General features: G+C 30.3%; 2 protein-coding genes and 1 pseudogene across 2 annotated transcripts; 2 read left to right on the forward strand and 1 right to left on the reverse strand.

Moving 5' to 3' along the window:
* The first annotated feature begins 19,781 nt into the window (after window positions 1–19,781).
* LOC111310419 (calcium-dependent protein kinase 1-like) lies at window positions 19,782–28,000 on the forward strand. The gene is made up of 7 exons (XM_022909859.2): window positions 19,782–21,198; window positions 22,126–22,269; window positions 22,432–22,584; window positions 23,945–24,060; window positions 24,280–24,447; window positions 25,402–25,626; window positions 27,636–28,000. Exons 1-7 carry the CDS (start codon window positions 20,382–20,384, stop codon window positions 27,756–27,758), a joined length of 1,746 nt encoding a protein of 581 aa, XP_022765594.1. The 5' UTR covers window positions 19,782–20,381; the 3' UTR covers window positions 27,759–28,000.
* An 11,406-nt stretch (window positions 28,001–39,406) lies between these two features.
* Window positions 39,407–45,822, reverse strand: LOC111309911 (5'-nucleotidase / magnesium ion binding protein). The gene is made up of 10 exons (XM_089748580.1): window positions 45,690–45,822; window positions 45,450–45,591; window positions 45,270–45,330; window positions 45,062–45,194; window positions 44,749–44,872; window positions 43,347–43,403; window positions 43,143–43,239; window positions 42,426–42,633; window positions 40,131–40,191; window positions 39,407–39,697 (listed from the first exon to the last, which is right to left on the reverse strand). Exons 1-10 carry the CDS (start codon window positions 45,770–45,772, stop codon window positions 39,632–39,634), a joined length of 1,032 nt encoding a protein of 343 aa, XP_089604706.1. The 5' UTR covers window positions 45,773–45,822; the 3' UTR covers window positions 39,407–39,631.
* A 24,984-nt stretch (window positions 45,823–70,806) lies between these two features.
* On the forward strand, window positions 70,807–71,777 carry LOC111309588 (pentatricopeptide repeat-containing protein At3g04130, mitochondrial pseudogene; annotated as a pseudogene).
* Window positions 71,778–72,089: the final 312 nt, after the last annotated feature.

Genomic DNA, 72,089 nt, shown 5'->3' on the forward strand with positions numbered 1-72,089 from the left:
GTATTTAATGAAGAAACAAGTGGATGTCATATTTGAAAAAATAACCATTATGTCCGAGGATGAGTGAATCATAAAGTGCTTCAACAAATGTAATGAGTTTGGTAAATTAGTCATGAAAAGAAAGCTAAGAGAACTAGGTGATCTATCAACAACTACCTTGATTTCACGACTAAAGATTGCTAAGACAAAAGATCACAGAGCAATTAAAGCAAATAAATCTATGTGTCGTGACCTATCATTGTGGAAGCTTGTGTTATCTGTACAAGACAGCACATCACCACCAACCATTACGAAATCAATGAAAGCAGTGCCATAGATCGATAAACTTCCTATTTAGCATTTGCATGGTAAAAAAATGCAATATTTGTCTAGCTTTCTAGTGGAGTTACATTTGTATATACAAACCATCATTGATGTTAAGGCATATGGATATTATGATTTTCATTCTATTACGAGATTACCTAGATTGGGAATAAATGGTTAGGTATGAGTGCAACAAGATTTAATTGATGAGCTAATTCAATATCAAGGTGAGTATGTCATATTGTATGAATCCATTAAGTGTGTTAACAAATTGGTAGAAACCTTATCATGTTTTGACACGTGTGCCTCATACGATAAGTGGATGACCTTACCTGATATAGGTCATTTGATTGCCTTACAATATAATGTCATGCTAGTCCACATCAGTTTGAACTCTTTTTTTTTTTTTTGAAAATATTCTTTAAAAATTATTTTATGTCCTTTATTGACTTTGGGATGTCAGATTATATAAGAACACTTGAGACGAATCTTAATATTTTTTTTACTTCTGGTGACTCATTAATTCATGATTTTTTCTCATATTTTGTTATAGAGAATCATGACTATTTTCATGAGGACTCCCATTGTTATAATGACACAGGAGCAATTTCTAAGAGTCATAAAACTGATGATGGAATTAACACAACACTGAATGGATTCAAATGATGATATTGAAAGGTATATCATTAAGGTCAATAGCATAATCCAAGAATTGATCTGGTGTGGTTGCACGCATATTAGGAATGATTACATGAAATATGAATTGCTGATGGATACAGTTTTGACTCCTAAACAAAATAAACTTCTTTAAGATATTTGGATGTCTTTGGAAAGTGATCCTAAGTGTGAAACATTAATTAAGGATTTTAAGAAGGAATACGTGAGAATAGAAGCAAAAAGGAGTGTGATCCTCTCAGTCTACCCAAGTCTCCATAATGGGAAACATAAAATTCTTGGACCTTTATGGATGGGCAATGTGAATGCAAAACTATTAAAGGAATTTTTTAAATCTATCCCTATTTTTAGATAAGTCATTCGAAATGATTAGGAACATGTTTAATTAACATTTAGTATGTATATTTTTTTTATTATGAACATGTTTTTTTATTCAAACTATGTTTTGTAAGACTTGTTTATGTGAAATCAATATATATGTGATTGATTATATGTTAGTAACCTTATGGTTAGTAGGACTTCTAAGATAATTGATTTATTCTATCTTAGAATGATTGATTTTACACAATGAAATAAATTAGTGATAATTAAACACATTAAAAATGGAATTTGATTGCGAACATATTGACCTTTTGGTTTTGTTTCTATTTGAATGGTTGTCACTATTTTATTTGTGATATTATAACAAAATGATAAATGTAATGCCAAGCTTTAATTAGTGCATATATCTCTCAATTGTAAAATTATACTTTGAAATAGCTTTTGCTTTTAAGAATATTGCTACTGAGTAAAACAAGAGTGAAAAGATGAATAAGGACAATTATGAAATCTAGAGTATGAAAATCAAATATATACTTGAAAAATAAGACATTCTTGATATTCTAAACAATATCTTTGATGAGCTCGACGAAGGGAACATGTCATAGCATAAGAGGGGTCGAGAGGCTTATAAGGCTTAAAACAAGAAAAACTCCATTACACACATTACATTGCTTAGCAGTATCGAGAATGATATTATGCATAAGTTCCAATCTCATGGAATAGCCAAAGAGATCTGGAGTGTCCTGAAAGCAAAATTTGATGCAACTTCACTTACGAAACTGAGATTGCTCATTATCAAGTTTGACATATACAAAAAGCCACATAATCATAATTTGAGGCAATATGTGAGATAGATGTCAAATATGATAAGTGACCTAAAAGGAGTCTGACCACACTTTGATAGATGAACAACAAGTTCAAGCTATTTTCCATTTTTTACCACATAATAGGGAGCACATAAAGGTGCACTTTATCCACAATGAAAGTATAAGAATTCTTGATGATGTTTCCAGTCATCTTCAACTAGAAGAAGATTGTACAAAAGCTTCTAAACCTAGTACTGATGCTTATATGGCATCATCTAGTTCAAAAGATGCTCCAAGCTTTAAGCGTAGGCAATATGGTAAAAATGAGGAGAAAACACTTAAAAGGCCAAAAAATGATCGAATCGGCAAAGGACAAGGTCCCAAGGCTCATCCTACAAAGAACAAACTATAAGTCAAATGGTTTAACTATGGCAAAATCTATCACTTTGCTTGTGAATGTAACAAGCCAAAGAAGGTACAAACCCTTAATGCAATTTTACATAATGCTAAAAGTAATGTATTTATTTCTAGTACTGTTATGATAACTGAATACATCCTTTATGGACCGTAGACTCGAGGGCCACTAACTATGTAACATAAGACATGAATGTGTTCATGGATTTTTGTCAAATTTCATGAGGAACAAAATGGATCTATGTAGAAAATAATTCATGAATTGAAATAAAGGGAATTGGCACCTGCAAGCTATGCATTGATGGTAGAAAAACCCTTATCCTACATGATGTATTTTTTGCTTTTGATATTCGACAAAATTTGGTTTTTTATCATTATTCTCCTTAGTTTAGGATTTATTTTGAATTTCAACAATGCTTGTTTGAGTTTGTATTTGGATACAACTTATTATGAATCTGGGTATTTGTTAGATAGTTTTATTATGTTAGATATTATTCTACACAATAACCTAAGCTTTTTCTTTATGATTGATTTTGATGCAAATATTAATGTGAATATTTAGCATGCTAGACTTGGCCATATAGGTCAACAAAAATGGATAGATTAGCAAAAAAAAGATTATAAGGCCCTATTCAAAAGTTAATTTACCATTATGTGAAAGTTGTCTAGCAGAAAAAAATGATAAGAAAACCATTTAATAAGGGAACTAAAGTTGAAGTTCCATTGCAGTTGATACATTCTAACATTTGTGGCTTGATGAATGTTAGGTCATGGAAAAGAGGTCATTATTTCATCATATTACTCAATGATTTTACATATTTTGAGTTCGTCTACTTGATTTCTCACAAGTCCGAAGCATTCGAGTGCTTTAAAAGTATGTGACATTGGTAGAGAATCAATTAAACAGAAATGTTCAATCGTTAGTATTTGTCCAATCAAAATGGTGTTATGGAAAGAATGAATAAAATTCCTATAGAAATGATGAGGTCAATGATGGCCCAAGCAAATTTACCAATCACCTTTTAAGGTGATGCATTGTTAACTATTGCTTATATACTCAATAAAGTACCTTCCAAGTCAGTTATGTCCATCCCTTATGAATTATGGACTGAAAGACAATATGATCTTAGTAATTTGAAACCTTAGAGTTGTGCCACCTATTTATATGAGACCACTAATTCAAATGGCAAGCCAAGTCTTCAAGGCAAAAATAGTATATTTATAAAATACTCTGACCATTCATAAAGATACGTATTTATAAGTGAATGGTTAAGTGGGAGTGTACTTGAATTTGAATATCGGGATGTCACTTTTTTTGGAAACTGAATTTTCAAAAAGAGGTGAGATAGATCGGGAAACATCTATTTACAAGATTGAGAAAGCAAATGATTTGTTTGTTCTAAATCAATTAATGCATGTTTTTTATAAAGAACCAACAATATCTCATCTAAGTGACAGCATGACTAAAGTTAATGAATTTGGTGAATTAATTTCCAAAAATCACAAGTTAAGTGAAATGATTATGAAAATATTCCCTAATGTCATTTTGACATAAAAGGGGAAGTGTTTTTTATTACCCTACAAGATGAAGAAGAGCTAAGAAATGTTAAAAAAGCTTTCTTAACTTCTGCAAAAGAAAAGTGGATGAAAGCAATGGAAGGAGAGATAGAGTTTATAAGATCAACCATGTTTGAGAATTGGTTGATCTTCCTAAATGATGTAAAATGATTGGGAACAAATGGGTTCTTAAGATTAAATGTAAGTAAGATGGGACAATTAAAAGATATAAAGCCCATTTAGTAGTGAAGGGATATACTCTACAAGAGGGAATTGATTATAAAAAAGACTTTCTCTCTTGTTGTGAGATTTAACTCAATATGTTTAATTCTTACTATTATAGCCAGTTTAGATTTGGAGTTACATCAAATGGATGTGAAAACTACCTTTCTAAATGAATGACTAGAAAAGAAAATCTATATGGAATAACTTACAAGTTTTATTAACAAAGTTCAAGAGCACAAGGTGTGTAAATTGTTAAAATCAATTTATGTTCATAAATAATCTTCTAGGCATGGTATATTAGATTTCATCAAGCAATAATTTCATATAATTTTATCATGATTGATGAGGTCCACTATGTGTATGTCAAAAAAGATAAAGATAAATTTGTGATCTTGTCACTTTATGTGGATGACATACCATTAGTTGCCAATGACAAAGAGTATATCACTGAGGTGAAAATCTGGTTGTCCATAAATTTTGAAATGAAAGACATAGGCAAAGTAGCTTGCATACTTGATGTATAAATGATGAGAGATCATTCTAAAAAGTTGTTAACTCTTTCATAAGAGCAATACATTAAAAAAGTTCTAGAATGATTCAATATGCAAGACTATAAATCGATAAATACTCCTATGGCAAAAGATGAAGGTCTTACCTAGAGAATGTGTTCTAAGACTCCACAAGAAAAGGAATAAATGGCAAGAGCTCTTTATTCCAGTGATGTTGGAAGCCTATGTATGCTATGATATACACAAGGTCGGACATCTATTATGCCATGGGCATGGTAAATAGATATTAAGACAATCCAAGTCAACCCTATTGGAAAGCTATTAAAAGCATATTGAGATATCTAAAAGGCATTGTAGATTATTCATTGTGCTATCAAGGAAGTGATCTATATTTGGTTGGTTATATGGACGTTGATTGGGAATGAGATTTAGATGAAAGAAAATCTATCTCTCGCTATATTTTCTTACTAAATAGTGGGGCTATTCGTGGATTAGTAAAAAATAGTCTTGTATAGCACTGTCCACAATGGAAGCTGAATTTGTAGCATTTTTAGTGTTAATGCAATAGACTGTTTGGCTTAAGAGATTCTTGAATCATTTGGGATTTGAGAAGGATGAGTCCAACTCAATGGTGCTGAATTATGATAGTTAAACTACAATCGCACTCTTGCATTCACAAATGACCCCAAGTATCATTCTAAGACCAAACATATAGATATCAAGTATAACTATGCATAAGATGATTATAGATCCATTTACTAGGCTCATACCTAGATATGTGTTTGATAGCCACATGAGATCTCTAGAATTGCATAGATGTTGATGTACATGTACTGATTCAACAATTTTATATGAACAATGTATGATATTTTCCCATTTGAGTTTACTTATATTGAATACAATTAATGCCATTAAAGTTTAATACTTTGTTTTAATATACATGCACACATGTATATATATACAAATGTGTATGTATGTGTATGATATGATTTGAAAAGTTAAGTCGAATAGATGATTGACTTTTTCACATGGGCAATTGCCTTAATGGTATAGCACCATGGATATGAGATTATTTTTAAGCTTTGGATTGAAAGCCTAAGCTTAAAATGGAATCACTTTGATAAGGGATCAATATTAGGTCACTTGATATTTAGATTTGTAATCAAAAGTGAATAAACCCATAATTCACTTTGTTTGCCTTAATATGCCATGTGGAAGTCTTTTTGATTATATGAAATCAAGTAGAGTTGTGGACTCAAGTTAGATATTAGGAGTAGCTAAACTATCACCTGTACAATATTGATATATAAATGATGAAAGACATATGCTTTCCAGGAAAAAGAAAGTAATACCGTAACATGTATTTCATACCACATGTGCATTGTTCGACCAACAAAGGTAACAAAAGAATATATCTTTACTTCTTGTTATGTGAGAGCTTTGAGATCAGAGGATCTCATATTTGGTACTCTCAATTGTTTCTTAAAGTTTCAGTTTAATGATAGCTATCTTAGACTATTGCTAATGGTTATAGATGATTCAATCTAATGGGACATATCTAGATTATAGTTGAATTGAAATAGAGAGATTTTAGAAGAAAAGAAAATCATTCTGGTGTCACATTTAGTTATATTCATAGGTTGGCCAATTATATTTGAAACATTAACATAATTGTGAATACATAAGTATATTATGTAATATGATAAAAGAGAGATCGAGAGAAACTTCAAATGTGATTGAATGGGTCTAAGGTACTACAAACTTAATCTACTTGTACTTGATAGTTAGTATACATATCTAACAATTATATAAATGATTAGATGTGATTATGAGCTTTTATATGCACCTAACAGTCATATAGCAACTATGCTCTCAAACTATGTTGGTCGCATGACTTATTTCTTTGTATAAACTTGATGCAAAGAATAGAAAAAATGTTTGTGAAACCATGAAACTTTGGCACCCATTCTGTGCAACCGAAAGATGAAGGAAACTGGAGATACGCCCATAATAGGTAATTGCCATTAGGTAGTTTATTTCTTTGAATGAAAAACTACCTTAAGCAATTTACAAAAGCTTAACTATTAAAAAGTTTACAAAAGTTGAAATATTAAAGAAACTACCACCCCTGATCTCCCAATATAATGGCATTTGGCCATTAAGAAAATTTATGAGAAAGTTTGTTTTTTTACAACAACAAAACAAAAAGGAAATTAAGAAAAGAAGATAGAGCAATCAAGTAGGTATTATGCAACTTTCAAGAGGAATTCTTGTTTCAATGTGTTAAAGGACTTACACTGTGGAAACAAACAATTTTCATATTGTGATCTTATTCAATGACCAATAATTCAAACCAAGTCTTCGTTTTTACTTTCATTAAATAAGTAAGTATATATGATTATATTTGTATATATATCATATATGTAGTTTATCTTTCATGAACATTTCTAACATTATATGGCATTGTGTTACCATGGGGATGACAAACATTTATGTTTTGACCAAGCCTTATCTCCAAAAGTTGAAAATCGTTGCCCTTGATTAATAACAAATTAATAGGCAATGTCCTAAATGGAAATTAAAATCCTAGTTGTTAAAATTTGAATTTGTAATGAGAGTTCATATTTATGGGATATCATAAGATTATTTCTCATTATTTAATTATTAATTTAAATATTATGGTTTTATATAAATGTAAAAAAAAATTGATAAAAGAATAATATCATTGTACAACTCTAAATATTTTCCAACAAATGTTTCTTTAAGGTATTCCAAAAATTATTTTAATGCTAAAAAGGAACAAAAAAATTTTAGTTCTAATCATTATTCATTATTTATCTCATTTTTTTCTTTAAGTAAAAAAAAGGTTTTAATTTTTTAATGATGGCATATTTCACAAACTACTAAGTAAATACTTTTCAAAGACATATGACAAAAAAAGAAAATAATAAAATAATAGAAAAAATTCTATACTTTACAACTATAGATATATTAAAATGTAGTTTTCTTTCCTTTTTGAAATTTCAAATATTACAAATTTTTCGTTCTCTTTTTGTTTTAACATTAATAGCACTCTATATTCATGTGTTCCTTTTTATGTCTTATGCTCTTTTTTTATTTTGATTATTCTTTCCTTGTTTTAATGAATCATGTATAGTCTAATATTTTGTATCTTTATTTAATTTTTTAATACATATAAAGGTCCATTAAGTTTTATACTATAGTATTTTGAATATATTATGTATTTAAATGGAAGGAAGTACGGAAGCATGGAATGTAGTTAAATTTGAATAATTTATCACACCTAAACTTGTTAGGGGATCAAGTTATTCCCTGAGGTCTAAAGTTCTTTTCAAAATTTGAAATGATTTGGATAAAAAATTAAAATCTATTAAATGAATTTAGGTATAATTTTTAGGTCTATTTAAATTTTAGGTCGAGTCTTATACCAAAGAATTAAAGCCTAGATTTAGCCTCAATTAGCCCAATTAAAATATATAATTAAAATATTATAATTATATAATTATATATGTGATTTTTTATTTTAATAATTTATTTAAAAAAGATTTTTAGATTTTTTGTTTATAAATTAGCCTTAATAGGTGGATTTTGGATTTATTCTTTAATTTGGATCAAACTTGGAAAAAATTTAAGATCCAAAATACCAGATTGGACCAGATCTGAACAATCATATAAGTTATTAATATTAAGTATGAGGTCAATTTGAACCTAATTAAATTTGATCCATGAACACCTCTAATCCATCCTCATAACCATTTTTTAATAAGGGCAATAAAAGCGATTTTTTTTTTACTTAAAATTATCATGAATTGAATTTCTAAAAAATTTAATTTATTTGTTGCTTTTATTATTTTTATGATGTTATATATTTTTAAAAAAATACAATTGCAATTAAATAATTTTTAATATATTTTATATAATAAAAGTAATCGACAAACAAATAAAAATCAAACATAAGGTTGGATTAAATATACATAAGATATGATAATTTTTTTTAAGGAAATTCCATTGCTCATTATCATAAACTATCTTCTACAACAATTACATTGATAAAAGTTGGACATTCATCAACCCAGTATACTATCTCATTATTCTTAAGGCCATTTTACCAAGCATATGTGCTACTTTGTTTGCTTTCCTTTTGGTGTGCAAGATTTCCCATGACAGAAAAGTTGCAAGCCTGTGTTTTACATCATTAAAAAGAATCCCATTAAAAGACATATCTACACCCTTCTAACATATTTGTTTGATCACCCCTCCAATTCAATTTTCTAAAACCCTATTTCATCTGCAAATGTCACTGCTTCAGTCACTACCCAAGCCTTTATGGTAATAGGGTTCTTGCAATATCATACTTGCTTGTGCATGCTCATAAAACTTGCCCATAGTGGTCTTTGGTTACAATGCCTATGCCTGTAGTGCCCTCCCTTACATTAAATGCTCCATCAAATTTTATTTTAATAGTATTTTCAAATGGTTTTTTCCATTTTACGACCTCCAAATTAGTATACAATTCCTGTTTATCTTACATTTCTTAATACGACTCAAGGTACTTCTATGCAAATATGGCTGTGTCTTTTGATAACACCAAAATATATAAAGATTTTACATATCAAAATGGTGCTAAAATTTAAATTTTTGGATGATTTTTGGTGTTTTTCATGCTATTTTTATGACTTTAGGATTTTCAAGCTCAATACTAATTTTCATGCAAGGCATGTATGTAATCATGCAAACCTCACATTTGGCCCACTTAATCATGCACAATGCCACCCACCATTGATCCAAATTCAAGCATACACAAATCCAATTGAATCCTAATCCATTCAGCCAAAGTGAATTTGCAAGATAAACATGTTTCTTTGATAAGACATAAAGAGAATGATTTGCTCAAAGACACTATCACATTCGACTATGCAATGGGAAAGAAAAATTTGCAAGCATTTGGACTCTCTAAGCTCAATCTATTCAGCCAAGATGAATTTGAAGCCAATCATGAGTCTTTTGCTTTGCTTGAAAAGTTTTGATAAGATAAGGACTTTATCACTTTGAAGATAAAGAGTTTTAATAAAACACAACCATCTCCTCTTGAAATCTCATCCTAACTAAACCTAGGGGGAAGATTGATCAAGATTTGATCACATAAAGATCAAGAGCCAAGATCATCCCATTTGGCCAAAGCATTTTAAGAATGAAGAATTTGATTTTTGTATACAACCTTAAGGATTAAGATAGAGCTTTATCTCATTGTTTTTGAATAAACACAATCATTTGTAAAGCCCACCCCTTTGGTTAAACCTATACCTATAAATAGGTAAGGCCAATCATTTGTTTCATCATCCCTCTCCTCACTTCTTTTTTTTCTTTTAGTTCTTAAGTTTCTTTAGTTCTTTATTTCTTTTAGTTAAGGTATTGGCTTAGGTGATAGATTTGCCAATTACCAAGTTTTTATTTTCTAAATCTTTTTCAATCAAAAAGTATTTTCATTCAAATATCTTTTTTCTTGGTTTTTTTTTTTTTTTACAAAATCTTGTTTCTTGTTTTCTTTAATTTCGGCACAACATTCTTTTTCTAAGATTGATCAAAGTTCTTTTATTTTCTTTACAAGATTTAGCTACATTCAAGTTTCTTGTTCTTTACTTTCTTTCATGCAATCTTCATTTACTTCAAATCAATTTGTCATTCTTAAGGATTTTTTATTTACAATCTTTTAATTCTTTACCTTACAATTTTTTAATTCTTGGATTTATGAGTAGTTATTGGCGTTAATATTTTACTTCCCAAGTGATAGTTGGTGAAGTTTTGAACCTTGCCATGCATCACCTTTAATCTTTACTAAATCCATGTCTATTTAAACCCTACAACCTTAAAACCCTACAAATTCATTTGTTTAGATATAGGATCTCAACCCTTCACCTTTGGTACTTGTGAACTATCCAACATTACATTCTATAATTCTTGAAAAAATGATACTTGGAATACTCCACTTTATTACTTAATCTGTGCACTTATAGACTCTATACAAAAAGTAGCAATCATCTTTGCATGTCCTATGCACATCATTTTTTATCTCCTCATTCTTATTATTCCATATTGCCCATGCTAGGGTTAGGATTCTCTCCCATCTTGCTTTGTTTGCTCTTCATACCATATAGGACATCCACTCCTTCGCATTATGCCAATGTTGTTCTTTAGTGTCTATTATGAGTTTTGACTCTCTCCATGCTTTAATTATAGCCCCACACATTACGATTGCATACAGCACTGATTAATCAACCTACTTACATCTTGGATAGATAGCTTAGTCAAGTAGCCTCTTTCCCTTGAGATTAGTAATAACTCATGGCTTAGTTACCATATAAAGGTTTTAATTTTACTTGAAATGTTAGTCCTTTATATTTTATCCCATAACTCTGGTTCATTATCTCTATTCACTTTTTAATCTTCTACCATTTGTAGTCAGTATCCACTCTTAACAATAAATTTGCCATCTTTGCTATAGTGCCAAGTTCGTATATCAATTGTACTACTTGTGAACATGGAGTTTAGTTTATAAATGACCTAATCGTTATGCCAATAACAATTAGATCACTTACCCTTATCTCCCTTAAGAATTCAGCTTCCTTTGGTTGAGGAATGAAATGGCCATTTTTATGTATCCAAAGATTATTATATAACTTAATGTTGGTTCCATCTCCCACTCTTCACCTTAATCCTTACCTCAACAAGTCTTTACCTCTACATATGTTACACTAAATATAGGATGATGAGTGCCCTATGGTAACTTTGAAAAAAAATAGTGTTAGGAAAATACTTGTCCTTAATCACATTATAGACTAGGGTTGTATTATTATGTAAAAGGGGCCATCCCTATTTAGCTAACAGCAGTATATTAAAGGCTTTCATATCTCAAAACCCCAAGCCTTCTATTTTTTTTCCTTTAAAAATCTTTCCCCACACTATCTAATGAATGCCTTTCTTTTAAGTTTCCCCACTTCACCAGTAATTACTCATAATCATGTTTAGCTCATAGCATAGCCCTTTTGGAAACAAAAAACATGACATTGCATAAGATGACACCAATTGTAATATTGCCTTAATGAAAACTTTTTTGCCACCATAAAAAATCCACTTTTGTGTCCATCCATGAACCTTTTGTTGCGTTCTTTCACTATTCCCCTAAAGGTTTTTTTCTTTTCTCTCCTAATTATCACTAAAAGCCTTAGGTACTTTTCTATGTTGGTTGTGACTTGAATACCAAACATGTTCTTGACCATCTCATTCCTCTATATGCTAGTATTCCTATTGAAAAACAATCTTAATTTCTTATAATTGATTTTCTGCCCGGAACTTTCTTCATATAACTTTAGCAATTATTTCACCTTTTCACACTTTATCTAGTTTATTTTAATGAATGAAAAATTAGCATCTATGAAGAACAGGTGAGTGATTTTAGGCCCATTCCTACTAACTTAGACACCTTGCAGAAGACCTTCATTTTTGCATTCGGTTAACATGCTGAAATACCTTCAATACATATAGAGATAAACAATCCCCTTGATGGAATCCTTTTTGTTAATGAAAAGAGTCAGTGGTAGTACTATTGACAATCACATTATACCTTATAGTTTACACAATGCATAACAATCGATATCCAACTATCCCTAAAGCCTAGCTTATTTATGATAGCTTTAATAAAGTTCGACTCTATTCTATCATATGCCTTACTCATATCTAGTTTTAGTGCTCCCCAACCCTCTCTACCTTTTCTTTTTAATCTTAAAGCATGCAAGAGTTCATACTCCATAATGACATTATCAGACATTAACCTACCCCAAACAATAGCATTTTGGTTTTCATTGATATAGGATTGAAGGATATGTTTCAATCTATTAGCAATAACTTTGAAGATGATTTTATATACCATATTACAAAGACTAATGAGACAAAATTGAGGCTTTTTTTTTAGTTTGCTAGTCTTAGGAATGAGCACTATGTGAGTTTCATTTATTTCCTCTAACATTCTTTCCCCTCAAACACAGCAAGACAATAATCAATGACATTTGAACCTAGTATATGCCAATATTTATAAAAGAATAAAGCAGGCATACTGTCTGGTTTAGGTGCCTTTTTTGGATAAATCTATTTAATGGTGTCATGAATCTCTTTAGGTGTAAATTCAACCAATAAGAAACTACTCATCTCATCTGTAACACATGGCTTTATTGCCTCTATGATCATGTCCATATTGGGTGTCCCTTGAGTTTGGAACAATTCCTAAAAGTACTTTAATGCTTGTTCCACAACTACTTCCTCCCCTTTGTGCCAATTACCCAACTTATCCTTAAGACCTTCAATCCAATTATTTTTTTTTTATTTGAAGTGCTCATAAATGAAAATATCTTGTGTTCTTGTCCCCTTCCTTAACCAAGATATTCTAAATCATTGTTGTCAGTATACTTTTTCATTTTCCATCAGTTTTTTGATTGCTTTTAAATATCCATTTCTTTTATATTGTTAGCATATAATTGGATGTTTTTAAGAATACTAGTTAGCCTCTCGATTTTAGCACTTTGACTATGGAATTTCTCTTTGCCCCATTAGATTGTCCCCAGCATCTCCCTTAATTTTTTCCTAATTCTTATCTCACAATTTTTATTCTTACCTACTTTAACAAAGTGCTCACATACAGGCTTTTTTAGCCACATGGCCTGAAGAAACTTCTTTCATTTCACTCTCCCATTATTTCTTTACCTCTTATGTCCTAGAGTATTTACCATGATTGGGATGCGGTAAGATATGAGACTTGCCAAATGTTCGACTATATAGCTAGGAAACCTTTCCTATAATTTGTTGAAGCCACTACCCAATTGAGTTGTTCCCATATCCTAGATATGGGATTTAATCCTCTACTCCATATGAACTTAGGCCTTTTAAAACCCAAATCAAACAAACCTGTATTTTCAAGTGCGTTACGAAATTCAATCATTTGTCCTTTTGGTCTAACCCCTTACCATCTTTTTCTCTATCCCAAAGAATTTCTTTAAAATTTCCAAGACATAGCTAGGCCACATGATGATTAGTTGCCAATCGTTTTAGTAGATTCCATGTTGTCTTCCTTTCTCTAGCATCTGATTCTCTATAAAAACTGGTCATGCTTCATTCTTGGTTGTCCGTTTCTTTAATCATCACATTAATATGATAACGAGAATAATTTAATAACCTTAAATCAACTTCCTATTTCCATAGCATTAAAAGACTTGCATTTCTCCCAATAGCATCCACCCTAACCATTCATTTCATATCACATTTTCTTTAAACTTGTGTTTAAGTTAGCTATTTTAAAAATGGTTTCGCATAAGAAAACCACTTTAGGATATTCTCTCTTTAGCATCTTCTGAAGAGTTTAAACTACATATGGGTTCCTATACCTATAATAGTTCCAAGCTAAGCACCTCGTTATTCTCAATAGGATTGGTAACTAGTCCTTGTCGGTTGTTTTGAATTGCTATATGAATCATTTTGCATCTTCTTTTAACTTTTCTTCTCCAATTCATCAATATCTAGCTCCATTTGTTCATGTGGTTCGACCTTTCTCTTCCCTGAATCCCATTTACTTCTTTTAGGTTTTTCATCATACCTGCATGCCAATTTTTTTCCACTTTTTTCTATATTGAGTTTTAATAGAAAAGTTTACATTGCATGGGCACTGTTTACTTATCCCATCTTTTTGTTCATTACTAGAGTTCCAATCTCATGTGCTCGTATCTCACTATTAACTCCACCATTCAAAATATCGTTATTTTCTACACATGCATTCTTATGGGCCATGTGTTTCATTGGTGACAAATTATCCCAAAGTTTCCTATAAAAGCTTGTTATGGGCACTTCCCTATTGGGTTTCGAGCCTACTCCTTCATCTAAGCCCATTTCAAAGTTTTCCTCATAATTATCTTGAACTTCAGATGGAAAGGACGTGTAGTCCCTACTTGTGTTTTGTTTTTCAATCCTGTTAGCCTTAAATTGATAAAATATTTTGAAATGACAAAACAAAAATTTGCTAAAATTGAATTAAAATGATTTAAACTTAATTTGAATATATTTTCAGTTTTAATCTAGTCAAAAATATGTTCAAATTCATTTGGCATGGTTTAAAAATAAAATTGGTCAAAATAAGATAGAAATGATCGATCCCTCTTCATGGGGATCGATTAATATTTTAGCCAAATAGGATTTTCGTGCAAATTTCATGAAAATCAATCAATCCTCTCCTTGTATAGATCGATTGGTTCTAGGTTTTTAAAGACAGGATCGATCCTCTCATGAAGAGATCGATTGGTTTTTTACATAGAATGAAAAGTTTGTTTTAAAATTTGAAAAGAGATTGATCACCCAAACTAGGGGATCGATTGGTTGTGCCTTTTTATGCAAAAATTTACTTGTATTTTTACTAACCCAATCAATCCGCCCATAAGAAGGGATCAATCACTTTGTGCCCAGAATGCTTGCAATGACTATTTTTGTTTGAAATTTTGTAAAGGCTTTAAACAATTAATGTAAGCAATGGCTATATTCCACTATCAACATATAAATGTAGGTCTCCCATCATATTTGGAATAACTTAGAGTCAAGAAAACTTATTGCTTCCATCTACTATCTTCACCAAGCATTAACGAGTATCTTAGTGTGAGAAAAGTGCATAAATTCTTGTTGTATTAGATTTTCTCTTGATATTTTTTCTTAATCTTAATTTGTACTTTAAATTAACAACCATTAAACTTAGAGAGGTTCTTTGAGCTTGCAAAACACTCTAAAAACTTGTATTGTGAGGTTATAAGCTTAAGAGGGAGGATAACCCTTAAAAGATTGTGTTGTTGATTGTATAAAGCTTTAAAGAGCTAGGTTGTAACTTTCAACATATAGTGGATTGAATTCCTTGACAAGTGAGGCTAAAGGAAAGGACGTAGGTGATTAAAGGAAGGGATGAACCTCTATAAACTTCAATGTTTTATTTTTTATCTCTATCTCTTAGTTCTAAGATTATTAGTACTGATATTTGTTGTGTTTACTGGCTTAGAAAAATCAATTTGTGATTTTTGTGCTTGTTGGATATTGAATTTTCAAAAATTTATTATCAACCAATTCACCTCCTCTTGGTTTAATTCAATTTGAGCTAACAAATCCTTTCATTTATTCCCCCATTTGAATTTTTAGCATTTTCATCATTTTCCTCGTTATCCTTTACCTTAGACTTATCCTTTAAGCCAAGCCTAAATGTTTTTCCTACATGTCTTTCTTTTATTTTTTTATTTTTTAAGTTTTTAATTTTCTTTAAGACAATTTATTGTAGCATCAACTTTGGTACTTTGCATATAATGGCATGAACTTTAATGGCAAGAACTTTTCTTCTCTTGCTTGTGTGGCTTTGAGATTCAAAATTTATTGTACATGATTGTGTTGCTATGAAAGTGCTATTATGGTTATTCTCATTCTTGATATTATGATGCTATATTAAGCTATAGTATTGACATTCAATGATATTGGCCTTGTGTTGAGTATAATATTGTTGCCTTGAATTAATTAAGCAAGGTGATCTTCAATTGGTTATAATATTTTTCCATTGTTCTTGATAGTTTTTGCTATGACAAAAAGAAGGAGAAGTTAGTTTGTGTATTATGAAAATTTGCTAGTGAAAATTTGTTGAAATTTGCTAGAGAAAAGTTGTTGCTAAATTGTTTTGTTACTAGTTGATAAATTTTTAATTGCTTGGAAGACCTATACCTTATATATTTGTTATGTTCATAATGAAAAATTGGCTCTTTAATTTTGTTGATCTTACTTCAATTCAAGGGCAGTTTTTTTAAGAGAGAAAAATGTCTTTAAAGTAAATTTTTAATTATTGGTTTTGTCGTATTAAAAAAGGGAAAGATTATTAACCTTGAATTGATAAAACACATTGAAATGACAAAACAAAAATTTGCTAAAACTGAATTGAAATTGTTTGAACTTAACTTGAATACTTTTTCAACTTTTAATCCAGTAAAAAATATGTTCAAATTCATCTAACATGGTTTAAAAATAAAATTGGGCAAAGCAGCATAGAAATGATCGATCCTCCCTTAAGGGGATTGATTGATTTTTTGGCCAAAATGGATTTTCATGCAAATTTAATGAAAATCAATTGATCCCCTCCTTGTATGGATCGATTAGTTCTAGTTTTTAAAGACAACATCAATCCCTTCATGAAGGGATCGATTGGTTTTTTACATAAAATGAAAAGTTTGTTCCAAAATTTGAAAAGAGATCAATCACCCAGACTAGGGGATCGATCACTTGAAAAAGAGATTGATTGGTACTAAATATGGATCGATTGGCTGTGCTTTTTTATGCAAAAATTTGCTTGTATTTTTACTAACCCAATCAATCCCTCCATAAGAGAGGATCAACCCCCTCGTGCCCAAAATGCTTGAAACGACTATTTTTGTCTAAAATTTTGCAAAAGCTCTAAACAATTAATGTAAACAATGGTTATTTTTCACTCTCAACATATAAATGAAGGTTTCCCACTATATTTGGAACAACTTAAAGCTAAGAAAACTTATTGCTTCCATTTACCATATTCACCATGCATTAAAGAATATCTTAGTGTGAGAAAAGTGTAGAAATTCTTGTTATATCAGATTTTCTCTTGATATTCTTCTTAATCTTGATTTATATTTCAAATTAGCAAGCACCTAACCTTAAAAAGATTCTTTGAGTTTGCAAAACATCTCAAAAACTTGTATTGTGAGGTTGTAAGCTTAGGGAGAGGATAACTTTTAAGAGATTGTATTGTTGATTATATAGAGCTTTGAAGAGTTAGGTTGTAACTTTCAACACATAGTAAATTAAATTCTTTGGCAAATGGGACTAAAAAAAAGATGTAGGTGCTTAAAAGAATGGTTGAACTTCTATAAATTTTGGTATTTGATTTTTTTATCTCTATCTCTTGGTTCTAAGATTATTAGTACTCATATTTATTATGTTTACTTGCTTAGAAAAACTGATTTGTGATTTTTGTGCTTGTTAGATATTGAATTTTAAAAATTTATTACCAATCAATTTACTTTCCTTCTGGTTTAATTTAAGTCTTTGAGCTAATAAATCCTCTCATTTATTCCCCCATTTGAATTATCACCTTCCCCTTATACAGTCGGTTTATCCCTGACAATTCTTCCTGGATATTCATCAATTACCCCAAATCTGGGATCATAATGGTGCCTATTCCGAATATCACGTTCTGTATTGGAGTTCAACTTTTCTATGTTATCAGTCAATATTCTTCAAGCCATTTCTCCTTCGTTCGCTGCCAAGCTTTAGTGTCTTACCTTGCTCTTTCCACTTCCATTGATGAACATGTCTGACGATGTTGTATGAACACTACCTCCCATTTCCCTTGCAGCTTCCTTATATCTTTCCCTCATAGTCATCTTCCACATGCCTTAACTTCTCACATGAATAGTAGAAACTCGACAGCCTTTCGTAGCTCTGCCTCCCCTAAATTTCCTTGAAATTTCCTTCCGTAGTAACACACACAACTCTCCTAAATGGTTTTGTTACATCAATGTCTATTCTCATGCGTAGAAATCTCGACCACCCCTTTGATCAAGACCAGCATTAATTGCTTTAAGATCCCTTATTTTCCATCCTATATTTTCTGCGGTGTTGTAATTCCTCGTACCCAAGGGTAAACCATAAGCAGAAATCCAAAACGTTGCTCTGTCAAACTTATAACCTTTTAGCCTTAGTTTCTCATCATATATTTTTAAATACTGTAATCTGCTTATCAGATGATCATAATGATCCTTCCAACACTCTATTTATATCTATCATCGTAGGAATTTGAATCGTAAATAATGTAAAATAATACATAACATAATAATTTATTAAAAATTTAAACAATTATATTTTATTTTTTCTTTCAAAAAAATTATTTATTTTTTCTTTCAAAAAAATTATTTATTTTTTATATCTAGTAATCGTTTTCTTTACCTTCTTCTAATAAAAAAAATTCATATTGATTGAATTGAAAATATTTTTATATTTTGTTTGCGAGGCATAAATTGAGTTATATTATCAACAATCTCTTTTATTAATAGTTTTGTGAATCACAGTTAATTTTCCTTTTTTTTAGGTTGGCTGTCAAATCCTGACTTTGAAATGGAAAAACCCATCACCCTCTAAACTTTTTAATAACATAAAAAGAAAACAGTGAACGAAAGAGCAACAAGTCAACAACCAAAACGACCAAATGGAACATAAGGTGCTAACTGCAAATTAGGGAGGGAGAACGGAAGAGCATCGTATGTACAAAGTCAACAATGTCACGTTCAGAACAGGACACGTAGTTGTCCCACACAGTACACAACCTCAAACAGTAACAGTTCAAAAAAGAACAAAACCACCTTCTTTGATATTCCCTTCAAATCAGGGCATGGCTGATGCGTGCTTATTCAGTGGTCCGAGTCCTGGTCCTAGGATTAAAAAATTAAAAAAATGGGACCCCCAAAGCCAAGAAAACCTTCCATTAATACTACAATCAACCGAAAACCCCGGAGTTGAAAAAACCAAAATTCGGCCATTTCCAACACCAACTTTCAAACGCGTTTTCCTGCTATTATATGTCCAAACACACGTATTAGCCTCTTTCTATTATTTTATACAATATATATATATAATTCAGATCAGATATAAACAAAGTTTGGATTTCCCTTGTCCTATCCCCTTTTAAAACATCAGACAGGCAGCCATTAATACCCCCGGCACCAAATGTGACTTCTTTTTTCTTCTTTTTTCAACTGTTGAGCCAAATCCACCTGGCAAGCCATAACCAAAACCTTTTTTTTTATTTTTTATTTATTTTTCCAAGGATATATATATATATATATGTATATATATATATTAACTTTCTCTTCTTCAAATTTACTCATTTGGGTTTTCAGTATTTGTTCCTTTTGGGCTTTTACTCTCTCTTTTTTTTTTTTTTAAAGCATTTCGTTCAATTCTTTTCAGCTTTTGATAACTTATAATTATCTTTCTTTGGTTTCTATTATATATGGTGTCAAACTTTCACTTACTGAATTTGAGATCCAAGGATTTGTATGTATTTTTCCTGTTGTAGAATATATGATGGATTTATTTGTTGGCAATCAATAATTGTGGTTGACTTTCTGTTTTAGGTGGTGCACTTTGTTTCAATAAATCAGGCTCTTAAACTTGCTTCTTGAATCATTTTTCGTAATTGCTGTAATCAGTAGTATTATTTGTATGGATAATTTTTAAGTTTGGAGGTAAGTAATAAGTTTTCTCATTTGTTATCAATTTTTAGTTCATTTTGTAAGCTATACTGTTCAAGTCTTTTCCGTCAAAGTCTAGAGGAGAATATAGGGAGTTTGATTTTTATAAATAAGATCAGATCTCTATGTGTTGGATTGGCTCATCTATTGGTTTTAGATATTGATGTTAAAACTAGTGATAGTATTTTGAAGAAGTAATATAAGTGTGAGAGTAGATGGGTAATACTTGTGTAGGACCAAGCATTACCAAAAATGGATTTTTCCAATCTGTTTCTGCTGCAATGTGGCGGTCCCGATCGCCTGATGACTCAGTTTCTCATAATAATGGGGAAACTGGGGAAACTGGGGAAACTGGGAGTGAGATAGGATCTAAAGAACCTGAATCACCATCACCAGTCCAAAACAAACCTCCAGAACAAATGACAATGCCCAAACAAGAGACTGAACCAGAAACTAAACCTGAAACACCAACAAATCCCAACTCCCCTCATATGAAGAGGGTGTCCGGTGCAGGGCTCAGGACTGAGTCAGTGTTACAAACAAGGACCGGTAATTTCAAGGAATATTATAGCCTGGGGAGAAAACTAGGACAAGGGCAATTTGGGACAACTTTCCTTTGTGTGGAGAAGTCAACTGGAAAAGAGTATGCTTGCAAATCAATTGCAAAGAGAAAGTTGTTAACTGATGAGGATGTAGAGGATGTGAGAAGAGAAATTCAAATAATGCATCATTTGGCAGGGCATCCAAATGTTATATCTATAAAAGGGGCATATGAGGATGCAGTGGCAGTTCATGTTGTTATGGAATTATGTGCTGGTGGAGAGCTTTTCGATAGAATTATTCAGCGAGGACACTACACAGAAAGAAAGGCAGCTGCACTTACGAGGACTATAGTCGGGGTTGTGGAAGCCTGCCATTCTTTGGGGGTTATGCATAGAGACCTCAAACCTGAGAATTTCCTTTTTGTCAATCAGCAGGAGGATTCACTTCTCAAGACAATTGATTTTGGATTATCAATATTCTTTAAGCCAGGTATAAACTGACTGATCTTACTCTCCTTCAACTACCCAAAAGTGGTAATATTAGCTTTCTTTGTTTACCTATTTTAAGCCATTCCTTCGCTGACCTTGTTTCATATGCATGATAGAGGATGGGGAGCAATTGTACAAGCTTCTTCAACTTTTAGCTTTATTCATTAAAAAAAAAAAAAAAGAAAGACATGAAAGGGAGGAAAAACACTAATCAAATATGTAATTCTCTGTTGGCATGAGCCCATAAGTGTTTTTGATCTTCATTTTCTCAATTGCATGGATTTCTTAAATTAATTATTGTCAAAGTCCAAATTTTTAGTGAATGAATTCCTATTAGGTTATTAAATCAGCAAAGATAAGAAATTCTCTTCTACATGGAGTTTATTCATGCATGCACTTCCTGCCAGAAATATGACATTACAATAGAATGCTTGTAAAATTACCAAAATAAATTCATATCATCCATGTTCTATTCTCTCTTCATTGGTTTAGGCTTGTAAGTCATGTTTGATTCTTTAACTTTTGTGGCACACAAGGTTCTTTTCCCTTGCACTCTTGTTTGAACACAATTCTGTTCCATTATCTATGAAGTCTTAGAGTTCCACAAGTAAATTTAAGTTTGAGCCCCAATCTTGAAGCAGGTCGCTTCTTTCTTAAATAAGCACTATTTAAAAATGACAAAGATTATCTTTTAGTTAGCATTGGCATGAAATTTACTAGGATTTCCTTTAGTTTCTTTGTAAACAATTTGTTTGTTAGAGATTTTACTCCTGCACTAATTTCACTCTTCTTTAGTTTGCATAGTCAATATAATGAAAACACCTAGTAAATTTGACCTCCACTTGTGATTTACTGACATCAATAGAGGAATCAAAAGAAGATTTACTTTTTCTATTTTGTAATTCTCTTGGCTACGCTCTCCATGTAGGTGAAAAATTTACAGATGTGGTTGGGAGCCCATACTATGTTGCCCCAGAAGTCTTGCGAAAGCGTTATGGTCCAGAAGCAGATGTCTGGAGTGCAGGAGTAATTCTTTACATTCTCTTAAGTGGAGTTCCTCCCTTTTGGGCTGGTTAGAAATTTGCTGATGCATAAGATTTTTCCTTTTTGATTAATCACAACCAATTACAATCCTAGTTTAGCCAAGTGTAATTGTTTTACCAGCCCTTTTGTTTACACCATGATTATTATGTTTTGATCTTCACTTTTTTTGACTTTTTTCCCCTTGATGTAGAAACTGAGCAAGGTATATTTGAAGAGGTCTTGCATGGTGACCTTGATTTTGAGTCAGATCCTTGGCCTAGCATCTCTGAAAGTGCAAAAGATTTGGTGAGGAGAATGCTTATTCGAGACCCCAGGAGACGTTTAACTGCACATGCAGTTTTGTGTAAGTCATTCTTTTAGATAAGCTTTTCTGTTATCATTACTTTTTTTGTTCTTACTTATGCTACTTGGGTCTTGCTGCTGGCAAGTGGGTGCTTCCCATGCTGTTGGCATGGTTGTAACTCCCTTTCTTTCATTTGGTGCTTATGCTAGGCATCCATAGACTTCAGACCCTTTTTCAATTGTCACAGGATGGTTTCCTAGTTAAAAATAAAAAATAAAAATGCTATAATCAGTTAATTGTTAATGCTGTCTGTGGGGTTTTCCTTATTTGCTAGGTATGAATTGAGTAATGGAATCTATTATTATTATTGAAAGTCCGAAACAGATCCATACTGGAGCTCTAACATGCAGCATTGAATCATGTCATAATGTGGCTTTTTAGTATAATTCCTTGGTTAGAAAAAAAAGTAACCATCCACACTGCTGATCAACTTTCATTGACATATTATATGTGTTCAAAAGATTTATCCATCCAAGTGGTTGGGATTCTAGATCTTGTATGACAAATTCCAAACCATCTGCCAAAGCCTTTACTTTATCCAATGGATTGATGCCTCTTTTCTCTCCCATTGTTTCCTTTTGTTTGTCCTTTGGAGAGATTGGAATATGGAACCTAACCCACTATGCGTACAACTTAATAAGGTTCCTTTTTCATTCTTTCCATGAAAATAAGCTGGGTGTTTGAAAGTGCTGTGAATTTGGGGTGGGTCCTTTGTAAAGTCGATGACTTTAATCATATGGCTTATTTGGATTGAGGAATTTGAGGAAAAGAAGTTAGGGACTTTGGTTTTATGAACTAGTGCATCAAATTTACATCGTGGAAGAGGGAGTCCTTAAGTATAGGACAAAACCTTTAGGATTTATTGTGGCTTTGTTTGGTTGGCATTTTTGCTATTTGCTTTTCTATTCTGGGAAAAAAAAAAGGCCTATCTGGATAAAAAAGTAAATAAAATGCTTAAAGTATTACGCACAAAATATGTAATTGTTTTAGATGACAAAGTGCGTGATTCTACTTCTATATGGACTAATTATTTTGTAGCGGGTGTTACATTTTAATTATTTGTTCATTTTTAAAAAATTATAATATTGTGTTTAACTGTTTGTTTTTGCTTTATAGCTATTCTTTAAAAAGCAAATCGCAAAAAACCAATAGTAAAAGCATCAACCAGATTGAGTCTTTTGTTCCATCTTTAATAGCATAGCTGTAGACCTAAATTATGCACTTAGAAAGATTTTGGTCTGCCATGATATCCACAATGTAGATGGCAACTACTTATATGATTAAATGTAGAAGGCAATGACTATAAATTTCAACTGGGCACTTTTTTTTCCATTGCTAATATATTTAAAATTCTATGCAGGCCACCCTTGGATACAGATTGATGGTGTTGCTCCTGACAAGCCTCTTGATTCTGCAGTTTTAAGTCGTTTGAAACAATTTTCTGCAATGAACAAGCTCAAGAAAATGGCCCTTAGAGTAAGTCTCCTGGCATGCTAAACATGATATATATGGGGAAAAGGGGGTTGAGAGAGAGGAACGGAGGGAATAGATGGAGACCAAGACAGAAATGATTGAGCTATGTATATAGAATTGGAAGGCTTGACACAAGATATCAAAGCATTTATATTCAAAATATTTTACCTTAGATTTCCTAGTTATGTTGATGAGCTGAATTTTTTTTCTTTTCTCTTGCAGGTAATTGCAGAGAGCCTGTCTGAAGAAGAAATAGCTGGACTCAAAGAAATGTTCAAGATGATAGACACTGACAACAGTGGTCAGATCACCTTGGAAGAACTTAAAGCAGGATTGAAAAGAGTTGGAGCTAACCTTAAGGAGTCTGAAATTTATGATCTTATGCAAGCAGTAAGTATGAGACCCAATTTGATATGGCATAATGGGGTAAACAACTCTAAGGGTCTATTTGTATTGGGTATTGCAAGAGGAAAATTCTTTTCAATCAAGATATTCAAAAGTTTTAAATCCAAAGGCCTTGTTTGGCAAAAAAAGAAAAATTCAAAATTTAGGAAGAATTTGAAAATCCACCCATAGAGGTGGTTTGGGATTTGGGAACGGAGGGAATAGATAGAGACCAAGACAGAAAGGACAAGTGTTTATGTGGATTTGGGATGATTGTCATAAGGGATAATAAGCTAACCATTTTTCCTCATTCCATATTGATCAAGAAGCACAGGGCATTACCTCACTTCATTGGACCCAAGATTCCTTCCAACACCATATAAACCCATTTATTGACCTTTGTACATCAAACCTAGGCGCAATGGTGACACCTAAAATCATATCAGTTTGTTCAATGAAATTTCTAGAGTATCTTCCTTATTCCATACACAAGCAACAAGCTTCAAGAGGAAAAACTTTTAAAAAGGAGACGTGTTAAAGCAGCACATGGCTAGTTATGCAATTCTAAAGGAAGATAATTAAGGATGGTTTGTGAGTTTGTACAACTATCTTGGTTTGGTTGTAATCAATTTAGGATATTTAGTGTTTCGATGCAACGAAGTATAGAGTTAAAGTGAGAAGGAAAGGAAGATACACCATATGCTATGGAGTGTCTTTAACAATGGTTTTAGCTTCATAAAGTTGATATGATTTTAGCTTCATAAAGTTTATATCCAGATAGCAGTAAGTAGTTTTTTCTATGTTATCCTAAATTCGTGGTGCTTGTGCAAGGATTTGGATTAGGAATAAAGTTTTTCTTCTTTTTAGTTTTGGTTTTCTTTGATCTATACAGAATACGAAATGGATTGGGAATAAGCAATGATGAGTTGTCTAAAATGCACCCATCTTCTTCAACTGCAGGCTGATGTTGATAATAGCGGCACAATCGATTATGGAGAATTTGTAGCTGCCACACTGCACCTAAACAAAATCGAGAGAGAAGATCATTTATTTGCTGCCTTTTCCTACTTTGATAAGGATGGTAGTGGTTATATTACTCCAGATGAGCTCCAACAAGCTTGCGAGGAGTTTGGCATAGAGGATGTTCGTCTTGAAGAAATGATCCGAGAAGTTGATCAGGATAATGTAAGTGGTTTGTTTTATCTTTCATTTTTAATTTGATCATTATAGCATATATTGAGTATTGACCAAACATAAGAATGGGAAGATTTTAGGTAGATATAGCAATTTATCTATTGGTATCGTATAAAACACTGAAAATTCGTATATTTATATTATATTTTATACAAAAATTATAACACAACTCATGTTCACCCAAAAAAATACAAAATATATATTTTTTATTTTTTAAAATTTATATATGATTTTTATTAAAATTTAAATTGATATTATTTTTATGTCTTTTTTAATATTAATTTCATGATATATTATCATGTGGTGTTTTAAATTGTTAAGTCTTAGAAGGTTATATCTCTTGCCTTCTAAAAAAATACATATGCAGTGAAAAGCTGTGGTTTAGTGCTTGAGTAACAGTTCAATTAACCGAGTGATCCGGGGTTTAAGTTAAGTTAGCTCCGCTTGCTTAGCCCCTATACAAATTTAGTTGGTAGTCCATTCCTTTCTCTTCGCTATTGCTTTCCATATCTGTAAATGGTCAGCCCTTTGCATAGTTTCTGAATATTGTTTTATATAAAGTTGTCTAATTCTTATAATAAAACCCTCAATGCATCCATTGGTCATGACCCAATCACTGATATGGAAGAAAACCATCAAAATATTTTATGCTTTTGCATAGCAAAATTGTGGAGTAAAATTCACTCATGGTCGGTGACCTTTTATTATTATTTTATTTTCATGTCATCTTAAAAAGTTACATTTATCGTCGGTGATATTTATTAATGTTTTATTTTCATTCATAATTTTTAAAAATCATATTTATTTATCCATAACTTTTAAAAATTACATTTATCATCTTTACTTTTTAAAAAATTTTACTATTCATCCATCGTTCTATTGTCATGTAAGCAAAATGAAAAATAAAAAATAATTATAATTTTTAAATTAAAGACTTTGAAATTTTAAAAAATTGAAATCTTAAAAAAAAAAACTAAAAAAAAATGAAGAATAAGAAAGAGGGAAAAGGAAGAGAGAGAAGGGAGGAGTGGAGTGGGGCGGGGATGAAGGGAGGCTTGGCCGGCTACATTGACAGCCAACAACATCTGAAAAAAAGGAGATAGGAATTGAGGGAAGGGAAAGGGAGGGGAGGGGAAAGGAGGAAAAGAAAAGAAAGAGGGTAAAGGGTAGAGAGAGAAGAAAGGAAAGAAGCGCTTCTCTCGCCCCCCCTCCTCGTTTTTTTCCTTCCTCCCCTTCCCTTCCCTTCATTTCCCTCAAAAATTAATTAAAATTTTATTTGAACAAATGTTAACCCTATTTTAAGTTGAAAGAGTATTATCTAACCTTAGAGTGGTAAAAATTTTTACTACTTAAGTTTCCATTATGTTATATGTATGTAGTGGAGACAATTCTTTCTCTTTCAGTATTATTAGTAAAAAAAAAAAAATCATATTTAATTCTTACGAATGAATAATGAAAATTTTTGAAAGGTTATTGATGGTAAATGAAACTTTTAAAGGTTAGAATGAAAATGAAATTTTTTGAAAGGTTGTGGACTTTAAATATAATATAAATTTTTAAAGGTCACAAGAAAATAAAACATTGATAAAGGGTTGTGACTATGAGTGAATTTTATTCCAAAGTTGTGCTAAAGAATTATCATACAGATAATAAAGTGAATTTAGTATTAAGAAAGTATTATATGAAACAGTTTATCCACTTTAGCATATATTTTTTTTTATTTAAATCATGTGACATAATCATATTAATGGAAAAAATCAATCTTTTATTACAAATCACATGCATGAATTTGTTTAAATAAATATTTATCATTTATTTATCACATATAATGTATAATAAATAGTTGATTTTTTTCAAATAATATGATTACATGACAAGATTTGAATGAAAAAAAAAATATGCTAATGTAGAATAATTATTTCATACAATCGTTTTTCGTATGCACTTTGTTAACCATATCATTTGTTCACTGATTTGTATATTCTACTGATCATATGTAGGACGGACGCATAGATTACAATGAGTTTGTGGCCATGATGCAGCAAGGAAATGTTGCCAGTGCTGCTAAGAAAGGCCTGGAAAATAGTTTTAGCATTGGATTTAGAGAAGCATTAAAACTTTAATTTAGGCAACTGTTCAAGTTCTTGTTCATTTTTTCCTTTATAGTTTTGAGGGAACTGAGATTTGTATAGTAAGGAGTACCAGTGTTCATTCCAAGGAGCTGCCAGTTCAAATGCAATGAGCATTTGTTCATTTTCTTCCACCTTTTTCGCAATTAAATTATCTATCATCATGTTGTATACTTTACACGAGGAATTTGTTTGTCTTTTATTTACTAAAAATAGTGCCCCCATTTGGCTTCTGAGTTTTTTTTTTTTTAAATAATTTTTATAAATATATTATTATAATAATGATAAAAATTGTAATGTATTGAGTTATTTATGCTTTCTTGAATAAATTAGAGTAATTAAGAAGAAATGTGTAGAATGAGAAAATTCTTTTTCTAATAATAAAGTGACAGTGCCCTTAGAAAATCGTCGTTTAAAGTTTATTCAGTGGCCACTTAAAATTTTTGAAGTGTTATTAAATAAATTAATTGAAAAATTATCAAATTACTTGGGAGATCAAGCTGAAAATATATGGTTTGCTCAATCAAATTTGAAAAACTCATAGTTTAATCAATCAAAATTCATTTATAAATCATTCAATTTATCTCTAAATCAAATTAAAATAATTTAAAGATAAATTTAAATTTTCGCCAATTAAATTTTAACTCACGGATCATCCAATTAAATTCAACCAATAAATTATAGAGAAAATAAGATCTTTTAGAACTTTGTTGCCTAGCATCAGCTACTATTGTATTATAAATAGAGAATTCATCCAAATTATTTGAGAAAAAAAAAAAAAGAATAAATTACATAAAACATCTGTGACGAATTTAAAGTGGCTCCTGAAATTTAAAATGTAATATTTAACTATCCAATAATTTGTTTTATTTATTCTTTGCCCAAAACCATGACTTTTTTCATTATTTTCAACTTTCTTTTTCCTTCTTCTTCTCCAACAATTCACCATTTTTTTCTTTAACTTTCTCCTTCCAACATTCAAACTCTCTCACTTCTCTCTAATTTTCCAACTAAAACCAAGAAAACTAAAGCAGCAACGCCCACTATGTTCTTCAAAATTCCTAGAATCCGATGATGCTCCATCGGATTCTGGGTTCTTGGTTTTGAATCTAACATGAAAAAAGAACATGGGTGGAGGCATGTTTTCAAGCAGCTTTAGCACTCTATTTGGCGGCTAAATAAGCATTTCCTCAACTTCTTCAATCTTACAACTTAGTTCAAATAGCCCATCTGGTTTCAATTATTTACAAGAAAGCAAAACTGATTGCCAAAATGTTGATCGCCCTATATATCTGCAATGGCCTTGCTGTAGAAAGCAGCCCAAATGGGTGCAACTGCAAGTAATAGTATAAACTCTTCCATGATGCAAAAAAGCTTTCTAACAGCATGGCAGGTCATGACCAGTCCATTAGACCAACATCTTTTGAAGGAATGCAGTGGCAGAATACATCTTACGATCACTTCCCATCACAAACTGATCATTCAAGCATGGTTGAGATCAACAAGGATAGATTCTCTAACTTGCTCATGCAAAAAAGCCCTAATGAAATGGCCCAACTTTTTAATGTTGTCACAAAAAGCTCAGTAATGAATGATACGGGAATTTTCACTAATATGTTGATTAACGAAGCTGACCGAAACCAAGGCTTGATGAAAAACATGGAACATGAAGATAGTGGCAGCTCTAACTTGTTATAAGGGAGAACTCAGATGATGGAAAGGAACCTACCAGGGCCAACAATATTTGGAGTGAGCTGTGAAGGAAGTAATATTACAACCCTTAATTTCATGGGGATTGGAGGGTCAAGGCCAATCAATTCACATGAACAGCAGCATCAGCAACAACGATTAGAACTAGAAGTAATAAGCCAATAAAGACTGCCAATAATAAAACCTTTCCGGCAACAACTCTCACATGGCGATTCAATTTCTAACTTCATCAGTTGGGTTTACCAGAATATCCAAAACTTGGTGGTGGGCAGTGGCCATAAAGTTTAGTCTTGGGTTGCTTATCGTCCTTGTCCATGTTTGTGCTTTCACTATTTTGGTCTTTTAGGATAATAGAAAAAATAGTAACTTTAACTTAAAGACTCAAACTTTTTTTTTGCCTTTGGGTTTTCTTCTCTCTCTATGAAGCAGGAAATGAGGAACAAAGAAAGAAAGAAAAGAATTATGGGTTTTAACAAGAAAAGTAAAGAGAAGTGAGAGAGTTTGAATGTTAGAGAGAGAAAGTCAAAGAAAAAAGGGTGAATAGTTGAAGAAGTAACAAAAAAAAGTTAAGCATTTAAGTTAAAAAAAAATCAAATCATAAAATAATTAAGTGTCACATTTTAAATAGGTATTATTTTATATTCGTCTCAAGGTGATTTTATGTAATTTATCCCAAAAATAACTTAAAAATTAAAAAAAAAAATTGAGAAAAAAATCCTAAATAAAATTGAGGAAGAAAATCTGAAAATTGAAAGTGTTAAGAGGTCTTACAAGTCCAATAAAAATTATCTAAAAATCAAAATCTTTAAAATTTCAACGAATAATTAAATACAATAGTTGGGTAAAAAAAAAGATTTGAAGAACCAAATTCTCCAAATCTCTCACAATTCCAAAAAAAAACAATTTTAACATTAAAGTCTGAATATCCAAAAATCCGTAATTTGGTGCCAAAGTTTAAATTTCCAAAAATTCCTAAATTTGGGATCAAATTTCAAAATTTTCAAAATTTCCTAAATTTTGGAGTCAAATTCCAAGAACTTTTTAATTTGAAACCAAATTGTAATATTTACAAGAATCTCTAAATTTTGGGATCAAATTCAAAAAGCTCATAAAAATTTTAAATTTTGGATCCAAATTTATTTAATTCCAAAACAAACTCTTCTAATGATTTTTTTTTTTTAAGAAAAGAATAAAAAAATTTCTTTTATTAAACAATTTTAAGAGAATGCACTTCCATTCCTAATAAATTAAAATTATTATTTGACTTTGAATTTTTATTGTTATAATTTGTTTGTAAAGAATGAATCACTTTGAATAATACATTTACAATTAAAGACACTAGACTAAAAGAACAACTTTACAAAGGAAAACCTAAGTATGTACAACTAAGAGAAATGATTAACAAAGGCAAGTAGACTATGTACACACAATACCGAAGCAATCTTAATACTAGCCTAGTATATGTATACTAAAGGTGAACCAATTTATAGAAGAGTATGGTGAATGATGATTTTAGCTTAAGACTATTTACTCCTAATCTCAAATGATAGTGCAAAAAACTTGATTCAATAATTCTACAAGTGCACAAGCCGTAATAAAGACTATAAAAGTCTAAATGTCAATCCCATGAGAATTAATTAAAAAGATTCCTAGCCTAAGTATGCTTTTGTCAACCATACTCTATCTAAAGTTGGCTCAATCAAGGGATAAACATAAAATTATGCTAACTATGAAAATAAAATCAAACAAGCATCATGCATGACTGTAGTAATATGTAAACTAGCAATATGCATACTAAGTAAAATAAAAGAATGTCTGCAAATAGTAGCTAAGCTAGAATGCAATGACATGAACATGAATTAGAATGTAAACCTAAGCTAAGAATGAAAATGACAAATATCATAAACAAGGAAAACAGTAGCTAAAACAAATATAACCAAATTAACTAACTTTAACTAGCTCTAACTACCTTAACTAAACTTAACTTCCAACTAAGAAACTATAAAAAAACATTTTAATGAATGAACCAAGCAAGTTGTAAATTGACAAAAACAGTAGCTTAACTAAGACAAAACAAAATTAGCATGAATATTAAAGAACAAAACCACAAAATAGAAATGGAAATGCAAAAACCAAAGAAAAGATACAAGTTTGAAAACCACAAGTTAAATAAGCAAAACTAGATCCACATTACAGCAATTTAAATGAACTAAAGCTTGAAATTGTAACAAGTAATGATCTTAAAGTAAAACCATATTAAAGTGCAAATAATAAGAAAACTTGCAAGATATAAGCTAAGAAATGAAAATCGAAAGTAATTTGTAAAATTGAAAATTGTGACTCCAAGTTGGAAATTTGAATGTAAATCATGTAAATTTACATGAACATGAATTGGAAATTGAAAGAACATTCAAAAAACTATAAGAGAACTCAAATTGAAGAACAAAAAATTGAAAAGAAATGCCAAAATTAACAAAGAAAAGTCAAAACTGAAACTGAGTTAGGGTAGGAATTTACCGAGTCAAGGAAAGAAAAATTAGATCTAGAGGTTTCTAGGAAGAATGAACTGAGCTAAAACAAACTAAATCAACAGGTTTACAATATGATTCAACAAAGAAATAGCATCAAACAATTAAATTCTAACTCATTGAACTAAAATTTCAAACCGAGTGCATAAGCATGAAAAACAGTTGCAACAAAAAAAAATCATCCAAATCGCAAGTAAAAACATGAATATAAATGCAATCAAATAAGAATTAACAAGTAAAAAACAAAAAAAACTCCTCAATCGAGGCTTTAACTTTTTGAAAAATAAAATCATGTACAAGAAAGCTCATTTCCAATAAAGGCTTAAAATTTTAAAATTCTCATTCAAGAAAGCTTATTCTCAATAAAGGCTTGAAACTTTAAAATTCTCATTCAGGAAAGCTCCTTCTCAACAAAGGCTTGAAACTTTAAATAAAAAAAAAACATCTGAAATTTTCAAGATCATGCCTTAAGGTCTTATAGATCATTCTTACCTTGAAAAAGCTCATTCTTAATAGAGGCATTAAAACTTAAGTGATTCTCTATATCTCACCTGGATAATCATTAATGTCTTTTAATGTCTCTTCGTAAAATTATTTCATCATCTATTTTTTTCTTACTTTCCAAGCATATGTAATGAATGCATGCAATGAATGAAAAGATTATCCATAATTCTCAAATTCAATTTCAAGATTCAAACTTTAATTATTCTTTCTTTCTAACATGCATGATGAATGGAATGAATATGAAGAAAAACAATGTACGCAAACAATGAATGCATGAGCTAAAGATTTTTCAAAATTCTAACCTAATTTTACATTTCAAACTTTGATCTTTCTTTTCTAAACATGTAGTGTGTGAGTACAATAAATGTGACGATATATACATGAATTTAATAATTTAAAGTGTAGGAGTTGCAAACCAAATGCCAAGAAAGAAAGAAGTCCCTTTATATGCTGTCACTCATTCAAAGTTTAACTCTACCAACTGAGTTTAGCCAAAACTTTAAAGCTAGATTTATAATTCTGTAAATGGAATTTGAATGAAATTTTCTTCATATTTAAAGATCTATGAATTACAAATCTAAGGAAAAAATTTTGGCTTTAAAAAAGCTAGATTTGAGCAAAAATTTATCAAAACATTGTGAAAAGGTCAAAAATAAAAAATGCAAAATAGCTTTGATATTACTCGAATTCAAATAAAATTGAACACTAAAACTTAAAGATTTGAAACTTTTGTTGAAGAAATCATAAAGTGCATTGAAAGATAAAGCAAAAAAGTTAAATTTGCATCAAAAGTAAAGAAATTTTCCTTCCAAACAGCCTTGCTTGGCAAGAGAGAAAATAAAATGTAGAAACTTAAAACTAAAAATCTAAAAATCTATCTAAAAGCTTCTTATGACTGGCCATTCTCCCTTTATAGACAAATGGGAGTTGTTTCAGCCCTCAAAATTGTAGAAAAAAAATTCAAGTAAATACTAGCCTTTTAGATCCTTCTTTCTCCTTTCTTTAAATCATTTGCTTGCTTATTTGGTTCCTTTAATTTCCCTTTTCTTCAAGCTTTCTTCTCATGAGCTATTAAGCTTCAACAAGTCAACATTATAACCAATAGGAAGCCTTCAAATTGCCAACTCAGCAGCTCTAATTAGTCCTCTTTGAATCTCCAAAACCGGTGACATAATTCCTTCATCACATGGCATAGGCATCAACGGCACACTTTAAACTTTGTTCCTTCCTTTTAGCACCCATTGTAGCAAATTGTTCCTTCATTTTGCTACGAAAATTTAGACCATTAAGTGGATAAATTATGCATTATAATCCTTTAAAAAATTCTAAAAAATTACAAATCCAAAATAGCTTCCAACTACCTAATGCACTTTTTACATTTCAAGCACTTATAAAAATACTAAAAAGGTAATAGTACATTAATAAGATAAAATTAACATTTCCAAATGAGAGATATGAGAATTAAGACTTGAAATAAGGTTTTATAAAGTTCAAATAAGCCAAAGAAATCATAAAGAAAGGGTGAAGAAAACTTTTATAATTAGCAAGATAGCACAATCATACTAGTTATAGTATTTTCTAACTTTTTACACCAAAAATCCTCCAAAATGAGTCCAAAATCTCCAAAATTCCTCATTTTCTATAATTTCACCTACACATTGAACATTTATGCATTTAGGAGTATTTTTGCCAAAATTCTTAAGGGACAAACCAAAATACAAGAGAAATTGCACTAAAAATGAGTAAAAAAGTGCTAAAATTTTAGTACAATCACTTTATGCTGCATTTCTTCTACATTTGCCTCATTCTTTTACTGCCTATGTTTTTCACTATATTCACATTCAAATCTGATTCTAGCTCTTTTATCTAGACCTTCTAAATCAAAGTTTTTAATCACTATCACAAAACTAATATCTGTTCCCATCGATCTTGCCCAATAAATCAATGCTCCCTATTACAAAACAACTGCACAATAATTTAAATTGTCACATTTTGCATCTATATAAACTAATATTTAAAAACAAATCTTTAAGCCTCTCAAAGTCTATTTCAAAAACATAATCTTACCTTTGCAATTGTAAATAAATAACTACAATCGTATTTGGTATTCAAATTCTATGAGGATTCATTCCACCCTATTAGTGCATTTTGCAAATTATTATGCATCTTAATCAAATAAAATCAAAATTTTGGAAAAAACTTATGCACTTTTAAATTATTGCATTGTTTTTCAAAAATGTATTTTCAGTACATTGAAAAAGTTTCCAAAAATAAATTTTTAGTAACTTTTATACATTTTCTGAAATGAATTTTCAATCAATTACTTGTTTTTTCGGAAATGAATTTCTAAAAAAGCCTTAACAATTTCGGTTATGTAGCTGCTATATAGAGATTTTTCCATAAATTCATTTCCTATAACGCATAACCAAAAACATATATAATTTTGGAAATCAATTTTTGAAAACTTAATATATTTTTTGGAAAAGTAATTCTAGGAAGTGTGAATTTTGGGATAAAATCAACTTACCTGATCTTTATCCCCCAAATCTTCTTTGTTGCAGTTATTTCTCTTAAATTCACTTTTCATTTTGACAGTATGCAAGATATTACAAATTTTGATTATGAATTTTGACAACAGTATGTCTATTACTAGGAAGAAAAAGAAAAGAAAGTTGTTACCATTAGAAATTTTCAAAATAAAATATGAAAAGTAATCCCACATTGAAAACGAAAAAATAAAGACAAATAGTTAAGTCTATTCAAAACAGATAGATAAATTTATTCAAAATAAAAAGTTTCAATTGTTCAAAAATAGATAATTTTTGTCTATTCAAAATAGACAATTATGTCTATAAAAAAGATATTTATCAGTTTATAAAAGACTTTTTTGGTTTTCTAAAAATATATGAAAAATAACTTTAGGAACTCTCGTTCTTTCTCCAAACTTCAGATTTCTTTTATAAAAGTTTTATTACAGAAAACCTTTATAGAAGTTTAGTGATCTTATGATACACCGGTGATTGCTCAATGGATTGATTTTGTCAGTGCAAAACGTAGTCAGTCACTGGGTTTCATGGTATCTTCAAAGTTCATTGCCTCCAACCCTTTTACATACCTACTAAGTAAATAATATAGTAAGAGCAAATAAAACCTTAAGTTAGTAGCACCGTTACATGCCTTGGAGCCTTTTTTCAAAATTTTAGATTTACTAGAAGCAGTAGTTCTAAATTTTCAATGTTTGCTCAAACAATCTTAAGGTTTTATTCATTTCAACAATGACTACTGAAGCAACGCTCAAGAAATTGGCTTCTAGTTTTGTCAAACTGGATCATTTTGATGGTGGTAATTTTCAAAGATAGCAAAAGAAAATGCATTTCATGCTTTCCACCTTGAAGGTTGTATATGTTCTAACACTCTCAGGTCAGAAAAAAATAAAATAACAGAATTTGTTATTGCAATAAGAGAGAGGTAGAAATGGGATAATGTAGACTACATGTGTAAAGGTTATATTCTAAACAGTCTGTCTGATAACTTATTTGATACATACCAATATGTGGTTATTGCAAAAATGTTATGGGACAAATTGGAGACCAAGTATATCACTGAAAATGCAATTAGTAAGAAATTTTTTGTTAGCCATTTCAATAATTATCATATGGTTTATGGATATTTTATGATTGAACAATTGTGTGAAATTGAAAAAATGCTTAATCAGTTTAAACAATATAATATGAGTATAGATGAAAAAATTATTATGTCCTCTGTAATAGACAAACTCCTCCATCATGGAAAGACTTTAAAAGAAGTCTAAAATATAAAAAAGAGGAAATCACTCTTAAGGCTTTGGCTTATCATCTTCAAATTGAAGAGGCATACAAAAAGTAAAAACAGAATTCTGGTTCTAGTAATGTCAAAGTTCATGTTTTAGAGGAAAGACAGAGTACAAAGCCTAACAAAAAAAAGTTCAAGTTCAAGTAGATTGCTAATGGGCTAAATTCAAGAAGAATAAGAAAAGGCTCATGTTACCATTATGGTAAGCCAGGACATTTTAAGAAAGAATATCGATTGTTATAGAAGAAAATAATTCCTCAAAAGGTGATATTTCTAAAAATTTTGTTGTCATGATTTCTGAGATCAACATGCTTGAAAATGATGAATCCTGGTGGGTTAATTCTAGGGCAACAAAACATGTGTGCAAGGACAAAAGCATATTCACAACAATCAAACCAAGAGAATGTGGCAGTGTCTTCTACATAGTAAATTCTTCTACAGTAACAATCAAAAGCAAAAAGACTGTTGACCTTGAATTCACTTTTGAAAAAAATATAACTTTGAATGAGGTTTATTATGTAACAGAAGTTAAGAAGAACTTAATGTCTGAAAGTCTATTAAACAAGTTTGGTTTTAAACTTGTATTTAAAGTAGATAAATTTATTCTGTCTAAGAGGGAAATTTTTTCTAGGAAAGGGTATATGTATGAAAGAATGTTCAAACTCAATATTATTAATAAAAATAAGAATGTTATTTATGCTTACATGGTTGAATCTTCATATTTATGGCATTATAGATTAGGTCATTTAAATTATAGAAAATTGCATGATATGATTAAGCTTCCATTAATTCCCGAATTTAGTCAAGACATTAATAAATGTAATACATACATATTGACTAAGATTATGAGAAATCTTTTTCCTAAGGTTAAAAGAAATACAAAGTTACTTAAGTTAATTCACAATGATGTCAACTATTATTATAATATGCTATTACCACAACAGTGAATCTTTGAACACATCATAGCCATTGACTACGGGTTATGGACCTATAATTCGCTGTAGAAGAGTCCCTAAAACAAAATAGCCATTGATTATGGACCAATGATCTCAGTGTAAGAGAGTCCAAAACGAAGTTATTGTAGCCAAGTCACTGTATCAAGTTATTGTAACAAAAAATCAAAGCCAAAAAATGTCAGGTCCTCATCGTTGATTGAACACCAAGAAGGGTTTGAGGGTCATATGAGTCTGCTAAAATACCTTTCTTTCTTCAATCCCCTTTCACTTCCTCGTATGTACAAATTTTCTTGCTTCTTACACAGCATTTTGTGTTAAGTATTCTAAAATAGGATTGAAAGTAGATTAGAATTTAAGGTTAAGATTATTTTAATTAATTATATTCAATAATTATTTTAATTTATAATAATTATGGTCTAAGAGTTTGGTATTATCTTAATGTGTCGTGGTTCTATATATTGGAAACAAACATAACAGCAAAAAATTAATAAAATTATGTATCTGAATTCTGCGTAAAACTCTCTTTCTTATCACCAATTTTCAATATGATTTAACATAATTCCTTTAGTTAAATCTTGAGGTAAAAGTCAAGACTCATCATATAAAAAAGTGGTGTCAGAGCATATTAATATGTAAGAACAATGTTTGGAAAAGTTCGAGAAAGACATGAGCAAGATTATGGAGATATTTCAAGCTATATGAATTCAATACTGGATCAATTAGTCTTCAATTAAGAGCGGGTGTCTAAAGAAAAGTTGGTTGTTAATGGTGAAACTTCTTCAAGCCATTTGAAACAAATTTCAACAAGGATATTAATTCCCAAACTCACTAAACTCGACTTCCCTCAATTTGATAAGAAAGAATATCTGACTAGCTAGATTTGTCAGGTTGAACAGCTTTGTGAATTTCAACAAATTACAAATGAAGAGAATGTGCCTCATGCAACATATCACCTTAAAGGTGACACTCAACTACGGCATCAGTTATTAAGGATGAGACGTCATTTGGAAAGGATTGAAGAAAGGTTGCATGCTCCTTATTGACTTACTCGATTTGAATATTTCTTTCAGAATCTTACGAAATTAAAGCAAACCATTATAGTTCTTGATTATCAAACTCAATTTGCAAAGTTAACAGTGGATCGAAAAAAATGACAACGTGTCAAGAGATTGAATGTTTTAAGAGAGGTTTTAATAATCACCTTCGAGCATATGTGCAAGTAATAATGCCGACTTTTCTCACAAATGTTATGGGATTGACACGATTATATGAAGCAAGTTTTAGCTCAATTTACCGCTTTTCATGAGAAATATATATATATATATATATGACGCTTGCGATTAAAATGTTATCCTCTAATGAAACGCAAGGAGAGATAAAGGTTTATACTTTAATTGTGATAAAAAGTATAAGTGAGGGCACAAATATAAGAAGTTATTTTTAATTAAAGATGATCAGAATACTGATGACGGTGAAATTATTGAGATGGTTAAACATAAATTAATTTTTACAAATTTGGCTCTTTATGGACAAAGATGCTAATGTTGCATACTCTAAAATAGCAATAAAAGCTATTCAAAGTTAGGATAAAGATTATAATTAGAATTTAAAGTTAAAATTATTTAATCAATCATCTTCCATAATTATTTTAATTTAAAATTATCATTAGTTTAAAAGTTTTTTATTATCTTTGAAGTGTTATTTTTTTTGTAAGTAAATTAAAAAATAAACACTTCAATTTCTTAAATTAAGATAATATGTGTCGAATTTAACAACTTAAGATAGATAATTACAAATCATGTATTAAAATTGATCCAAACAAATTATCACTAATTAAACTCGAACTTAAAACCTCTTCGTAATAAAAAATTAAATCTTAATCGATTGAAATAACCACTCGTTGATATCTTAAAAGTGTTATGACTCTTTATATTAAAAGCTAACATCTAGTATAAGATAGTAAAAAATTAATAAAGTTGTATTTGTTAGTTTTACATAAAATTCTCTTATCACCAATCTACAGTTTGATTAAAGATAGCAACTATAACCAAATCCCGAGGCAGAGGTCAAAACTCATCGCATAACACTATGTTTCATGAAGTAAATGCAAAAGTTATGGGAAAAATACTAATCAACAATAAATTAATCAAATTGTTTTAGTAAACGTCTTGAGCTAGGCCATATTGGCAAAGCCAAGGCTGAAAATAAGGAACAAATGTCATGAGAAAGTCCTTTTGGGAGTCAATTTTGGATGAACAAATGTATGCATTTTTGGGAATGAGTCGCATCAAAATCTTCAATCAAGAATTGAGCCAAATAATAGCATATCCATTGGCAATCAATCAACTTCCATTGAACACAGCTGAGTTGCAAGCTTCACCACTCCCCACATGGGTGTGTCATTCTGCATAAAGAAACATGACTAGCAATTAGCAAAATTGTTGCCTGCCAAAAGCCTTTCTCAATTTTCCTATCTTCTTCTATGGCATTAGCACAATGCACATAAAAATAACAAAAATGCCTATGTTCATGCTTTACAACAAGAGTAACACTGTCTCTACAGAAAGACAACATTGGACAAGCACTTCGACACTTTGAATACCGGAAGGAACCAGCTTGATCAGATGAGGACAGCCTTATGGGCAACATATTCATCCCAGAGACAGATTAATTTCTCTCTCCAAAAACTCACACAATACTCTTCCATTTTTTATTTAGTAAGGAAAACATCCCAAAATGTTAATGCAGCAATCCAGTGATATATATATATATATATATATATATATATATCTATACACACACACGAGGGGAATGAAACCTAATAATAGTTGACTTACCAAGTAAACAATATCAAAGGCATTGCAGTAGTTCTCAAGATTCTTCTCAATGTTGTCATTCCTGGAAAGTATTTCATAGAGATAAGCAGTTACATAATATCTTACCAAGAATGTATCAAAATTGTTCTCAAAAGAGAAAGTGAAATCACAATAATAATGATTAAAGAAGACAGGAAAACAAACAGTAGTGAGAATATATCATATGTCACAACTAAATAACATGGTAGGGGAAGCACCCAGTATCTTTTTTTCTTCTAATGTAGAAAGTTCATATGCAGGAATTTAGGATAAATAGTTACAAGCTGTCTGATTGTAGGCTAGTTGTAACAAAAGACAAGACTCCACCATACAATTCACAATGACATTCTCTCAATCTAAGTAGGAGGTCATGAATAAGGATACTTTTAGAATCTGAGAATTTTTATAGAATCAGTTCTTTTGTAGAAAGTTTAAATGCCGCTTTCATTACTGTTATCCCAAGAAAAGTGGGCTCCTAAACCTCAAAGACTTTCAGGCTTTCAGCTAATTAGTCTTGTAAAGTGCTTATATAAGCTTATTGCCAAAGTTTTAGCAAGGAGATTGAAGAAGCAGTTGCAGAAGTTGTAGGCCTTTTCCAAAAAGCTTTTGTACAGAGAAACCAAATTCTTTGTGCAGCCTTAATTGCTAAAGAACTGGTGGATAAAATGACAAAGTAGGGTAACAAGAAGGTGACTTATATGTTTGATATAGGAAAAGCTTATTGGATTGGGACTTTCTTGTCTTTGTCATGGAGATGGGCCTAGTCGAGAGATGGTGAAGTTGGATATGCAGATGAATTGCGACCACAAAGTCTATATTTGTGAATGGGGGATGGCGTCTGGTTATTTTCATTCTTTGAGAGGTTTGAAGAAAGGTTGACCCCTTACCCTCTTTTGTTCATCTTGCTGTTGGAAGGACTCAGTAAAATGCTGCTTAGGGCCTTGGAGACCACACTTATAAATGTCTTGCAAGAGGGACTAGGGAAACTAGCATCTCCAATGAACAAAGGGAAGCTCACTTGACGATTTTGTATCTCCTCTTTGCTGATGAAATGATCATTTTCTTGTGGGCAAAGAAGGTATAGACAAGATGCTCTAGACAAGGAGCAGTATCACATTTAGTGGATGGGGGCATGGGGCAACTGACCCTGTGACTATACCATATATATAAATATATAATATATATTGTCAACTTTGGAGAATAAGAAGGTTAAATTTCATAATTTTGGACTTTTGACCACACTCCCATAAAGTTGGTCAATACAAACTTTAATATGTCAAAGAAAAGTCTAAATGAGCAATAAAATATATCTATACAAGTTATGTGACACCAACCAGTTGGTGAATTAACAAAAAAAAAAAGTCAAAATAAACTAACAATAACAATATAAAGCTAGGGGTATTTATGTCCTTTCATTTTTTAGTAAAACACACTATTTGTTACACATGAATTTGAGGAAAAAAAAAAGAAAAAAAACAGAGAAACTACCCCTCCTATCACGTACCATTTTGCTTCCAAAACAATTGTCATTTTTTTCCTTTTCACCCCCATAGTAGGTGTACCAAAATCAAGTATATATAATGTCAAGCAATATTGTAGTCTACTTGCCTGTAACGTTAACTTTGATGATATTTTTTACTATAAGTGTAAAGACAGTATCTTGTAGTTAAAACCATTTCTTTTCTATAATGTTTTCTGCATTTATTAAAAAAGGAGAAAAAATCAATTGAGAGAGTGAATGACAATTAACTTTTTAGTTCTCTTCTTTTTCCTAGCAATTTCCCTTTACCATGTGTTATAACCTTTGCAAACTAACTCCTAAGTGTGATTGCATAGAAAACCTAAGCAAAATTGCATAGGCTTCTTCTATTTTATTTAATGTTTCTGAGGGATGGGGGTGTTCATCTTGCTTATTTTCTTTATCCATAGATCTGACTTTAGTTCATCAGAGTCATTTTCTTTGTTTCCAGCACCTACATATTCACAAATCTTTTCTTTTACTTCCCTACTGTCAAAACTTTACACTCTAAATCATCGTTCAAACCTTAAACCTTAAAACAAATGAAACTTTATGTTGAATGTAAAGATCCTACATCAAGCAAAGCAATCTATATTGGATCAAGAAGTTCGAAAATAAACCATAATAAGCATCTAGGCAGTATTTTTTCCTATTTTAACATTCGGTACCATACATAGGCCTGTATATTTTAACCACCTATCAGAGTAAAGTAAAAACAGATATATGATTATGAAGAGCGCAAGTAGTGTTTTACTTACAGAAACCCCACAGATATTCGATTCTCATAATTCAAGCCATCAGACATTCCCAAATCACCAATGTGATCACCTAAAAGTAGCACATTAGTCCTCTGCTTCACTGAGGCATTGTCAGAGACTGGCCCATCAATGTTACCCAATTGATCATGAAGAGGTGCAGCCATATCAAGAGCATGCTCATTTTTATTCAGACTGTGAATTAACTTCCCTGTAGATATGGAGTGTGAAGGCACATCAGAACAAAGTAACATACAGAGCACTTATCACGGTCATTAGATATTATCTGCATCATATTGCAAAACAGTATCTACATGAACATACAAAATGACAAGATAGATAGTCTAAGTTTTTTCAAAATTCAAATAAGTATCTACCAATCAATTGCTCCACAAGGGAAGAAAAAGGATAACCTGCATGATATATGAGCCATAACTTAACCCCATAGAACTACTATAGCTATCAATTTCATCAAACCCGACACCTCCCCTTGCGCAAGTGTTTCTCAAGACTCAAGTAGAGGGATGAAGCTGAAGTGATAATTGCAAATTAAAAAATGGTACCAGAAAGCGCTGGAGTAAAAACAAAATAATCTGAAATATAATTCAGTGATCTCTCTTTGAACAAATAGAAACTACAACATTGGGCGGAAGACCCAATAAGCTTTGTTATTGTATTAGCAGCAATAATTCCAGCAGAGGACAATGTAAATAAAGATACCTTTGAAAGATACAAGGCGGCCACAGTCGTCAAACACCATCCGGTTTGAGACAATCTTAATGTTCTTAAAAGATCTATGAATTTTCTGCCTCAGGACCTGATAAAGTAAGAAAAAGATACGACAATGCATAAGGTGTAGATTAGGCCCAAAGCCAATAACAGATGATCACAGCTGCACAACAAAGCAAATTTTGCCAGACTAACCTCCTCTATAATATCTGCAAGCCCTGCTGAAAATATGAGAACCGGGACATCTTTCTCCTACATATTCCAGAGGAAAACCATGAATCTGAGGCACAACTGGACAAAATAATATCCTAGGCTTACAAGCAAACAAACAAGCAAGCAAAAATTTTTTGAATTTATTAAAAACCTCCCCTTTTCTATTTTCTATTTCAATTTCTGGACTGGACCATTATAGGATGAATTTCTGCAATTTATCTATAAAAACAGATCACATAGACTAGCAATGATGTCTATGATGTGATACAACCATGGAAGAAGAATCTTTATTCCTTTGATATCTATAATTTCGGTACTAGGAATTTAGAAATCTATTTTGTAAATTCCTGCTATTTTCAAGTACAAGGGCAGAATAGCTATTTTCAGGTACAAGGGCACCACGCTAGTAAAATCTAAAAATACTTTTTTAGGTCTTCCACCATAATCCCTAAGGAGATAGAGAAGAAATCTGTCCTATATCATTATGTCAATGATACTAAAGGGATATAAAGAATTGGAATTGACATTCAGGTCAAACACAATGACGTAGAGACGGTTTAAGGTTTTCATTTTGGGTGGAACATAATGATATAGAGCCACTTTATGGTTTTCTTATCATACCTGAGTATCATGAAATAGCCCTCACCCCAACACAATCATCCTTATCAGCAAACCAGAATGGAGTTAGTACTGTAAGAGCTATGAATTAAAAAAGAGAAAGCAAATCACACTTAGCTAGTTTTTGCAGAAAAAACGTCTTCCTATTTTTAACTAGCTGAGATCTTTGGTATTTACCAGTTATACTATGAATTGTTAATGACAAATTCAAAAGACAGGATAAAGGGAAAGGAATGTTGGAGTTGGTAAAGATCAGGTACTTAAGAGGGCACTTTTTCCGCATCAGCGTGATAAAGAATAAAAGAATTATCTGCAGTAGTTCTTCATAAGTATGCACAAAAATAATATGAATAAAATATCTCATTCAGATTTTCTGTTAACTGTTTCACACATTCCATGATTCTTAATGCTTCTTTTTGAACAAGCATTTAGGTCAGTGTATTTGGATTTGTTTTTTCAAAAGATTGTAGGAGTGTGATAAGCAACTAGCAATCATATAAATCAATAACATTAACTATACATGGGTATTTAAAAGAGTGTAGGGAAATGCATGTAAAATTAATTATTCTATCTATGTATTTTAAATTCACTCCATAAAGATCTAACAAATTTATGAATTTAAATGTAACAATAAAATTTTCATAAGTACAATCACGCAATTTACACTAAATTTTGAAACCTAGATCCTTCCTATAAAATGTAAGTTACCCAAATGCAAACTAAAAAGAAAATAGTAAAAAAAAAAATCATTTAGATAAAGAGGTACCTCCAACAACTCAAAGAGTTCAACGAAACCATCCCTAAAGGCAATATTAGAGTTAGCAACAGAGTTGTTTATTGCATCATATGTCAGGCCTCCTTCAATGAGAAGACCATGCGTTTTCCCCCACCTTCAAGGGTTAGAATCAATAACATTACTTGTTTAAAACATACACGAAATCCAGACGATGCAAAGCTAAAGGTTTTCTATTTCCTTGTTTAAATAAACAACAAATAATTCACAAGAAACATGAAATAAACCATTCCTATCATTCACAGCCTTATAAGCTACTAAAACAATGGATGGTTGATTAACACACCATTCTTCCATGAGCTTGGTTTTCTCTTCAAGTGGAATTGTCGGAGAGAACTCTAATGGATGATAGTATTCATATAACGCTCGTCTCTTAGCATCATACTCAGGATTTCCTTGCTGCAAAAGCCCATGACTGCCTATACATATTATATTAGAGCAAAAAAAAAAAACCAAAAATTCATAATATAAAGATAGAACCAAGGTAAACTTACTTTGTCCACGCTGCCCATTGATCCAGTACCTCGTCAATGTTGCATCAAAATCTGCAATAACCTGAAATTAAAATTCTTTTATAAGAATCAAACAAACAAAAAAATCTAGGCTCAATTCAATTTTAAATAAATAAAATAAATGAACTTCTATTGGAAATTAAAAAAAAATAAATGAAGAACCTGGAGTTTAGAAAGGCCAGCATTGCGAATGGCGGAAATTTTATCGTTGAGTGATTGAGGATCACTGATTACAGTGAATTTAGATAGATTATAATCCTCCATTTCTATTTTTTTCTTGTTATTTTTACTGCAACACTGAACCCTATCAAAGAAAAAGAAAAGGAAAAAGGAAAATGGAATTAGGGAGGAGAGAAAAGAAGGGGGAAAATGAAATGTGGGTCGAATTGTGGAGGAGTTTGCCTGGGATTATGGAAAAAGCGTAGTTTGGAAAGGAAACTGCACTCAGTGTTGATAATGCTGCTGCTTCGAAGCCGGTAACTCATTCGACACGCGACACTCGACACTCGACTAAAGTGTCATTTTTTTATAAATTGAAAAAATAAATTACCTTTTTTTATAAAATAAATAAAGAAAAACTCTAAATATATCCCCGTATATTACTCCTACACTCCGCTATTACATATATTTCAAATTCAAAATTAAAATTTTTATTTCTATTAAATACACCCCATCCCTCTACAGCTCACTTTCCCTTCACAACTTTAAACCATTCTCTCTTCTTCTCTCTTCGTTCTTAATCCAAAATTAATACTAAATTCATTCAACAAATCCTAAAATCACTTTTTTTTAGTCCTCTATTGATTACAAGTAAGATTCCGAGATTTAACTCTTTTGATTTGATTTAAATGCATGAAAAAATAAGTTAGAGTTTACGATTTCAACAATGTAGAATTCGAGTTTTTCATAAATGAAATTTTGAAAATGGATCAATCCATATTCCCATTTTAAAATCAAGTTGTTTTTTGTGTAAAGAAAATCGATCCCTTATGCAAAGAGGATCGCTCCTATCCAAACTTGAGAGCTTACATGTTTTTAACAAAGAAGAAAGTTTATTTTTTATCTCAAGTCATTTTTCATTTAAAAAATAATGCAAAATTTTTTTTTTAGTTCGAAGCAATTTATTTCAAGTTTTAACTTTATTGTTTTATCATTTCAAGTAAATCAATAATAGTAGTGATTAATATTGGACCATCAATAATTATTTTTCTTTCAAGTTTAGGGTTTGTAAAATATATTATGTAAGCTTAATGAGTTGTTATTTTTTGTTACAGATATTGCTTGTACACAAAATGAAGGTAATCTTAACAGAGGTAGATGTATCAAAGCGGATCTCAATTCGATTCAGAGGCGTCCAACTACCTCTAAGAGGAGGCACTAGGTAGAGGATAATGAGTTGCAAAACCATATAATAGATGTCATCCCTTAAGTTGAGCTTTTCATGCATTATGAAAAGGCTACCACACTTGCCACACACGAGTAGATAGAGTCATTTCCTGAAGGTCTAGTTGATACATCAATTTTTTTGAGTTTTGAATCTCATATTGCAATACAAATTCGGAGGTCTAGTTGATACATCGATTCTTTTGAGTTTTGAATCTCATACAAATTTCATGTTAGTTTATGTCTTTAGAGTGCCTTGGTTGATTGTTGTTGTTGATGTTATTATTCATGTTGTTGATATTAGTGATGTTGTTGTGATTTTATTTTTGTTTTTCTTGTTATTGTTATTGGTACAAAAGCGAGATATATTGAAATCGATTAATCATGGGTTGAAGTTATAACAATAGCATCTAGACGATGTACGCATGTGTATCTAAGCCAATATCGTCTAGTCGAGGTTCTATTGCACCTATTATACCATCAATAACACAACAGTATCGACTTTTGTTGAGAGATGACAATCGAAGACAAACACCTTCTAATGCCATTTAGAGAAATGACCATTATGTTGGATGATATGTTCACCCTTCTACATATACTGATCACTAGAACTATGGTTTTAATGAATTATTTGATGATCAATAAGGCAAACACAATATTGGTGAGGTTACTTGGAGTTTCTGCAAATAAGGCTAGAGCAAAGGCTACATGGTCTAAAGGATTTGTTATTCGACTCCAATGGTTGTTGGATACTTTTAGGCATGACATAAATGCATAAGATAATGAAGCGGTTTATGCATCTCGGGTTTTTCTACTCCATTTGCTAGGGTGTATGTTATCCATTGATAAGACTGCGATTAGAGTATTGGTAGAATACTTACCTTTACTGACTAATATCACTACCATGGGTAGATTTGCTTAAGGGACAGCTTACCTCACTTATTTATATAGGTAGCTTAGCATTGCAAGTAGGGCAAACATGCAACAAATCATTGGATATCTAACACTTCTTCAAGTATGTATTTATAATTAATAAAAATTATATTATAATTATTTGATTTATTTATTATTACTTATATATGTGATTATCTAATTAAATATTACTTATGTATTTCATGCAGCATTGATTTACGAACATTTGTCATCATTGAGCCAGTGACCATATTGACATACTTAGACGATCTAGCGCATGCTCAACGATGAAGCTTGTATTTATTTTGATACGTTGCAAGCCTTACAAGAATGCCTATATGGGTTAACAATATCTTACGTGTGCTGAGAACCATATGTCGATCGATGATAAGCACATCTATTACATGACATTACCTTTTTTATTGGATGCATCAAGTGTGGGGCAATCATAGAGCCGTATCATTGGAGAGGGTTCTATAATAGTTCAGATTTGTATAAACTATATATCTAACCTTTTTAGCCCTAACCCATGCTAATCTAAGAGCATCGTCCAATCAGTACAATGTTACATATCATTTTTTTTTTTTTACTGAATGCATTACCTTTTCTACCTTTTTTACTGAATGCATCAAGTGTAGGCAATCATAGAGTTGTATCATCTAGAGAGGGTTTTATAATAGTTTAGATTTGTACATACTATTTCTTTGACCTTGTTAGCCTTATACTATGCTAATCTAAAAGCATTGTCCAATCAGTACAATGTTACATATCAGTTCCTGCACTAGTACTAGAATAAATGGGATATGCATGTTGTGTCAATTTAACATCGAGGCTAGAGATGTCAAAGATTGGGAAAGTGTTCATCTAACTATGATGCTTGATTCGTAGCAATTTCACACCATCAAATTCAAAATCTAAAGCATCGATTTGAATTCTAGTCTCAACTGGTAAATACTGCACCAATCAATGATTCAATAAGTCATAAATTTTATCATTTTATGATTTTTTATTACTTTGTTAATTTTAATCATATGATATCGATACTAATAACCTTATTAATATTTTATAGTAGAGCTCAGTCGCTTAAGCTTTTGTTGAGCACGTATTGTCTAGTGAATTTGATCAGAGTATTGACGTATAGAAAAATACAATTGTCAGAGTACATGCCTTATTGTCCTATCATTTATTGTAATAGGCAACATCAATTAGTTTAGATCTATATCAACTATTGTAACACTAATTCATGCATTTAGACTACCTAGACTGGATAAGCCTTTCGTGCCTATTTCAGCCCCAGTCCCATTGGCACTGGCACCTTTGAGCTTGTTCATGCCCATTTCATCCCTAATCCCATAGCACCTCTCAGCCCACTTGTGCTCATGCCATCCTCACCATTAAAAGCAGTGACCACAATATCATCCTTACCTGACTCTTCCCCTTAAAAAGATGACAATATCAGTCCTGCCAGAGAGTTTTATATAGATAGTAGAGCCTACTCATCTATCACATGTATATCTTTGAGTCAAGAAGACGAGGGATAGGGATTGATGTATTTATTACTATGAACTAATACTTTATGTAAAATTAATTTTATATTTTGTTAAGTATGTTTATATTTAGTTTATATTTATAAAATATCCATTAGATTACCTATTCAATATAACACATCCCATTAGATATCAAGTTCAATATATAAAGCATAAATAAATAAATAAAACCATAAACATTAATATAAATTGTTAACAATTATTACAAAAAATAATCAATCAATGTGTATTATTTCTTGAGTAGTCATATCAAAATTTATACTAAACAATAACTTGAAATCTTTAATGCAGGGTACATATAGAACTCCCACCCATAAGCACAATTATATTGAATCCTATGCAATTGCATGCAATATGAGGTATTGGTGAGAATGACTTCGTTAACACTTACATAAAATATGAACATTATTTATATAATATCATTAACACATGCATAAAAAAGAAACAATAAATATAAACAGTAAATGACAACACTAATTAATAGTACCTACACAAAATAACAATCATTAATAAATCCAATCAAAATTACTTTGTACTTCAATAATGCATGAGGTACAGATTTAGTAGGAAGATATGTTAAGCACTATCTTCAATTGATATGGACTAACATGATGTTATATCGAGAGGTAATCAAATAACTTATATCAGGTAAAGTCATCAACTTATTGCATGAAGTAAAAGTGTCAAAACACGATAAGTTTTGTAATAATTCCTCAACATGCTCTATATATCTATACAAGGTCATATAATTGCCTCAAAGCTAATTAAACACTTCAATTAAATTTTGTCACACATATACCCAACCATCTAATCTCAATCCAAGCAACTCAGCAATAAAATGAAAATCACAATATCCATCTACCCCAACATCAATGATGCTCTGCATATATGAATGTAACTCTATTGGCAAACTATCTAAATATCACATTTTTCAATTACCACGAGGCCAATGAACAAGAAGTTTAGCAATTTGTGTTGTTGGTTGCATTGATTTTGATTGCACTAAAATTTTAGCATTTTCTTACCTATTTTTAGTGTAATTTCTCTTTCATTTTGGCTTATTCTTTAAGAGATTTGGCAAAAATACTCCTAAATGCATAAATGTTGAATGTGTAGTTGAAAATATGAAAAATAAGCAATTTTGGAGATTTTAGACTCATTTTAGAGGATTTTTTATGATAAAAGCTAGAAAAGGCCAAAATTAGTGTGCTTGTGCTACATTGGCATCTGTGGGAATTTTTCTTAACTCTTTCTTTTATGACTTTTTTAGATCAATTGAACTTAATGAAACTTTATTTCAAGTCTTGATGCTTATGCCTTTCATTTAGAAATGTTTTTCTTAGCTCATTAGTGCATTGTTACCATTTTAGTATTTTCGTAAGTATTAGAAAGGTAATATGTGCACTAATGTAGTTAAAAAGCTATTTTTGGGCTTGTAATTTTCTAAAATTTTTCCAAGGTTTATAAGGCATAATTTGTCCATTTAATGGTTTGAATTTTGGTAGCAAAATGAAAGAATATATTGTTGTAATTGGAGTTAAAAGGAAAAAGCAAAGATGCAACAATAACTGTGGACGCTATTGCCATATAATGAAGGCATTTTGGCACCATGTTTGGAGATTCAAAGATGACCAATTAGAGTTACTAAGTTAGACGTTCGAAGGCTTCCTATTAGTTATAATGGTGACTTCTTGGAGCTCAAAGGATCATGAGATGAAAGCTTGAAGGAAAAAAAGGATATTAGAGCCAAACAAGCAAGCAAATGATTAAAGGAATGAAAAAAGAAAGATCTAGAAAGCTAGTGGTTACTTAGATTTTTCTTTTCTTGCATTTTTAGAGGTTGAAGCACCTTCTTCCCATTTGTCTATAAATAAGGGATAATGGCTAGCCATAAGAGAAAGGTGGCTTAGTTTTACAATTTTTCTTTTCCTTGCAATTTACTTTCTTTCTCTCCAAAAAGTTTCCTCCCTGTTCATTTAGAGCTCTATTTAGGAAGAAAATTACCTTTTTTTTTAGTAAAATTTACTTTCCTTGCTTTAATGTTCAATGCTCTTTAAGATTTCTTTGATAAAAGTTAAAGATTTTTACAATTTCTTGTTCAATTTCAATAGATTCCAACTGTTCTTCAAATTTATTTTCTGATTTACGTTTTTAACCTCTTTGCAATGTTTTGATTAGTTCTTGCTCAATTCTAACTTGTTTTAAGCCAATTTTTTTCTTAGATTCCTAACTCATATTTTTAAATCTAAAAAAAAATCTCACTTAAATTCCATCCACACAATTCCAAATCTAGCTTTAAATTTTTGGCTAAAACTAGTTGGAAGAGTTAAACTTTGGATGAGTGACAGCATATCAATAGACTTCTCTCCATCTTGGCATTTGGTTTGCAATTTCTGTATTTTACACTTTAAAATCTATGTGTTACTTGTTAATTTCCTTTGCTTGCATTTAAATTCATGTTTTTACCTATTGTTTGAATGATTTTCTTTGCACATGTTATGTTTTTTTAGTGTTTGCATTCTTTTGGAATTGTAGTTCAATGAGATGGAATTTTCTTTGTTTGATGAGATTTCTTTGTTGATTCATATTACAAACTTGTAGATCTAGGTTGTGTTATCTTAGTTTGAGTTCATTATATCTAGAGAGTTATAGACCTAATTTTTCTTTTAAGAATGGTTAGTTTCCAAATTTATTTACAACTTTTGGTTTTTAAGTTTTTTATCAATTCTTGCAATTTTCTTTCATTACTTGTACTTCATTTCTATTTTTACTTTAGATGATTAACTGTTTTTCAATTTCAAGTTTGAGTGCATTCAATTTCATGCAATTTAGATCTAGATTTCTTGTTGAAAAACTGATTTTCAGATTTTGCATTTAAGTTTCAATTTGAATGTTCTTCTTTGGATCTTGAATTTTTAGCATTTCAATTTCATTTTAGTTCTGTTAGATCTTCATTCACATTTTGTTTTGAGTAATTTCTAGTTTTTTTGGTTAATTTCTTAAGAATTTTTTAGAAGTTTTCTTGTTGGAAGTTAAAAGATAGTGATAGTTAGTTATATTCGATTGAAGTTAGTTGTTTTGGTTTACTCCTTTAGTTACCATTTTTTGTTCATCATTGCACTTGTTATTTTCAATTCTTAGATTAGATATGCATTTTAATTCATGTTAATGTGATTGAGCCAACTTTAGATAGGGTGTGGGAATAAAAGGTATTTAGGTTAGGAATCTCTTTAACTAATCTTTATAAGATCAACATCCAAACTTTTATAGTCTCTATTATTACTTGTATGACTTGTAAGCTTGCATAATATCCAAGTCAAGTTTGCAATGGTTGGTGGTGATACTTTATCTTAGGTTGATAACACAATATTTGAGAGTGACAAGTCACATCATGTAGAGATATCTGCTTTTATAGCTTTCAACCATTTGGTTTAACCATCTCTAATGGTGGCATTAAGGTAGTTGTGGACAGATCATCAAGTTCTCGCATCTTTCTTTTCAAGGCCAACTTAAGAAACTCATCACATTCATTGAAGCATTTTATGATTCGATGAACCGTTAACTGAATGGTCAACTTTTCAGATATTTCAGTATCTTGACTCTTCATTAAATCCAACTTCTTTCAATGTGGATGCACTTCAGATAAAAAAATTGGACTTCCTTCCCTTATATGCTTTGCAACATCATGAACACAAGGTAATTCATGTGTGCTTTTGATTATCATAACATATTAGTCTGGAGACTTGATCGCTAAATGTAAAAATAAAAAATAATGAAAAACATGATGAGTCGCTACTAATCTTTTTTAGGGTGTGAAATTTTATCTTTTTAATAAAACAATAAAACAAGTTTAAAGTTTAGTAAAAAGATAATTTTGGACTACGAAAATAGGATTGGGTTTAGAAACTGGTTACATGTGGGAAATGATTAGCACCCCTAAGCACCCATAAAATTAGTACTAGTTGTAGACACCCCCATCCATCCAGGGGTCTACTTTTGATTTTTGCTAATAAAAAAACAAAAAAAATGAAAAAAAAAAAAAGGTAGTTGAGTTTGTGTGAAATTGTTGGAATTGGTTTGTAAAGTTGGAGTTGGATTTAAGTTTGAAATTTAAAGGAAATTAGGATTCCTTTTTGAATTGGAGTTCTCAATTTCAGAACCCTATAAATACATACCCACACAGATCACACAAACACACGCAAAACAAATTAAGGAGAGAAATAAAAATAAAAAAAAGCAATCAAGAAAATTTTTCAAAGATTTTTTAGGGTTTTAAAAAAATTTGTTTTTAAAATCTAGAAAATTCTCAGATTTCGACGACTTTGTCTAGTCTTTGTCTCTAGCCAAACCAAGCGAAGCCACTTTTTAAGCCATTCCAACTTTTCTTTCTACAATCGAGTCGCACAATAGCCATTAGAGCTAAGTCGCCTCCTATTTTGGGTTTTTTTTTACTTTATTTATTTATTTATTTTTACTATTTTTGCATAATTAAATTTTAGAAAAAATAAAAATAAAAAAATAAATTTTGAGAATAAATATTAATTATCCAATAATGGAATTTATAGAAATTTCAAATAGTAAATTTCTATAAAATTCCTAAGTGAGAAATTCTATCTAAATTTATCCCAAATGGTAGAATAACTTAGATAAAATTTCAATAACAATAATTAATATTTATTTTCAAACCAAAATATAAAAAAATAAAAATAAGATATTTGATAATTATCCAAGGATGAGAATCTTAGAAATTTTAAATAGTAAATTTTCTAAGAAATCTCTAGGTGATAAATTTCTTTAAATTTGTCCCAAATAGTAGAATAATTTAAATGAAATTTCAATAAAAATAATTTTCATATTATTTTCTTTCCAAAAAATAAGCCCAGATGGTGAAAAATTTAGAAATTTTGAAAAAAAAAAGAAAATATTTCTAAACTGACCCAAATGGTGAAAAATTAAAAAAAAAAAGAGGAATCTCTAAATAGGCCCAAATGGTGAAAAATTAAAAATTCAAAAAAGAGAAAATATTTCTAATTTGACCCAAATGATTGAATAATTAGATATATTTTTGACAAAAAAAATAATAAATAAACCTTTTTCTAACGATAGAGCCTTTTCAAGATATCAAATGGGATTCTTGAATACTCTTGAGGTGAAAAAAATATATTTTTAAGAGTGTTATCAGATTGATGGAGAATCTTAAAAATTATTTTTAATATTTAACATAAAAATTTAAAACCATTAGACTCAAGACTTTAGGATAAATTTAAAATAATATGGTACCATCCTTTGGATGGGCATGTAGGAGTGCTATAACCTTCCTCACATATAACTAAACTCTCGAATCCTGTTTTGGTTAGTAGACCTGAACCTATTCTTTTAAGGACCCTTAATCAAGCTTAGAAATTTTTTAAGATGATAGATTTCTTAGGTGACCAATCACATCTAGATAAAAAAGATTGGTGGTGACTCCATCCATTTGTTAAGTTTAGCTATAGATTTTTGGATCTATATGTTATGATAGTTTGGTGACTCCACTGGGGACACCATAGAGAGTCAGGCCATAACATTTTGATTTTATCATATCCTTTGATCTAATGGTTTTAAATTGTAATTATTTGTTTACTAACGTTTTTCTTCTTTTGTTTCTTATTTGATTTATTGGGGCATGAAACCTATATGTTTCTTCACACACACATCCACATGCATTTGCATTACATGAGCTCTATATCCAAGCTCTGTCCCTCTTAAGAGAGAGTAAAGTATCTATGCTTTTATGAGATGATAATCTCCATAATGGCTAGTGAAATACTCACTCAAATTAAATCTTTTTCGTTGGTAGCCTGTGACAAGTAAGGATTGGAATGCCTTACCAATTTGCGATGGACAATGATGTAAGGAATAATTTAAGAACCTTTGTGATAATATCACTTAACCCTACATATAGTGTACACTAAAGAGGCCAACTTTAGGATAAAACCATTCCTACCCAATGATAGATATAACCCGAAGATAAGACACAAGAAGGAATGATTTGTGATCTAACCATTTTATTTGTTTGACTTTGTGCATCTGCATTATCATGCCATGCATCATTTTCATCATCATATGTAACATTCTATATATGCATTCATCCATAAAAATCCACATTTCATTCATACATCACCATACTAAACATAAAGCATAGCATCTTGTTTCTAATCATAATTGTGGTATTAAGGTTCAAAGATAGCTCCATTAACCAAGAATCCCACACAATTAACTTACCAATACAACAAAAGAGCTCGAACCAAACAAATAGAATAAAAAAATTTCAATCATCTCGAGAGGATAGAGAAAGCTTAAGAGAAGCTAAAAAGGGAGTTGAATAGGATTTTGGAGGCTCTGAACAAGTTAAACAAGGGGAAAAATGTAAAAGAGGATACCAACCAACATAACCATCCATCACAATAAGTAGTTAACCCCCTATATCCACTTGATTTTGGTCCACCTCAAGCCCAATCTACATAAAAGGTTCCACCATAACAATTCACATATCCTACATATCTTAGAATGCCATCAGTTTCTAACCTAGGGCATTACCACAGCTATGTGAATTCTGTCTTTAATGAAAAGGCAGTGAACCAATCCAAGTCCTTGATCTAAATGATTTGAAAGAAAAAGAAAGGGAGAAGGCAAAAATGGTTGAATCTCTGAAAGATTCAAAGATTAGCATGCTAGAAGAAAGGTTACAAGTTATGGAAGGAATTGATTTTTATAGTTTAGTAGATGCAGCTGGGCTCTATTTAGTCTCGGATGTTGTTATTCCTTCAAAGTTCAAAGTGCTAGAGTTTGAGAAATATGATGGTACAAAATGTCTGAAGACCCACATTATCATGTACTGTTAGAAAATGGTAGCTCATGCTCATAATGAGAAGTTATTGATGCATGCATTCCAAGATAGTCTTACAAGCTTTACTGCTAGATGGTATGCCAGTTGGATAGGACCCATATTTGTTATTAAAGTGATATGGCTCATGCTTTCATTAATCAATACCGACATATTATAGACTTGGCCTTTAATCACTTATCTTTACAAAATATGAAGAAAAAGGCAAATGAATCATTTAAGGAATATGCCTAGAGGTGGAGAGACATAGCTTATCAGGTGCAACCTCTTCTGACTAAAAAAGAGATCACAATGTTGTTTGTCAGCACTTTAAAGTCTTTTTATTATGAAATGATGATAGCGAATGCAACAAAAAACTTCGTCGATATGGTGATCTCAAGTGAAATCATTAAAAATGCCATTAAAAAGAGCAAGCTCAAATGAAGGGAAACCAGGAAGGCACCCAAGAAGAAAAAGACTGAAGCTCAAGCTGTGAGCTTTGGTAGATAATTCAGGGGATATCAATCATATCCACCATAAGGTTATTCCCCATACTATTCGACAATGAACAATGCCTCATCTTACCCATACCAGCCAACTCTACAATTATCTTATTCATCTACATACCAGCCTATTTTTAGCTCAAAAGCTCCTATATACAGCCTTAACATCCAACCTCTTGCAAAACCCTAAATTCATCCTACTAACTCAATAAGTGATTCACAAGAGCAACGAACTACTCGAGGAAAACTCGTATTTGATTCAATCCCTATGACTTATATGAAGTTATATCAAGAGCTTTACAATAATCATTTGATTGCCCCTAGTGATTTGGAACTGCTCAAGCCATCCTATCCCAAGTGATATGATCTTACAGCTCACTATGACTACTACTATAGAATTGTCAGTCATTCCACAGAGAACTACACTACCTTAAAGTATAAGGTGCAATGATTGATTAAGGATGGAATGATAAACTCTGATAAAGAATGAGAAACAACACCTAATGTTAGTGACAATCTATTACCTAGTCACAATATCAATACTCTGAGTGAGAATAAAGAATACGTTGATCTGAAAAGGCCTAAAGAGTTTAAATAAATCAGGGAGCCAGAATATGTCAATAAAAATCCTTCACTTGATTACATAAGGGCATAATTTTGAGAAAGATGTTAAGGCTGGTTAAAAGTTGCTTGTCATTTTAGAATTTTTTTTAAAAGAATGTTAGGATTTTTTTTTTTGCAATAGGATTTCATTTGTTATCTTTTTAATAAAAGGTAAGGATAATGCATTTCATTACATTTTCTCTTTCATCTCAACCACTATTCCATACTTTGTTATTTTTGCATCTTTTTATTCCTATTCTTGAATTCTCAATGATAAGTATTTAGACAAGGATAATAATAATTCTGAGATTTAATTTTAAAAACTCATTCATATTGATCTAAAAAGACTGTTTGAGCAAAATAAGCTAGCTGCTACTATTAGATGTGAATATGTTTTAAAGATGTATAATTTTTTATAAACATCCATGAGCTTGTTTTTGTTCAATAGATGATCTTCAAAGAAAGCATTCACATTTGAGATGAAAAATGGTCATCTTTCTTTTACCATTCAAAAAATCATTCATTGCTACCTTTTTGAGCTTATTATAATTTCTTTTTCTAAAGAATCTTGACCAAGGATCACCCTCCACACTGAGAAGTAATTTTTAAAAAAGAAAAAAGGCAAAAAATCACAAAAGGTCTCAAAGCAAAAAAAAAAAAGAAAGAAAAGCAAAATAGAAATGAGAAATGAATGCCACACATGATTTAGGGCAAAGTAAGGAGACACCTTTGAAAGGAATGAGATGGATGAAAACAAAAAGTAGTGAAATGATGGGACTAAATACCAAGTTGTATCAAATGATGAAAAATGATCAGTTGGCTTTGAACACTTTAAACACATGTTTTGACCCTATTTTATCCATTTTTTTATGATCCCTCACCATAGCCTACATTACAACCTTTAAAAGTCTATTTGGATCAAGTGCAAATGCTCGAATTGAATGATCATATGTTGGACTAAGGTATGCTCATGATGAAACAATGGAATCGTGCTATATTGCTTTAAAGATTGAAGTGTGAGAGATACCACTAATGGATGGGAAAAGATGAAAAAGAAGAAAAAATGGAAAAAGAAAAAAATGGAAAAATGGAAAAAATGAAAAAAATGAAAAAAAAAATGAAAGAATGGAAAAAAGATGAAAATGAGAGAAAAAAAAACTCAAATTGAAAACCCGTAAGGGTGATTTGGGTAAAAAATCTCTGAGTTGAGAGTTGGATAGATAGTTCACATGTATAAAAGGTCAAAGATATTTGAAAATCCTTCAAAGCTGGGGCAAAGTTCAATGAGCTCAATGTGATTTTGAAAAGTCAATGGAATGAGTTTTTGAAAAAAAATTCTAGATTAATGTTAAGAATTGTTTGAGTAATCATTATTGTTACTCCATTTATTCAATGCCATTCCCAAGGACATGCTTTGAATTTGATCCATTGCCCAATTGTCTTTGTACCAAATTCATTCTTCATTAATTACCTTTCTTCCAATTTCTCTTATGCTCCCTTACTATTATGCTCCCAAAATAAATCAAGGAAATGTATGGTTACATTATATTTGTCATGATTTGAAATGATAATGAATGAATGACAATGTACATAAAAAAAGCTTGATTCCTTTAAAAAAAAATCCAAGATGATAAGGAAAAAAATGAAGAAAGTGTAAAAACTTGAAAAGATGATTTGAAAAGACGCATGGTGTGACCAAATGATGAATCTAATGATGAAGATACGGTAAAATTTGAAAAGATAATATGACCAAGTGATGAATATGGAGATGAATTAGTCGACATAACCTATGAGTTATGATCGAATGATGAAAATAATGTGAATCAATGGATGAAATTTGTTCTGAAATTGTTAGTGCTGAGAAACCCATGAATGGTGACCTAGTGACAGTGGACAAAATTCATTCTAGAATGGCCGGTGCTAAAAAGCCTGTGAGTTAGGATTAAATGATATAAGGCAATAAAAGAAACTTGTTTTGAAATTGTTGGTGTTGAAGAGCCTACAAATGGTGATCAAGTGATGAAAATAATGAGGATTAGTTGACAAACTTGTTCTAAAGTACTGAAAAGCTAAAAATGTAAAAAGGTGAGATGGTGGGGTTTTAAGAACCATGGTACCACATTTTACTTAGAATTTCATGACATGGACATTCACATTACATACATTGCATTTGCATTATTGTGTGGAGAATATTTGAAACTTTGGTTTGGCTATGCATTTGCATTATACAGTAAATATGTGAATCATGGTTGAGAATATGGCATTGTGAGAATCTAGATTGTTACATTTGCATCATTAAGAAAGCATTTGCATTATTGATCATGACATTCAGTATATACAAAATTTTGACTCTGGTTTGAAGCTCATTTGAAAAAAAATTTTCAATATTTTGATAAAGTCCTAAATTTTCAAATGAGAATCTTTGAGTCTGAAACGAGAATCTTTAAGATGTTTTTAAATGAGAACCCTTAAGTAATGTTTTCAAATGAGAACCTTTGAGTCTTAAATGAGAAACTTTATGACATTTTCAAATGAGAACCTATGAGTCTTAAATGAGAATGTTTAAGACATTTTCAAATGAGAATGTTTGAGGTGTGAAACCCTAAAATTTATTGAATGTGAATCTTCGAATTCAAATGAGAACCTTTGAGATTTTAGATGTGAAACTCAAAGTTTTATTGAATGTGAACTTTTGAACTCAAATGAGAACCTTTGAACTTTTAGATGTGAATCTCCAAAATTCGAATGTTGGATGTGAACCTTGCAATTTGCATGCGAATTCCTGAACTTTGGATGAAAATCTCACAAATGCAAATTTTGGAAATCCTACAAATTTGAATTCTTGCATATCTGAAATTTTGATAATCAAATTTCAAATAATTCTTGTGAAACTAAAAAGATCTTGCGGATCTGAGCCTTTGAATTTTAAACTCAAATTGTGAATTTTTGAGTTTCCATTACAAATTTCATCAAATCTGATCTATGACTCCTCTAGACATGATTGTCAAGGACATTTTATTTTTTCAAAGTTGTGGTGCCTCTGTTTAAAGGAGCATTTTATTTTTCAAAAGTTGTGGCACCTCTATTTAGAGGAGCATTTTAATTTTCAACATTGTGGTGCCTCTATTTAAAGGAGCATTTTTATTTTTCAAAAGTTATCGTGCCTTTGTTTAAAGGAGCTTAATTTATTTTTCAAAATCATTGAGCTTCTATTTAGAAGAGCTTTGTTTATTTTTTCAAAAAACAAAAGCAAAAAAAAAATGTGTGTCGAGTTAATTGGGTTGTCTACGTCTTTGCATAATTCCTGTTTCACAAAAAATATGCAAAGAAGGGCAGTTGTAGATACCCTAATCTGTCCAGGGGTTTACTTTTGATTTTTGCTAATAAAAAAAACAAAAAAAATAAAAAAAAGGTAATTGAGTTTGTGTGAAATTGTTGGAATTAGTTTGTAAAGTTGGAGTTGGATTTAAGTTTAGAATTTAAAGGAAATTAGGATTCCTTTTTGGATTGGAGTTCTCAATTTCAGAACCTTATAAATACATACCCACATAAAAAAAATTAGGAAAAGAGGTAGAAATAGAAAAAGTAGTCAAGAAAATTTTTTGAAGATTTTTTTGGTTTTTAAAAAGTTTTTTTGAAAAAAATCTAGAAAATTCTCAAATTCCAACAACTTTTACTTTTCAAGCCAAGCCAAGCGAAGTCACTTTTTAAGCCATTATATCTTTTCTTCCTGTAGCCGAGCTATGCTTTAGCCATTAAAGCTAAGCCACCTCCTGTTTTGGGTTTTTTTTCACTTTATTTATTTATTTATTTTGAGTATTTTTGCATAATTAAATTTTTAAAAAAATAAAAATAAAAAATAAAGTTTTGGAATAAATATTAATTATCCAATGATGGAATTTATAGAAATTTCAAATAATATATTTCTATAAAACTCCTAAGTGAGAAATTCTATCTAAATTTGTCTCAAATTGTGAAATAATTTAGATAAAGTTTCAATAACAATAATTAATATTTATTTTCAACCCAAAAAATAAAAATTTTTGTTGAAAATATTTGATAATTATCCAAGGATGAGAATCTTCGAAATTTAAAATGGTAAATTTTTGAATAAATCTCTAGGTATGAAATTTCTTTAAATTTTTCTCAAATGGTGGAATAATTTAAATGAAATTTTAATAAAAATAATTGCCATATTATTTTCTTTCCATAAAAAAAAATTCAAATTGACCCAAATGGTGAAAAATTTAGATATAAAAAAATGAAGAATTTCTACATATGCCCAAATGATGAAAAATTTAGAAATTCACAAAGAGAAAATATTTCTAATTTGGTCCAAATAGTGGAATCGTTAGATATATTTTCAACAAAAAAATAATAAATAAATATTTTTTCAATGACAAAGCCTCTTCAAGATATCAAATGGGATTATTGAATATTCTTGAGGTGAAGAAACATATTTTTAAAAGTTTTACCAGACTGATGGAGCGTCTTAAAAATTATTTTCAATGTTTAACATAAAAATTGAAACCATTAGACTCAAGACTTTAGGATAAATTTAAAATAATATGGTACCATCCTTTGGATGGGCATGTGAGGGTGCTATAACCTTCTTTATATGTAACCGAACTTTCGAATCATGTTCTGGTTAGCAAACCCAAACCTATTCTTTTAGAGACCCTTAGTCAAGCTTAAGAGTTCCTTAAGAGGATAAATTCTTAAGTGGCCAATCACACCTAAATAAAAAAGATTGGTGGGACTATATTTATTTGTTAAGTCTAGCTATAGATTTTCGAATTTATATGTTATGACACTAGTTAATCATGTGCTATTTATAATTTTGGACAAAATTGATTTTTATATAAAATTTAATTATAATTCTCTTCATTTTTAAAAAATAAAATTAATTAAAAAATATTTATTTAGTAATGCTATTAGAATATCTAAATTAAGAAAATACCTTAAAATTCTCCAACATAAAGATAAAATTTGAAGATAATCATTTTTGTTTAAGACTTACCATAACATTTCCTTTAAAAATAAAAAATAAAATTCTTTGAAAATAATAATTTTTGGCAACTCTCCAACATCTAAGTAGAGTACCAACAATTATATTTTAGAAAATGTTATTTTAATTTTATTTGTTTAAAACTAAATATTTTAAAGAACTTTTTATGCAATAAAAAAATGATTAATGATATAATTAAAATTAAACATCAATAATTTAAATAAACATATATACACATAATGAGTGCAAATATTAATCTACAAATGAAATATATGTAAATGATGATGAAATACGAACTTAAGAATTGGGTTTTTAAATATAAAGAGACTATCTGGATTCCCTAACCTTTAGGCAAAGTTTGGATGCAACTATTTATATTCAAAATTCGATTTTAGTATTTTTATTATTTTTTATTCTTTATTCTTTACTTAATTTTATTATTATTTTAATTACAAAATCATATGAAAAATCTATATTGAAATAAAATTTTCTAAATACCCTATTATCTAAGTAATATTCAAGAATAGAATATTTCATAAAAAGTTTTCATACAAATCCTTGAAAATTTAAGATGATTTTGAGATTTTTGGTAGGTTTAGGGTTGCAAAATATAATTTAAGGTTTCAACTAAAAGCTTAAGAATTTGAATTCAACCTAGGATTTCGAGTTTCACTTAGAGTTATGATTTCAGGGTTTCATTTAGGGTCTTAATTTTAGGGTTTCATTTAAAGTTTGAATTTCATTTAGGGTTTCATTTAGGGTTTTAATATTGAGGTTTTAGGTTTTTAGTGATTTACAAACCTTTTTAAATTTCAACATCAAAGTAAACTTTCCTAAAAATCAGATTTTTATGTCCTATATATTCATATATTTTCTTTTTCTTTAAAATTATCATTATTTTTATTTATTTACTTTTATCTATCTCTCAAAAAATGGACTTTTAAAGCTCGTATTTTGTAATTTTCCTAAAAATCATATATTTACGTCTTATATATTCATATATTTTCTTTTTCTTTAAAATTATCATTATTTTTATTTATTTACTCTTATCTATCTTTCAAAAAATGAACTTTCATATTTTATTTATTTTTTTTCATTAAAAATTATTATTATTATTATTTGTTAATCTTTCCTAATTTATTTTTATTATTTAATAATTTCCTGGCATCTAGGTGAAATTACAATTATTTATATTTTTTAAAAAAACTTTATTTTTAATTCTTTCCAACATCTATGCAAGAATCTTAAGATTTTTATTATTTTTTATTATTTTCTATTATTAGTAAAATATTATGAAATTAGTAAATCTAAAGTGTATGAATTGCATCAAAAGTAAACTAAAGCTTGAGAAATTGAATTGAAATAAGCATATAAGCTTAATCAATGAGGAAATTCAACATGCATGGAATTTTAAATTATAATTAAACTTAAACAATATGAAAGAAATTTGCATGAAATTTCAAACTTAAACAACATGAAAGAAACTTGCATGGAATTTAAAAGCATTTGTTCCCGTGGTATGATGATTTCTCCTCTATTTTAGCCCAACAAGCATAATAAAGAAGAAACTTATTCTTAGCTTCGTGGATCCCTTGCCCTTAGAACAAAAACCCACCCTTTTCATGGTGAGTCCCCAAAGCATTGGAAGGTTTTTTTTTTTTTTTTTTTTTTTTGTTACCTCAAAATAGCATGAAACCTAAGCAACCTAAACTTTCAGTACCCAGAAATATGAGCAAAAGAAATTACAGTCTTAAGCTTCCACGAAAGCATACCTAGCAATTATGAAATACTTGTATCCTTAAACTTATATGAATATATGTGGCAGCATATATCATATCTTACTAGCAATAAATATGCAAAAGAAACAAAACAAAACAAACAATATCCGCAAAACAGTGAGGAGATTAAAGTCACTTAAGCACAAACCACTTGCAAGAGGAAGCAAGGAAGAAAGAAATGCACATGAACCATTCTGCTCAGCATGGAGATGAAGAAGCTTTAAACTTTCAAAACCGTTCACATACATCAGAAAAGAGGAAAAGAAAAGATACGAAGAGAAAGGGAAAAAAAAAACTTACCGAAACCTTAGGTATTCTGTTTTTTTACTTTAGTTTTCCTTTTGCTTGCTGCAGGAATTCCACCCAGTTTGTTTATTTTCTGCCTTCTCTTTCGGTGTCTGTTCCTGGTCTTCTTTGTTTTCCTGCCTTCGCTCTTGGCTCCTTTGCTTGCTCTATTTTTTTTTCTTGCTGGTGCTTCCTCCTTTTCGCGCCTCTTATTTTTTTGTTTTCTGCTTCACCGTTTCCAGCTTCCTATTTTTGCGTTTGCTGCCTGCTGCAGTTTTTTCAGCCCAGTCTTCCTCTCTTTCACGTGTTGCGGCCCTCTTTTTTACTGCTTTTGTTCTTTTTCTGCCTTTTTGTTTTTTAGCTGCTGCATTCTCCACCAACGCCCCACATTACTACAGCTTTTTTTAGCCAGTCCTTCTCTCCTTCACGTGTTGCCTCCTTTTTTTTTTACCTGCTTTTGTTCCTTTTCTTATCTTTTTCTCTTTTCTACCTTTTTGTTTTTAGATGCTGCAGTATCTACAAACGCCCCACGTTACTGCAGTTTTATTCTTGGCTTCACAGTTTTCTGCTTCCTCTATTCTTTCTGTTGCAACTTTTTCTTTTTTTGCCTGGCGCTACTCCCCTTTTCTGGTTCTATTTGTTTTCCACATTCTTCCTCTTCTGTTGCATGCTTCGTCCTTCTTCTCTGTTTTCTTGCAAGCAGGTCTTCACGTTCTCTTCTATATTCTGGTTTCTTCCTTCTATTTCGCTTGCTGTTTCTTTTTTTGCCAGATTTTTTTTCAATTTCTTCTTGCTACCCGAAAACTCTCATTTTTTTACCTTGCTTGTCCTTCGCCTTCTTCTTTTGGTTCAGGCCTATGAACACTCCTCGTCCTTCCTCACTTCTCCTCTCCTCCCACGTCGCCCAGTTCACGTGTTCCCCTTGTGCAGTTCTCTTCAGTTTTTTTCATGTCGTCCCGTTTCATGTCTCCAACCATTTTGCATGAAGCATGAGATTTTTTGCTTCAAAATCCCACGTGCAACAGACCAAGTGATGAGGTTTTAAGCCTCCTGTGATCCCACTCATATGTGTGGCCATTCTTCATGTTATATTTTTGCTTTGGGCTTTTATTTGATTGGGCCAAGCTGTTTTTGTTTTTTTCGGTTTTATATTTATTTATTTATTATGTTATTAGTTTTAATTTTTAAGAATTTTTTAATTCAAATTTTAAATTTTAAATATTTAATATTTAATATTTTAATATTGATATTATTATTTTTATTTTATATATATTTTTTGTATTTAATGACCAACAATGGACCGTTTAAGAATAGGCCTTTTGTCTGTCCAAATTGGGCCATTTACATTACTATTCGGGCTCATGCAATAAGTCTCCTTATGGGATTTACATTGAGCCTTATCTTTGAGCATTTGAGATTAATCGTATAATGGGCTTAAAAAGTGATGTTCAAGGCTCAATTATAAAAATAAGCCCGAATTAAAACAAAAATATATCTTAGACAAAATTAAGTGTTTATAGCTGTTTCTCTTTGCATATTTATAAGGATTATCAAGAGTAATAATATAAGTGCTAACAACAATCATAAACGATCATATAAACATTTATAAACTCTAAGTTTTTATCTACTATTTATTATTTATTATTTCTTTATTTTTTATATTTTGTAATTATTATGATTTCTTTTTAAATAAAATTTTAATTCCCAATTCTTTTTGAAAAAAAAAAACCCTTTACCAAACCCCTGCAATAACTAAATGCTAAAAGGACAAAGCAAAATAATTATAGGATGCCTATTGAACTCATCCTACCTCTACCGTTTTCTATTACTATTCTCATATATAAACAAAAAAGGCTCAATCCATGCGACAAACTATGGCCATATAATATGCATATTTGGCTCTTAATAGTGAAACCAAAAAACATGCATGTAAGTGAAGCTTTAAGCTTAAACTTCCATAATCGCCCATTAGTAGAAACAATGAAATAGCAAATTTGGAACGTGGGACTTTAAGTTTATAAACTTGTCCAATGCAATGGAAGGATGCAGAGCAACATGCATATCAGACCAACTTTTATGTAAAGCAAGCAAAACTAAACATGGCTAAAAGAGCCCTAAACGATAAGCTAAACATGGCTATGTGTTTTAACCAACTTGCAAACATAATAAAATAGAATGAGGGCTAGAAGAAATATCACTTTTACTTCGAATTCTCCCATAAACTACTAGTTTCCATAGGCTCTTTTTTTTCTAGTTTTTTGTTGTTCTTTGCTACGTTGTTCCTTTTCTACTTCTATTTCTTTTTTTGGTTTCTTTTTTTTTATTCACTTTTGCTACTGTTTTCGTTCCTTGCTGCTACTTGCACCGAATGCCTGCCTCTTTCCTATTTTCTACTTTCATATTTCATGCTCAGTTTTTTTTTTTTTGAACGAATGTTTCCCTTTCCTTTTTACTGCTAACGCTCTTCACTTTTTTTTTCTAGTTTTTACCTTCTGCTCAATTTCATTTTTTTGCTGCTGACATTCTTCCTCTTCTGCTAATGTTTTTTTTTTTTTGCCACCTCTCTTCAATTTTTGGTTTTTTAGCTACCTTTTTTTTATTGGTTTCTTTTTCTCTATGTTTTTTCTCATGTGCTCGAATGCCTTTTGTTTCTTCCCAATTTTTTTCACCTATTTACTTGTGCCTAAAAGCTCCCATTTTCTTAGTTTTTTTTTTTTTTTTGGTTTTCTTTTCTTTTCCACCCGTTTTTGTTTTTGCTTCCTACTCAATTTTTTTTTAGTCTTTTTTTTGCACTTCTCTTGTTCTTTACTACTGCCTAGTTTTTCTTTTGTTTCATTCTACTCTTTTTTTTTTTACTATTTTTTCTTTGGTTTTCTTGCCATTTTTTTGCCATCACCACTTTTCCACTATTTCTCCTATCACCCACGTTAACCAGCCACTAACTCCATTTTCTTTTTAGTTTTTTCTTTCACATCATGGCTTATATAGCATGGTTGTTTTTCTTTTTAACATAAAATTAGCCCACTCTCATGCAAAGCCTTAACAAGATCGAATGGGCCTTTTCTTTTTGGCCATGTTTGATGGCCCATTCAAGCATTTGTTTGTCTTACATGCATCTCATTTTCAATCATTTTTTTATTGACTTTTTTTGCTTAATTTTGGATTCTATTTTTTGGTTGTGAGCCTTATCCATTTGGGCCATATTGAACTCCCACATTGAGTTTTGTTTAAGCATTTTATCATGGGCCATTAATGGACTTCATTCAGGCCTTTTATTGGGTTATTTTGGGCATTCATTCGAGTCTATACAATAGGTCTCACTATAGGGTTCACATTAGACCTCATATCAAAGCATTAAAAATGAGCTGTGTAATGAGCTTGAAAAATTATGGTCAAACATCAATTGCCAAAACAAGCTCCAATTAAAATGATAAAATATCTCAAATAAAATTAGATGTCTACATACATGTTATTTTATTATTAATTATAAAAATATCTTATTAATAATCACATTACACTTATTCCATCCCTTTTTTTTTTCTCATTTTTCATTTTTAAACGTTCCAAAACTATGTTCGCGTTTTTTTTTTTTTTTTGAATACTTAAAACTCTTACTTTTCTCTATATTTTAAAATTATTGTTTATGATTTTTTTTTTATTTTTGACATTAATTATGGAATTTTAGTTTTATAAAAAAAATTAAATTTTAATATTAAATACATTAAAATTAATTTTTTTTCTTAAATTTCAAAAAAATCAAAAAGCACCAAATATTTTGGGATAAAGGTATTCATATATTATACTAAGTATATCTAAATATTAAGAGAAAAAAATCAAAGATTTCACTTAGTTCTTTGGATAAAAAAATTAATCTGATTTATTTCATACCCTCGTTCGATAAGAAAATAGGTCAAAATCTATATAACCAAACCTATAAAACTTAAGGAATTAAAAATGGGAATAAAAAAAATGTGAAAAAAGAATAAATACGTAAATAAAAATGAAGTAGAAGCATCCAGGTCTCAAATGGACATCAATATATACATATCATATATAAATATATAAAAGTCAAAGCTTTTAACAAAAGGAAAGAATCTTACATGGATTGCTTACATTTTTTGCATATGGACAACAACAAACAACAACAACAAGTCAAGCCTTATATTTCATAACTTTGGGGTTAGTTGTGTGAAAGATAAAAAAAAAAAAAGAAAATCATATTAGGTCATAGTTTTGAATCTTTTTGAACTATTTATTTCTATAAAAAAAAGAAAGAAAAAAAACATTTCCATCTACTTCCTTAACCCTCATAATTTTTTATGTAAGGAAGTTTAAAAAATTGCCTTGTGTCTTCTAATAAATACATTTATTTCTTTAAAATATTTTTATTGCTTAAAAAATAATTAGTTAGATTAAACTAATCCCATTTATTACCTTTTAAATAACTAATATTCTTACTTTATATGAATGAATTCCAATTAATTTGGTCAATAACACAAACAAAATAAGAAACTAAATATAAAGCTAGTTACTCATGAATATATTTCTATATCTTTTAATTAGGGCACAAGAATATATTTTTTTTCCTTTTAAGCACTTTAACATATGTTGTTATAAAATATTATTAATTTATTAAATGATAGTTTTATTACATTCTATAAATTATTCTCATTATTTTCATTTTTAATTTTTAGTCAATTTATTGTAATAAATATTAAATAATTGAGCACCTTACTAATACAAATAAGAATGCTCTAGGTATGCATATATAAAATATTGCTACTGATTTTTTTTACATATTATATTTTGAGTGTACATCTATTACATGTAATTTTCTCAAGTAAGGATGGCAAAATATTTTTTCTTTAAAAATATATTAAAATGAGCAAAGCAAAAAAATTAATATTTATACTCATTAGCACTACAATCCAAAATAAAAGTTCTAAAAACAAAATTAATTATTGTTTCAGACATAAAATATTGCTACCTTAAGAATGATCTTAAATCCAAATTCTATACTTATCCTCAAAAGTAAGTTTCACCAATTAATTCAACACAATACAAACTTTGCATATATATATATATATATAATGTATACCTACAAATATAAAATTAATTTGTTATAACATGAGATTACAATCTTAGAATAATGACATTTCTTTTTTCTTAAATAAAAATAAATATTTTTTGTTGAATTTAATGCTTTATTCAAAATAAATTGAATAGATCAAAATTCAACAATAATTTATTAAGCAACATAGGTGATTCTTAAGTATCAACAATGTCCATACCCAACATTTAAATATGAACAAATGTCAAACGATATACCATAAATAAGAAAATAAGTTATAATATATAAATACAATCTCATGCATCATAAGGTTTAAAATTAGTATCTATTAAAACTATCCCTGTAAAGGATTCTTTGATTGACATTTGGTAGCATTCCATTGGTTGCTTTAATAAAAAAATTTTAATTTAATGTGTTAATTAAATGGATTTTAATGCTATTTGTTAAAATAAAAAAAATGTCCAGAAGAATCTAGATGAAAGAAGCATAATTGTAGGGAGCACGTGGTAGGTTAGTTTTTTGCCCTTGATATTTCTTTCAACCTAGGGCTAAAAATATGTGGTCTATCTTGATTAAAAAATATGATTATTTGGGTATAATTTAAACTATGTGCAATTAACAATCACTACTTTAGCTTACCTTATTATTTAATTCTTTCTAGATTACTACATTGAGAAGCGTAAAAACTACAATAATAAAAACAAAAGATATTTGGAAAATAAATAATAAACAAATCAAGACTATTACATTTAGCATATGTAAAAAATTAACAATAACTAAAAATAATGAAATTGCAATTAAAAAAATCCAAGATGGTAGATGATAAAGAAAAATGTTTACTTATAAGTGACAAATATTCTTCTTAATGTGCCTTTGAAATAGTAACTTTCTTTTTTGTTGTAAGTGGTTAGGTTAGTAAAAAGAGTAACATCTATATTATTTTATATAAAAAAGATTCTAAAGTATCTTTGAGCTGCCATGTGTTTGATTTTTTTAGTTTGGTTTTTCACTTTTTTTTTTTTTGAGATTTTTTTTTTTTTTTTAGGTTTAGTTCTAAAATAGGTTCCTTTCCACTATTTGTATAGCTACCGAAGCTGACATCTATTTTTTTTTTTTGTGAAAAAAGAATATCTATTTTGTTTTTGTGAAAAAAAGGCAGAAAGGATAAACATCTTCAACAGAGAAAAAAGTAGTAAATTTCTTTTCGGATCACATCTCTTTCTTCTCTGTTGAAATGGTCACTTTCCCTTCTTTCCTTATCTTTTATACATCATTGTAGAAGGAAATTTACTGATGAATTTATCTCTTTTTTGTGAAATAAGGTGGAATTTATGGCTGAAATTGAGCTAATAGAGATTATGCCAAATATGCAAATCCTTTCAATTTCATTTATGTATTCTTCAATTCTAATTTAACTCTCAATTTTTCTTTTTAGAAATAGAAATTTTGGTTAATTTATTTTTAATTTTGATGAAATTACAGGGTGACTTTGGTATTTTTTTATTTCAAATAGCAACTCAAGCACTGCTATGGCTTGTGGTGACTTTAAAAAAGAGAAGGAAATATGCGATTCGACCTTTTCAATGGATGTCAATTGGTTAGTTTCTGTCTTTTCGTGCTTTGATTTAGTTATTTTCACTGTAAAAATTGTATTAGAATTTTTAGTTTGTGACACTTGATTTAGTGCTATTGTTTCGAGTCAAAATTTTTCACAACATTGCACCTGATGCTCACACATTTAATATTTTCATAGACAATTCAAGAGATGAAGGGATAGGGTTGTCACCTTTCTGTCATTAGCTACTCAACTATCATCAAGTTCTATTGCTACCAATTTAACTTTCAAAAAGTTTATGAACTCCTTAATGAAATAGCTATCCAAGGTTGTCCTCCCAATGTTGTTACTTACACCACTGTCATGGGCTCACTATCAAAGGCAGAGAAGTTTGAGGAAGCTTTGCAAATTGCTTTGACAATGAAAACTACTGAATGTACACCTAATACACTCTTTTACAATTGCTTGATCCTTACAATGAGGGTGAACATGCCAAGTGAAATATGCTACTAAAGTTTTTTAGGTAGAGATGCCAAAGAATGGTGTTGCCCTAAATACATTGATGTATAATTGCATGATTGCTATGCTTTGCTATCATGCTTAACAATATAGGGCCCTAACTTTCTTTTAGGATATGGAGAATTTGAAAATTTGCAAGCCTGAAGTTTAAACATATTATCCATTGCTGAAGTCATGCTTTAAAATTGGGACAATAGATAATTTATTAAGAAAACTTTGAATGATGTGGATTATAAACATAATTTATCTTGATAATTTAACGTACTCACTATTGATTCATGGACTTTATAAAGAAACAGAATGAGTGGCCTTACAACTTGTTTGAAGAGATGATTAGGAAAGATATAACACCAAAATATCATACATATCATTTACTTTTAGATAAAGTCAAAGAGAAGAATATGTATGATGTAGTTGAGAAAATTGAAGGTTTCATGAAAATTATGAACTTGGCCAGGTGAGCATTTAAATGGGACTAGCACGTTAGCAAATTATGAAGTATGTTTTAGTTTCAAGTTAGTGTGTTATGTTACATATCGCCAATTGCCCAAATGATTTCAAGTCGAATAGAAAAGTTGAAACGTTAGCAGCAATAAGCTTGCCTAACACTCCAACCTTTTTGTGTTTTTAATTTTCCTTTTTAGTTAATGTGTTTTCCCCTCTTATTGATTCTTAGTGTCCTACTATTGTATAGGTTATCTCAATAATGTAAAAGCTACAACATCCACTCTTGCTTCAAATGGATGGTTAAAGACTGACGATCTTTGCTACAT

Source organism: Durio zibethinus, chromosome 19 (assembly GCF_047325235.1).
Source record: "Durio zibethinus cultivar Kanyao isolate XHJ-2024 chromosome 19, ASM4732523v1, whole genome shotgun sequence".
Classification (NCBI taxonomy): Eukaryota; Viridiplantae; Streptophyta; class Magnoliopsida; order Malvales; family Malvaceae; genus Durio; species Durio zibethinus.

Bases quoted from the DNA above. Each gene is read 5' to 3' on its own strand.
- LOC111310419 (XM_022909859.2), top strand. From the start codon at position 20,382: ATGGGTAATACTTGTGTAGGACCAAGCATTACCAAAAATGGATTTTTC. The intron at 24,448-25,401 runs GTAAGTATGAGA...CTTCAACTGCAG, and splicing joins TTTATGATCTTATGCAAGCA to GCTGATGTTGATAATAGCGG. The intron at 25,627-27,635 runs GTAAGTGGTTTG...GATCATATGTAG, and splicing joins GAGAAGTTGATCAGGATAAT to GACGGACGCATAGATTACAA.
- LOC111309911 (XM_089748580.1), bottom strand. From the start codon at position 45,772: ATGAGTTACCGGCTTCGAAGCAGCAGCATTATCAACACTGAGTGCAGT. The intron at 45,195-45,269 runs GTAAGTTTACCT...TAATATGTATAG, and splicing joins CAATGGGCAGCGTGGACAAA to GCAGTCATGGGCTTTTGCAG. The intron at 39,698-40,130 runs GTAAGTCAACTA...TTCTTTATGCAG, and splicing joins CCTTTGATATTGTTTACTTG to AATGACACACCCATGTGGGG.